Genomic DNA, 72089 nt, shown 5'->3' on the forward strand with positions numbered 1-72089 from the left:
CCCTATAATCAGTCTAAGGGTATATTCCCGCCTATAAGGAGTTCATATTTTAGTTGAGGGAATAGTATTTTGAATACAGGGTGAAAAATGAGGAATATGCACATATTTCTTGAGTCATAAATTTCATGGACCATAAAAAATTTTAAGAGTATACACTTTACAGGATTATTTAAAAAAAAAAAAAATTACCCAAAGCAAGAGCTGATATATATTATATTCCTTCCTTAAAAATAATAAATAAAAATACCTGTGAATTACACTGTCAAGCCCAATGGGGCCTACAAAAGAAGATTTCATAAAATCTAGTCATTGCCTTAATTCCCAAACCTACTCTTAACACTGTACTTTGACTTCCAGCCTTGTCATTCCCTAATTCTTTGTGTCTTTGGTATCCACACTATTGGAAACACAGATGTCAGCTTAATCTTTTATGTTACACATATGTCCAGTATTTCAGATCACACTTGCCAACATTAGTGTGAAATATCTACATAGGATTACATTCGTAAGACAGGGATTCAATCCCCCTTTGATTAACTATTATAGCAGTACTGTGACTGAAACACTACATGCCAAGAAAAGTGATCTAATTTATGGTGCATGTTAAAAGGATAAAGAAAAATTATATATTAATCTATAAAGAAGATGACCACAACTCTACAAAATAACCAAAGGTCAAAATGTTAATTTAATTTTGGTAATCATTCTCTTTTTATTGAAATTTAAAAAAGCATAGTGCTCATTTTAATTCAGTTTTTTCTATTTTTTTAAGTTAAAAGAACAATTTGTGTTTGTATTTCTCATCCTTTAAGATATATGACTGAATTGATGAAACTTTCTATACTGTATGGAAGATATCAAATGTCTTTTGAGCCCAAATTATTGGTAAAAAAAAATATTTAGAACATATCTGCCTTCTTTTAAGAATCTCGTTATTTCCCTTTCTCTCTATTGTGTTTGTCACTGCATTGCTTATCCCTCTTTTCACCGAAAAAATCCAAAAACACATGACACAGAAACTATTTATAAATATACAAACAAATCATTTCTCTTTACTGTTGTATAGACTAAAATAATAACTCATCAAGAACAGCTTAGGCAAGCACTTATTTCCAGGGCTTAAAGCATCATGTGTACTAAATGATGGTTTTATTATATCATGTGAAAATAAATTTTCAATTTTGCACTGTTTCTACATAAATTAATATTTATTAGTTTTAGGAAAAAGTGGAATGATTAAATAAATGTATCCATCAAATATTCATAATTTTATATGTATTATATCTATGATTATTGATATTTACTCATTCAACAAATACAAATGAATCTTCTACTGTGTTTCACATACTGTATTGAACACTTGGAATAAAAAGTTATATACAATATAACAGGAGAGACAACCTAGTAAAGGATCGTGAAGGCCAAAAAGATGAATCACCTTATTGATGCTTAGGCTAGAGAATATCAGTGAAGCTTCCTCAGAGATGGTGACATGTGAATACAGACTTGGGAATGAACTAAAAGCCTATCCGTTTATAAAGAGAGAAATAAATGGTAGACAAGGACAGCCACTGGGCTTAAGCACAGAAGTGGGAAATAGCCCCCTATATCCTAGGTCTGATGAGTGGTTTTGTTATACTGAATCTTAGGGGTTTCAATAACAATGAGGATGAAAAACACTAGTAAGAACCAATTGATCCAAAAGTTTTTATATTCCATACTAAAGACTTAAAAATTCATCTTGACCATATGGAAAACAACTGGAGAGTTCTGAGCATGGAGGGGTTTCAGAAAAATTAATTTGTGAGCAGTGTAATGGGCTGAGCAACAAAGAGATAAGTTAGAAAGCTCCGCTGCCTGGAGCCTGAATAAAGTCCGCACATAGGAGGACAGGAAGTTAAGGCTGGCTCTGCTGACATGGAAGGTAGAAGGAGACATGCTCCTAAATTGGAGTCCCAAAAGTAACACTGAGGAAACCCAAAGGTATAGGGCAGCCACAGTGGGAGTTTTCTGTCAACTTTTCCATAATGCCCTTAGCTTCATTGCCTAGGACAATGTTATTCAATTTTTAAGTTTCTACTCACATTTAGAAATACATTTTACTTTCCAAAACTGTACACAAGTCTCCATGACTCGCCATTATCCAACCTTTTCCTCCTCCACACAAACCTATAATTCAAAGAAACATTTTCATAAAACTACAGTAGTCCCCCTTATCCTTAGGGGGTACACTCCAAGACCCCCAGTGAATGCCTGAAACCACAAACATTACTGCACCCTACTATGCACAAATTCTTCATTCTTCACAATTTCATGGATAGGAGATGCATTTTTACCATAATCTTAACAATCTCAGCATAGGATTTTTCTTTTCTTTCCTTAGTAAGTAAAAAACTCTCACATTGTCACGTAAAGACAGCACTTCATGACTTCTCTTTGACATATCCCAATTGGCAGCATTACTCTTGCTCTTTGAGGTCATTAAGTAAATAAGAATTATTTGAACACAAGCACTGTGATGCTATGACAGTGGACGTGTTACCCAAAACACCTGCTAAATGACTAACAGGCTGGTAGCATATACAGGTGGAGATGCTGGATAACCCAGGTCCAGAGAGCAAGGCAATGTCAGATTTCATCACATTACTCAAATGGCATGCAGTTTAAAACTTATGAATTGTTTACTTATGGAATTTTTCATTTAATATTTTTAGAGCATGGTTGATCTTGGATAACTGAAATTGTGAAAAGCAAACCTCAGATAGAGGGAGACTATCATACTGTATATTTACCCTTAGTTCACGAGACACATTTGGGCATTGCCTGTTCTTTTTATATCTATTTCATTTAAAAAAAAAAAAAAGTGTCTATAGACAAGACCGGGCACGGTGGCTCATGCCTGTAATTCTAGAATCTTGGGAGGCCTACATGGGCAGATCACTTGAGGTCAGGAGTTCGAGACCAGCCTTCCCAACAGGGTGAAAGCTGTCTCTACTAAAAATGCAAAAATTAGCTGGGGCTAGTGGTGGGCATCTATAATCCCAGCTACTTGGGAGGTTGAGGCACAAGAATCTCTTGAACCTGGGAGGCAGAGGTTCCAGTGAGTTCAGGTTGTACTGCCTGGGCAACAGAGCAAGACTCAGTCTCGAAAGAGAGAGAGAGAGAGAGAAGACTCCCAAAACTGCTTGTATAAACTTCTATAGCACTGTGATCAACAGTCTGAACAACTCTGTTTTAAAATGAAAAGGATCTGGACATTCGAACTTATAGTTGCTTGTGTCCAGGTCCAGCCACATGTCTGCTGGCTTAAAAGGCTAGCTGCAGATGATACACAGAGAAAGCCAACTGTTTTTGAATTAATTCTACTCCCTCTATCTCTGGCTACTTTATCACTAAGTACTTAAAGTACCAGTGGTTACAACAATGTATTTTCTGTTTCTAATAAATCTTCACTGGGCATATCAGAGCATTGTATTCTAAAATGGTTTAGCAGTAACTATAGAGCTGCTAGGTGTCACACGAATTGGATCGAGTTCTAATTGCCTTTCCTCACACACTACTTTATATTTAAATCTCTTAGAAGATACTCCCAAGATATGTGATCTTATTTCTATGATTCTATCAAGTAAAGTCATATGCTTTGGCTGTACTGGGGCATATGTCAGATTTGTCGTAGATTTTTTTCTGTGGTTTCAAGAAAAGAATGTTTCTTTCATACATCTGTCATAACCACTTGATGAGGAATATGGTATATATTTCCAGGATAATTCTATTGTAATTATTATCTTACATTCCCAGAAAAATTGTTGGAAGAGCTCATAGAATTTTAACCTATATTCCACTTCAACCTTCTTATCCCATATTCTTTTCTGAGCATACTTCGTGACTCATTTGATGTATCTTACCACAAACAGAACTTTAATAATAGCTTAAAATTTTCCACATCAAAGGATTTACAGGTTGTTTGAGAAGCATTGGTATTGACAGGAGCTCAAGGGGAACCTTCCTGGGAGGCCCAGTGGGTCTTCCTCAGATCAACTTGAAAGGTAAAACCAGCACCAGATTTTATGAGTGGATATTGAAAAAAATCATCTGATCCTTTTCAAACCCATTTATATTTCCTCATCTCAGGCAAAATGTGTTTTACCATGTGAACTAGTATTTCTTATTTATTTTTACTTAATGTCACACACTCCCATTTTAAATGAAGGCTTAAATTTGTTTTCAGACTTTGATTTTTAAAATGTGTGAACTCAGAGGACTGACTCTGTGTTGAAGAACAGACACTCACCCTGATCTTGGCTAGTTTGGCGATCTCTCTGAGGCTCAATTCCTTTCTCTCAGAAGTAGAAACACAATTATGCTTTCTGTCTCAAAGGCTTGTTGGGGGACGTAAATGTGAACAACTACACCTTATTTAAAAGTCCACACGGAACAATTAGGAATATTATTATGATAATTGGTCTTTCAATCTCCAACCAGAAGATTGTATTATATGTTTTTCACTCTCTCCTTTGCAGAATCATTTTGGTCTAATTTTATAGTGCAATATCCTTGCTTCCATCTCATCTATTGCATGCTTGCTTTGTATATCTTTTTATTTTCTTGAAACACAGAGACCACAATCACACACATTCTTACAAGTATATATGTATACATATGTGTATATATATGTATATATACATATATACATATATATTTATACACATATGTATACATATATATTTATACACACACACATATATATATAAAGCCTGTAATATATATATACACACACAGGTTTTATACACACACACACACACACACACACACACACACACACACACACACACATAACCTGTCCCTTGAGGCAGGATAATGCTTGATTTCCTTTTCAGTGTCCTTCCTTTCAATGTTTCATGTTTTGTGGTCCCACTGACAAAATTATGGATTGCGCCGAAGTGACTTGGGAACAATTTTGCTCAATTTAAAAACATTTCTTGATTCACTCAAGACATTGGGCTAGGTCAAATTATGCAATGATAGATAAGGACAATATAGGGAAAAGAAAGACTCTTGGCAGCAGGATAATCACCCTGCAAGACAAATGCTACAAGCATGAAGTATGAGCCAAGAATGGGAAACAATATCTCATCAGGCTTTCTTTCTGCATACAGTTTAACTGTTTTATTCTTCACTACTTCACATTGGCTAGCTAACACTAAAACTCCTCAGGCACTTTTCTGCTTCCTCACCTAGATATTTTGGATATTTTTATAATCTATTCTTACAAAATCAATTCTGTAGTTCTGAAAAGAGCTTAAGGCCAAGGTTAAACTCAAACATTCCACCGATTCGCTAGTCAAAATGTACAGTAAGTTAAAAAATATTTATTAACACTTATCTCAGTGTTGACAATTCCCAATGCAAACAAATACAATATTATTACTATTCTTTATCTAAATCAATTATGTCACTACAAAAGTAAAACGACCAAATCAACACACAAAATCGGTCCCTATTCCAGGAATATGCAATTTTAAACATTTATTTTTTAAGGAAGCGCATTAAAGCATATTTTTGCAAGTAGGTGCAGATTTCTCCCATTTCACATTTATCTATACATGAATATCCTACCTACCCCAAGCCTGGCAAAATATGAAAATATTAGATAATTAGAGCAGTACCTTGAGTAAATAATGTGACTTTTTGTATAAAAGGTTAATGAATCATAATTATAATAAGGTTCATGGAATTTGTTAAATTGTTATAAATGAAAGAAAGATTTGGCCTCAAATCAGCATGTGATTGAATCTTGGCTAGCAGTTTATTAGATAACAATTTCATAAAGTCAGAAACAGTTCTGATTATTTGCATTTTCACAGCATCCAAACACTTTCTTCTTCTTTTTATTCACTCCCTTCCTTCTCTTTTCCTCCCATTTTTTTTTCTTTTCTTTAACCTAGTCTAACTTGTTCTACTCTCTTTTCCTATCAATCCATCTATAATCATTCTCCCAGTGCTCTCTAAAGTTTGCTTCCCCGGAGACGTACGTACATTTTTCTACGTTACTCAACTGGTTTGAAATGTTGAACTCATTTGCTCTTCCGTGAACGCTTTTCCAGTTTCTTAAGAAGTTTGCACTTTGCTCCTGCCTACTTTGCAGTATCATTTGAAGTGAAACCTGCTTTGGAGATTGCTCAAAAATGCCTTCCTAAGCAAGCAGTTGTCACCGATGATCTTCTGCTTGCAGCAAAGCTACCCTGTCCACCAAGCCAATTGTTTGGAGTATTCAGACCTGAGCTTGTTTCACTTACTATGGTCTTTCCCACATCTGTTTCTCAAGTAATTGAACAAAATGTACTATATACAGCAAGATTCAAGATGTGCACAGTGTCCATCATGCCTCAAGTTAATATAGACACCCATATTGTTTTTGATGACTATTTCCCTTGAGATTGTCACTTTTTTCTTAGCTAGTTTCATTGCCTCCAAGTTGATAAAGGTACAACATTTTAAAGAAACTTAGCAGAGTCTAAGTGAACCTTGAACTTTATAGCAGTGGGCTGTTTTCCAGTTCTTTTTATACTTTATCCTTAAAATGGCTTATTTTGGAAAACAAATTCTCTGTCACTAGACCAAATCATATTTGACCACGTCTCTTCAAATTCAATCACATTTAGGTAGGTTATGATTTTTGAGTGTGTGCATCACAGCACAGCAGTTTAAACTTGTAGTAAATCTAATCTCATTATTTAACTCTTTAACTGCCTCCCATGATCACTCCCCAACTGAATACATTAGTGCATGTTTTCCCTGCACAACTCAAGGGGGTGTCACTGTCTGTACAACTGTAGCCTGCAGGCTGGTCATGAGCATGGCAGAAGGCAGCCAAAGGTCTAGGCAGATTGGGGTTGGTCCCCAGTGAAACCCCACCTCCAAGTCAGAGATAGTTTAAAGCTTGAAAGGCAAACTACAAGTTAAATTCTCAAACCAGGTTGAAAACTTGTCTTCCCATTTTGCATGTTTTCATCTGATGGATTGCCACCCTTCACTTATTTTACATATGTCTACCATTTCCTGATTGGTTTTACTGTACTGTCTTGCTCACCTTTGAGTGGTGTCTTTGCTTTAACCTTTTTTGCATACTCACAAACCAATCACCATACACTCCCCATTCTGAGTCCATAAGAGGCTGCGAACCCAGCCTCACAAGGGAACTTTCCCACCTTCAGGCAGGGGAACCTCCCACCACTTTCCCTCTTTGCTGAAAGCATTCCTTTTGCTTAATAAATTCTACTCCACTCACTCTCTGGTGTCTGTGCACCTGATTTTTCTTGGTTGTGAGACAAGAGCTCAGACCTAGCTGAGATAAGCAGCAGAAAGACCACAACAGTCACCTCCAGTGAAGCCCTTTCCTTCATGATTTTCCCAACTTACCTCTCCAGCATCACCTTCCTCTATCTGTCCCCTGCCTACCCAATAAATTTGTACCATTTTTAACTTTTTCTAAACTTGCCACAGTCTGTGATTTTGCAGACATGACTGGTACTGTGTGGAATGTTGCTATCATCTTATCTGCCACTCTCACCCAATCTTTAAGTTTTAGTCACCTGCAGTGTGTAAAATTTTCCTATAGAGATTAAGAGTTTACCTCTCCTTTCTGATCATCTTATGTCTGTATCAAACTTGCAGTTTGTCTCAGAGTTTGTCTGTCTTCCCTCTGGTCCTGAAGGTTGTTTGGAAATGGGTTGTGTTGTGTTCATTTGTCATGGATTAGACATGAAGGAATTCTGAAAGGGCTAATATGGCAAATTAAAAAATCAGGCTCCCTTGGTTCTATGTTAGCCCTAGGCTCTGCCACTTACATGCTGTGTTATATTAGAAAGATTACTTAACCTCTCTGTACTACACATTATTTAATAGCAAAATGGAATTTGAAGCAATATCTACTTCATGGTGCAATTGTACCTAGTAAAGAAGTTAGTACATGTAACATGATCAGAATGATGGTAAATAAAGAGCACATTTGAAATGTTAGCTATCAGTGCTAATACTGTTACCATTATTATAGTTATTGAATTATTGCCTCTTTCACAATATTGCCAAAGAATAGTTATCAAAATCTGGGGTACGTAAGAATGAGTAAGAAATACTTTTTTTTTTGAGACAGAGTCTTGCTCTGTTGCTCAGGATGGAGTATAATGGTGTGAGGCTCACTGCAACCTCCGCCTCTCGGGTTCAAGTGATTCTCCTGCCTCAGCCTCCCGAGTAGCTGGGATTACAGGTGCACACCACCACACCCAGCTAATTTTTGTATTTTTAGTAGAGACGAGGTTTCACCATGTTGGCCAGACTGGTCTCAAACTCCTGACCTCAGGTGATCCGCCCTCCTTGGCTTCCCAAAGTGTTGGGATTACAGGCATGAGCCACTATGCCTGGCTGAGAAATGCTTTTAATACCCAGAATTCTAGGCTCTGAAGTTCTGGAAGCTGCATTCTTTTTTATTTTTTTATTTTTTGGCATCCCTGGGTGGGCACGAAGGAAGCTGCATTCTTATGAATAATTCCAAATTTTTAGACATATTTCAACACTGTGAGGATGTGGGGGGGTCCCAGAATGCCTTGAGTGATTCTGAGATTCTAAGTCATCACATAATGATTATACTATATTCCCTATGGTTATTAATACACATCCATACACACACACATACCCACACACACACATACACACTCCATCAAATTAGAAACATTTTTATCTATTCAAAGTAATACAACTTTTTTATAATATTCAGTATTCAAAGATTAATATTTACCTGTGCATTCATTCTCTTTCTTTACTACAGTTATATTTTAATCTTCTTTTGGTATTGAACATTTATAATAATAATAATACTGCTGTGTCATATGCTTATTTGAAGTATTTCATAATTTAGATTCCGTATTTCATTTGCTGCTTCTTAAAATCATGTTATACGACTTTTACACATAAATCCTTTTATATATAAATCCAATCTCTCAATTAATCAACAACAAAGCCAGATTAATTATGGGGGAGTTGATGAGAAAACCTGTAAAGAAAACCAATAAAGCACCAGTATCTCATAGGTTTTCTTGTATTATAGGTATAATAATAAATTATCCTCCCCAATATTTGCATTTTAATTGGAGTTGTGAAAAATTCTATTTTCGCCATTTATTGTATTCAAAGCAAGTGTTGTTTGACTTAAAAGCTGGCACATGTAATACCACCAGGTTATTATGATGTAGAGGAAATTTGCAAAATTTTGAACAATTATGAACAGAATTTCATATTGATTTTGATTTGGTATATAAAATCAAGTACAAAACTCAAGATTTTCCCCAATATGATATAAACACTATAACTATTGCTTTTTTGAAAGTAAATTTTCCACACATTTGTTTGTTCTTATTGTTTGCTTAAAGGGATGCCCAGTAAATAATTAAGTAGAAAATATGGGAACATGGAAAATAAAAGTTCAACGTTGTGAGTGAAGAGTTATTTTTAATTTATTGCATTTCTACATAGGCTGCATTCAAGCTTTTACAGTATTTTCAGGTCATTTTTCTTCCTTCTCAGATTCTTTTAGAAGACTTACGTTGAAATGATGATAAATTAGAGACCACCATACAAGTCAAGAGATGCCTTTCCACAAAAAGATAGTTCAGACTTTATATTAAGCCACAATTCTGCTATGCTGATTTCCAATTTAAAATTCTTCATTAACTATCTAGAGAGACTACAAATCTCGCTGAGATATAAAATGCAAGATACAATGTAAAGATCCTTTAAAGTGGATTAATTAAAATTAACTTTTTTTTCTTTTTGAGACAGGGTCTCACTCTGTCATCCAGGTTGGAGTGCAGTGGCATCATCATAGCTCCCTGCAGCCTTAACCTTCTGAGCTCAAGCAATCCTCTTTCCTCAGCCTCCCAAGTAACTGGGACTACAAGCTTGTGCCACCACACCTGGCTAATTTTTGTATTTTTTCTAGAGAGGGGGTTTTGCTGTGTCACCCAGGTTGGTCTCAAACTCCTGAGCTCAAGTGATCCACCTGCCTTGGCTTCCCAAAGTGCTGGGATTACAGGTGTGAGCCACTGGGCCTGGCCAAAGTTAACTTTTAAAAGTTGTTTTCATTGTAATTTGGCAATCTAGTTTAGACTCCTTCTTATTTGGTTGTTGCTCCTAACAGCATCTCTAAGACATCATCAGTAAAATTCCTTCTCTTATTTGATACATATCTTTTAAGTACTACTCTGTACCCAGCATTGTTGTAGGTGCTAGAAAAGATGGAGAAAAAGCCAAACCCCCTGTTCTCACAGAGTTTCCATTCTAATGTTGGAGACACATAATGAACAATACTTAAACTAGTGTCAGATTCTGATAAGTGCTATGAAGGAAACTAATTCAGGTTAAGGAGTAATTGAGTAAGGGGAAGGTGGCAGGCAAGGTTTTAGAAAATGGAGTAAGACTGTCAATCAGGTGACATTTTATGGGGACAAAAATGAAATGAAGCAAATCTGTTCTGTAAATATCTGTGGGGAAAGCTTTAAGCCATGTGACTGTGTGGAAGAAAGCAAATGAAAAAGAAAATGCAAAGGCCATGAAGGAGACTCACTTGTGAAGTTCAAAGCTTTGGCTCTTCTATTTGTTGCCTCTGCTCACCCCACCTGCTTTGAAGCTTGAAAATACTAATCCGTTTTGGCTTTGCATTTTCCATGTCAAAGACCTAAATTTTTTTCCCTTTCGTCTTTTTATAATTTGCTAAAAATTGTTAAAAAATCAGTGCATGATTGCTGGTAAAAAGCTAAAATTATGTAAGAGAAATTCTCTCCAGGTCTAGCCTACCTCATTATCAGCTAAGTAATCACTAAATTTTTTTTTAATACCCCTTATTCTTTTCCTTTCTTTTTTTGCTTTTATATACATACCTGTGCGTACAGCAATGTATCTGGGTGTTTCTGTGTGTGTTTTGATTTTTTTTTCTTTTACTCTTCTGCTTCATTTTTTTAACCTAAGACTGTATAGATATCGTATTCTTGAAACTACGTATATTCTAGAGTTAGCATTTATTTCTGTTCATAATGAAATATGACAAACAAGTTCCACTTCCCAACCCATATTATTTCTATCTTCTTAGTTTAAACAATAAATTCAAGTTCAAATAGACACTAATCTGAATTCTTTACTGATATCCAGTGACAAAATTTATTCTAGGCATTTCACATTTTGATTCGCTTTGGTTCAGTTTTGCCTTTAGACTCTAGTTACTAACATCAATTAAAATATTTCCCTTCAGAAAATATGTTCATTTTTATGATGTTTCAAATAGCGTGACTCTGTAACTTCACTTCCTATGACTTTCTCTCTCTTTTCTAATGACTGGCAAATTCTACCTTGTATTGGCATCTTTTCCACATCTCTACAACCCACTTAAAGCAGCCTGTTTCATTTTATTCTGATGCTTATAAGCTTGAGAACAACTAAAGTAATTTTGCATCATTTGTTTGTTTGGCTCTTTGAACTGCCCAAGGCTTTGCAAAACAATTTTAAAATATAGTTATGGTGGTTTGCCCAAAGTACATTTTAAAGTTTCTCATAAACAGCTTTTCAGATTGTTTTGCCTGACAAAGATGGAGAAGCAAAAATAAAGAGATCAGTTTTTAACTTCCATAACATAAAAGTTTTAGATTTTTGTAGGCTGAAATGTTCTAAAAAGTTATTTGAGCTGTTTTTTTTTTCTGAGTTTCATGAGCAACTGGCAAAGAGCTCCTACAGTATTCACAAGTACACTTACAATTTTCTTGCCACAACTAATTGAAGATACAAAATTTACACCCACAAGCAACCACAATGACCACAGAATGACGATGAAGTGGCCTATGGTCAGCAGTGATTCATTATGTCTGAAATGTTTGCAGTTAAACTTAATGGAGGGGAAATAGGTCTCTCTTTGCAAGTGGTCACTTCCTTTCTTCCATTGATTCAACCACATTATTAAACACAAGTAAGAATATATTTTCCCTAAAATTCACAACTTAATTCAAGTGTTTGCTAACACAAATTAACTCTACTATCTGGTGTCAGCAGTATTCCAAGAAACAAAAGATACTTGTTGATTTCAGTTTCTGAAGCCACAAAGATGCTAATTTGGAATAGGGTGGAGAAAGTCGGAATAATGGTACAGCTCAGTAGAAAGGAAGCTAAAATTACAACTACTACAAAAATTAAAAAAAAAAGAAATTACACAGAAATTCAAAATAAAAAAATTAGAAAGAATGCTATAATTATCAAAACACACTGACAAAATTAATTTTATCAAGCATTATTGTACATACCATAGAATATAATTTTCTAGCATCTGAATTCAACTGCTGTGATCAGATACTTCTCCCTCCTATGCATACATTAAAGAATAAAAGATAAAAAGAAAAACAAAGCCAATAGAATAGAATATCAGTAAGTATCAAAAAAATATCAGTTAAGTGGATCCACCCCTGTAAATTGCTTTTGAAGATTTTAGGCTAATGAAGATCCAATTAAACCAGAAAATAAATGTAAACCACACCATGGTTGCCTTTGTCTCCTTTTGCCTCACTTATCTTTTGGTCACACCTGATGGTAAAGCACCATATATTATACTGAAAGAACACAGCAAAAGTGTCACTCTCTTCTAACCCATTGTTGGGTTCTCATGATTGCCAATTCTTCTGATGTTATTATAATAAGAATCTGTTTTCATTTTTCATATTAGAATTAACAGCATTCTGAAAGGATAGAATAATATCTAATTATACAATTATTGAGTTCTCTGAGAAGGAAAAAAAATTTCATAGTTTGAAAGCTTTTCCATTCAAATTATTAAGATACAAAAGTAATTTTCCCCAGTTGAAATCAGTTAAGGATTTTAATCATTTACTAAGTACCTCATAAGCTATATAAAATATTTTGCTTAAACAATTTTAGGTTTTTAAAAATTTTAAATTATATCATTGTGATATAAACATCTTAAAATTATTTCAGACGCAATAGTTTATAAAGTCAAGCTTTCATATAAAACAATACAAGATTCCAGTAGGAAGCCAGTAGGAAGACTCAGAGTGGATTCTTAGATCTTCTTGGATTATATTCTTTGTCTCCCACTTCTTATTTTCCTGTACCAAATTTTGTTATTCTACTCGAACTTGTTTTCTTTGAATTATTTACTTGTTCAATAATTATTTACCCAACACCGATATTTTGTGTTAGGCATTGCTGTAGGCACCTTGAATTCTGAAAGGAACTTAGACAAAAGTTGTTGCTACTATATTTGAATGTAAACAAAGGAAATTTGTACCATGATATATCAGAAGGTGATAAATGGCAAAAAGAAAACTAAAGGGGTTGAGCAGAGAGTGCAGCAAAGGGAGTGTTGGTTTTAATTATAATTTTGGTCATTTAAAGATATTTTTTGCCCCATGGGACCAGAGGATTGGTTAGCTCAACTAAGAAAAACTGAACATTTTTCTGTGATCATAGGCCCACTCTTGAACAGATCCATTTCACCTTTACAAGTACACAGACATGGATATTTGTCCCTCCCAGCTGTTAATTACATGTGGCTTTCCCATAATTAATTAAACGTGGCCTTGACCCTTCGCCTTTACTTTGCTTCATGTTACAAACTTTGCATGAAGCCATATCCTTTTTTTAAAGCAGATTTTTATTTTCCTTTGGTACTTTTGGTGGTATTCAATTACATTTTTCAATTTTCTTGTTTTTCTACCTTCAGTGAAAGATACTTAGCACTCACATAAGTTCACTATCCGAAAAATTATTTGTTTTCTTATCAATCTCCTTTAAATGACAGGTTGTTACATCTTGCAGTTGAACACATGATTTTACAAAATATGTCTTGTCTAGGAAGGTCACCGTAGAGCTTGAACAGAAATCAATTATTATCTGGTACAGTTGTTCTTAGTCCTAGCTTCAGACTTTTAAAATGTGGTGTCTGGACCACACATCAAGAGCTTCATTCAACTGTTTTGAGTAGGACTCAGGTTTTGGTATTTTAAAAAATTTGATCATGTGCTCCTATGGTGTAGCTAGGGAATATGAGAAAAAGATTAGCCTTTCTGCTCAATGTGGGCCAACAACACTATCTTAACCTGAAAGCTTTTTAGAGATGCAGAATCCCAGCTACTGAGTCAGAATCTACATTATCAACACAGTCCCAGGTGATTTATGTACATGTTAAAGTTTAAGAAGCACTATTCTAGACATACACTTTCATTTTGTAGATATTAATAGCTAATAAGGAGTTAAAAAGTTCAATCATTTCCCCAAAGTGAGTGCCACTAGCTAGGAGAGAATGAAGTTGAAAAGCCAGTGGTTGGCTTTCTGGATCTTTAGTTGTTTCTCTTTGCCACATATGCACAAAAGACTGTCAGTTTTGTAAGGGACTGGAATCTTGATGCAAATTAAAAAAAAATCTGAATAGATTAATTTTAAAAAGGGGCATTAATGTTGAAATATAACACATATTGAAATATTATTTAATATAGCAAAAGATGGAATAATGAATACTGATAACTTGATCCTATTATAAGCAACATGTAGAAATTTGTTTATCATAAAGATCTTATACAAACTTTCAGAAATACTTATGCCAACTAAGTAACACATCTTCTCAAGTAGATGACTATATCATATTTTATTTACTTAGTTTTATTTGGTTAATCCTTTTATCAGAAACCAAACAAAAGTAAACTTTTCTTATATATTATCATAAATTCCAAGGGGAGTAGATTTAGTTTTAATGTTGTCTCTTTCTAAGGAAGCTATTTGCTTAATGTTAAACATTTGTTAGGACATATACTAGAGTGTAATGGCCCTTCTCACAAAAAGAAAAAAAAAAAGAAAAAGAAAAGGCTGGGAGCATTTTTAGCCTAATCTGCCCCTACCTAACTTTATTTATTACCAGAAACCTAGACCTCTGAGTTGGGAGCAGGTGGCCTTGTTAACAACTATTGGCTGCAACAGCTTTGTGTGTGCATTTCAGTTTCTACATCTTGAAAGAGAAATAAAGGCCACCTCTTACTCAGTACCACAGCCAAGAAAAATATAAAAAATGTATTTTCAAAGAAAAGAAACATGTATGTTTAAGTCAGGTAAATCCATTTAAAATGAGAAAGTGAAAGCTTTGTGCATTATTGATAAGAATGAAAAATGATGTGGCTGAGGAAAAAAAAGCAGTATGAAGATTCCTTAAAAACTTAAATGTAGAATTACCATGTTATCTAGCATTTCTGCCTCTGGCTATATACCCAAAAGAAGTGACAGCCAGAACTTGGAAAAAATTTTGTATACCCATGTTCATAGCAGCATTTTCATTATACTCAAATTTGAAAGCAAGCATCTATCCATCAGTAGATGAATGGTTAAACAAAATGTAATGTATTCATACAATGGAATATCATTCAGCATTTAAAAGGAAGGAAATTTGAACACGTGCTACAACAAAGATGAACTTTGAGGTCATTATGCTAAATAAAATAAGCCAGTCACGGAAGGACAAATACTGCATGATTCCACTTATATGAGGCTCCTAGCATAGTCAAATTCATAGAGAAATAAAGCAGAATGGTTTCCAGAAGGGGCTAGAAATAAAGGTGAATGGAAAGTTAGTGTTTATTGGGTACTGAGTTTCAGCTGAAGATTATGCAACAGTTGTTTAGATGGATAGTGGTAATGATTGCACAACACTGTGAATATATTTAATGCCACAGAAGTGTATTCTTCAAATAGTTAAAATGATACATTTTTATATATAAAATAAAGCAGTAGTTATATTATTTATCACAATAATAATTTATTATTATTAAAAGTATGATAAAATGTCATATGATTGCATAGTGTTTGTGGTCTATTACATATTAGCATTTTCTTTTTTAACTTTGATCCATTATTAAACCAGCAATTATTTGAGTCCTTTAATGCTATAGATTTTATTTTAGTTTTCCAACAGCCTTGAGAAATAAATGTTCTCTAAGATAGTGTCATTTGGGTCTTATTTGGGCTATAAATCATATTCATTGATTTTTAGGTGAGTTGTCTTTTTAGCAGTCACATCTATGCCAAATCAACTTCATATAAAATATGTCTTTCTGAAAGTATATCTTTCATACATATTCTTGACTATTGATTTATGTGATTTTTTTAATCATAATTTACTTTCCACTCACCCTCATACTGATTTTTTTTCTCACTCTCCCAATTAAGATATGTTTTGTTTGAATCTAAGCATCCTATTAAACAGTGTCTAAGTCACATGTTGCAAATCAGAACTGGGTGTGCTGAATTCAGAACAAGTATAAAATGTACCTGAGGGGAGGAAAAAAAACTTGACTCCTCAGGAGATTATGGACACAGCTGATTACTTTAGCTAGTATGTTTGAAATTCCAAACTGGAGATTGAGATCCAAATTTTATTCAATATTTTAAAAATAAAATGTATATAACCAGTTTTAATATGCAAGCTGTCACTTTAAAAACAACCTGAAATTTTTTTCACTACTTTCTTCAATAGTGCCCTTTACTAACTAGGAAAATAGGAAAAGTGGAAAAGGCACTAGGACTAAGAAATGGAGAGAGGAAAAAAATAGACTTTTGAGAAAAGAGGAGAGAAAAAAGAGAGAGTGAGCGGTAATATTTCAATATGTAAAAATTCAATATTTAAAAGCACACATTAATGACATATAAACATCCTTGGATTACTGTGAGTGAGAGAAAGATTCCCCCTTTACTTTAAACATCTCTGCTTACATATAATGGTCCACACAAATTACATTAAAAGAATATTAAAGCTGTTTCAGGAAATTCACAGTTCAGAGTGAAATATACCATATGTCCTCCAATACCTGCACACAGCAGGGTGCATTAAGACAGCTATTAGGCTGACTCCCTGTTGTGCCTAGTACTGGAGGACATATGGTGTCTTTCACTCTTGACTAAGGTTTTCTTCCTTTCAAGGTTTCCTGCAGCAACTTGAACGTGTTCTGAACGTTGTTCTTCAGTCTGCAAAAATTGGGTCTTCACTTCTCCATTACAACACACACACATAAGCATATGCTTCTTCTTGTCTAAAGTGATTTTTCTCTATATAACACATTGTTCTTGGCAATACATACCCATGACTAATCAATCTGGAACAAGTTAAATGTATGATGACGATAAAATTGCTATGTGTGAGCTGAAAAATGGAAGAAGGTGTTGTCTCTAAATTAAAGTTGAAAATATTTTAGATAATGAGAGAGAACAAAATCAAACAAAAAAAGTGGTCAAGCAGCATGCAATATAGAAATCATCTCTTTGTTTTCCTGTCATACAAACAAATACTAAATCTATACAGTAAGTCCTCAGTTACTATCATCAACACGTTTTTGGAAACTGTGACTTTAAGCAAAACGATGTATACCAAAACCAATTTACTATAGCTAACTGATAGAGAGTTAAGTTTCTATGGCATATTTCTTGTCACAAAAACTTCACTAAACTTCTCAATAAAGAACCAAAACACGTCTACTAGTAAACATTAAAATAAATGTGAGTGATGCATACATTTACAAAAGATGGATAGGAACAAATAAGATAATTATTTACTCAATTTTTGGTGAATCAGTGAGTAAAGGTGGCCATAGTGGTGGTGAGTTAAATCAAGAAATAAATGTTTGCAAAGCAAATATTGTATGGAGCACAGTTCAAAATCCATCACAGATAGTGTAGGCTCACCATGAGCTTTTGTGCTGGATCATTTATTTTTATGCATTTGTATGATTATTATGATTTTTATATACTTGATTAATTTTTGTTTTACAATAATGTGTATTCATTCATTTTTTTCAATTTTCACCCCACTCATTTTAGTTCAAAGTCTCAGGGAGCCAGAGCCCATCCTAGCAGCTCAGGGCACAAGGGGAGAACTGACCCTCATGGGACTCCATTGCCTTGCAGGGTGCAATCATATACACACACTCACTCAGACTAAAACCATTTACACACACCAGTGAATCCAACGTGCATATCTTTGGGTTGCAGGAGGAATACAGAGTACCTGGAGAAAATGCACACAGACATCAGGAGAGTTTGCAAACTCCACCCAGTGTTCTCATCTGGGAATCTATTATTTTCTCACCAACATAATAACAAAACAACTTTATTGGAAAACCAACTCATGAGTTTTGGCAAGAATGGCAACAGAAAAAAATTGTAATATATAATCAAATTCAAATGCTGTAGCAGTGATTTTTGCTTGACTACACAGTTTGCTTGTCCTGCTTTCTTATTTACAGAACCTGATGTAGTTTACATACACATCTATAAGAAAGGCTGGCTCTATTCCAACCTTAAGAATGAATTAGATTCAATCTATTTTGTTTAAGCATGAGGATGGAATGTAATACAGGTCAATAAGGTTTCTGTAGAGGGTGCTCCTGGGAGAGGTTGCCTCACTCTTAAAAAGTTAATCAATTGAAAGAATGGTCTCTTTTGTTGCACTACATTGCCATGCCTAGGTATGATGCATGGAACGCTCGTAGCTATCTTGAATGCTGGGCTATAGATAGATATTAAAGCAGAGAAAAGGAAAAACAAGACAAAACAGAATGCTTTGATCCTTGCTGACATTATTTAGGTCCTGATTAAACTAAATCTGGAACTTCCCAATTCTGACCTGTTTTTAAATCAGTGAACTAAATTGTGACTTTTTTTTTTTCCTGCAAAAGTTATGCTAAGGAATATGAACATATCTTCTGACTGTATTTGTTGGGGATTGAAGTTTAATGTAAATCTCATGTAAGTGTAGTGATAAATGTTACCTAAATAGCCAGGGCTTAAAATGTCTGCATTTTACAAATATTCATGGTAGGAAATACTATATAATTCTACTCAGTTTCTAGTGTGTGAGACTAGACTAACACCTTCTTTGCTCATTTCTTTCATAATTGGGAGCTGTTTATAAAGAGATAAGAGATAAGTTCTGCTCTATTTGAATTGCATTTTAAGAAAGTACATTTATCAGATGTTTAATCACTTGGCCTTTAGAAATAACACAAAGCTACCATCAATCATACTTAGTTCATTTTGTTTGGTCAGAAGAGGAGAAGAAAAACTGAAAAGCTTCAGCTTTCTTCTCTCACTTACTTACCCAATGATCTAATTCTAACTCATTTTCCTCTCACCAATTCCCTAAAGAAACAGTGCTAAATGGAGAAAGTACAGGGAAAGCGGGAAAAGATAGAAAGAGAAAAGATAGTATATTTATTCCATTCTCACACTGCTAGAAAGAACTAACTGAGACTGAGTAATTTATAAAGAAAATAGGTTTAATTGACTCACAGTTCCATAGACTGTACAGGAAACATGATTGGGGAGACCTCAGGAAACTTAGAATAATGGCAGAGAGGCCAAGGGGAAGCAGGTAGCTTCTTCACATGGCAGAAGAGGGGAGAAAGAGTAAAGGGAGAAGTGCTACATGCTTGTAAACAACCAGATCTTGTGAGAACTCACTGATTATCACAAGAACAGCCTGGGAAAATCTCCTCCCATAAGCCAGTCACCTCTCACAGGTCTGTGATAGTTAATACTGAGTGTCATCTTGATTGGACTGAAGGTCAAAGTATTGTTTCTGGGTGTTTCCATGAGGATGTTGCCAAAAGAGACTAACATTTGAGTCAGTGAACTGGGCAGACCCTGTCAATTTGGGTGGGAACCATCTAATCAGCTGCCAGCCTGGCTAGGATAAAGCAGGCAGAGGAATGTAGAAAGACTACATTGGCTGAGTCTTCTGGCCTCCATCTTTCTCCCATGCTGGATGCTTACTGACCTCGAACATCAGACTCCAACTTCCTCAGCTTTTGGACTCTTAGACTTACATGAGTGACTTGCCAAGGGCTCTTGGGTTCCATAATTTTGAGGTTTTGGAACTTGGCTTCCCTACTTTTGAGGTTTTGGGAGTTGGACTGGCTTCCTGGCTTCTCAGGTTACAGACAGTCTATTGTGGGACTTCACCTTGTGATCGTGTGAGTCAATTCTCCTAAAAAACTATCCTTCATATATTCATTGACCCTATTAGTTCTGTCCCTTTAGAGAACCCTGGCTAATACAAGGTTCCTTCATCAACATTGGGGATTACAATTCAACATGAGATTTGGGTGGGGACAAACAGCCAACCATATGAAATAGCAAGAAACAAACCTAAAGTAAGAGAAAGAAAAGTAGACCAATGAGAGGGACCAGAGAAGGCACTAAATATCTTCAGGTGGAAATAATTGTGGGGCAAAACATACTGTGTATAACTTGCATACTTGTGCTTGGTGAGGTAGGGTGAATGTCCACATATGCCCAAAGTAGACTAAGTGTATATTATCCCCTGTGCCTTAAGGGAGAGTCTAGTGAGGAGGAAGATCAGGCAGCTTGTAGCAGAAGGAAGACATGACATGGGGATAATAAAGAGCAGGTTAAAGTCCTATTAACTTTTTCTCCTTGTGTGGTCTTGGCCAATTTATCTAAGCTAACCTTCAATTACTTATGAAGAATCTTTCATAGGAAGAATAATACTTAAGGCAGAGTATTGCAGAAAAACTAAATGAGATCGCTCACATGAAAAGCATATTGAAATGCATTATGCATATGTTCCATAAATCCTCCAGTCTCCTGTCTCCACAGCCCTGAGGTGAAAAGCTTTTGAGACTCACCACTTCCTGAGAGCTAGGGAAGTTTTCCAGCTGGGGTGCAAAGACTATCACCAGGATTGGCCCAGACTATTTGCTGAAATAAAATTACAATAAAAATATCCTAAGTTTATTTAACTATTTTAACTTTCCCCAAAAAATTTTCCCCTGTCATTATTCTTAAACACTATGAAGCTTCTAATCCAAATATTCTCTCCACTTTCAGAGCAGAACCGAGTCATGAGAAATCAGACATTTTATTCAAGACAATCTACTTATTGACTGAGAAAGAATTAGCACCCTATCAGCTGATTCTCAGTCCAGAAAAAGATTCAATAAATATTTTTCATCTGGGAAGAGACAGCTGCATTTAGTTATTGGTATAGAAATAGATCAACATCACCTTTGCCAAATTATCCATCCAATAGCTTCCAGATTCCATTGCTGTTATTCACTGGAGGTGACTAGAGAAAAGTGAATGCTAGATCAGCTGTATCTCCTCTTCCTGATAGTCTTCTTACCAAATGGTGTGATATCCGTGGTATGCTGAGAAAGAAGCAATTCCCAAATCTCAGAGGCTAAAATAATAAAGGCTTTGGAAGTCCATTTAGAGGATGCTGAGATTTCTGACCTTGTCCTTGTTGTCCTCACTCTGTGATCCAGAGTAACACACAGCAGTTAAATAAAACATTGCCCATGACCACAGCAGAAGACAAAGGTAAAGAGTCCTAGAAGATTTTGTAGCAGCAATTAAAAATCCACTCAAGAATTGGCTCTCCCAACTTCTTAACAATAAACACGAAAAGGTTAAAAATGCAATGTGCCGGGCCGGGTGCGGTGGCTCAAGCCTGTAATCCCAGCACTTTGGGAGGCCGAGGCGGGTGGATCACGAGGTCAAGAGATCGAGACCATCCTGGTCAACATAGTGAAACCCCGTCTCTACTAATACAAAAAATTAGCTGGGCACGGTGGCGCGTGCCTGTAATCCCAGCTACTCAGGAGGCTGAGGCAGGAGAATTGCCTGAACCCAGGAGGCGGAGGTTGCGGTGAGCCGAGACCGCGCCATTGCACTCCAGCCTGGGTATCAAGAGCGAAACTCCGTCTCAAAAAAAAAAAAAAAAAAAAATGCAATGTGCCATGGAAGGTGAAGAGTCAGAAGTATTTAGTACAAAGCATGAATGGCTATCTCTATATTTCATCATGAAAGCAAATCTGAGGACAATTTTCCAGGAAGGCAAATGTTTATTAGCAAGCAGACTCAAAATTTATCATGTGGTCATTTATTCATTTTTATTTATTAGTTTATTGTAATCTAGTCAGTCCTAGAATCAGGACAGGAGACATAGTTCTACATGAAGAAAGGAGAACATGCTGATTCCAAAGGCATTAGCCTGCTAAGCTGGGTAGATTATCTGTGTGGTATGACCCAAATAATTTTTGTAGTAGGACCAGTGACGTATTTTGAACACCCCTCATTTTATGCATAAAAAGTTATTTCTAACAAATGATATGCTAACTAACAAAATTTTTGTAGTAGATTTCAATAAGGATTTCTGAAAAAATGAATAGCCACCTCTGGCACTGGATTTCTATTTAGAGCAGTCCAAATGCAGACTAATTGCTCTTGGCTGCCAAACAAGTCACCTTAAACCTCAGTGGCATTGGACAATAAACTTGTATTTCTCATGCATCTATAGAGTACAGTGCATCTTAGCTGAGTTTCTCTTCTAAATGTGGGTTGGCTCTCCTGCACATGTCTTTCCTCTCTCTCCCAGAAAGAACAGGCTGCCAGGAATGTCCTTTTCTGGCTATGACAGAAGCATAGTAACTCAATTACAGACATGTGAGTTCTCTTGAAGCCTAGGCTCAGAACTGGAGCACTATTCCTTCAGCTTCCTTTATTGGGCAGAAGTAAATTACATTGTCAAGCCCAGATAGAGAAGTTCTCTCTAATCATGGGTGGAGGTTATTATAATGTTACATAGTAAAGCCATGGATATAAGAAGTACAGAATAATTATGATTATTACTGCAATCTAATACATGCCTCTAAAGAATAGATAAAAGTTAAGTCATGAACTCATACATCACATTGCTTTTGATACTAAGTAGTTTTAAGTTTCAAAATTCCCATTGCCTATAGTGAATTTTGGTATGAGCAGAAGCCCACCAACTGACTTCCAGCCAAAGTCTCTGACAATTACTGCTTGAGTAAAAAATCAGTGTTCTCTGATGTCTCTAACGTGCATTGAGCAGAATAAAGGAAAGAAATTAGACCATGCTTCCAGCAACTTAAAGCAGAAAAAGGATTCAAGATAAAGAGCTTAATTCTATAGCTATTTTGAATCAAGATCAAACAAAGTCCATTCTCAGAACATGGAAAATAGTGATATACATTTTGTCCCCTTTATGTATAAAATTATACAGATGACTCACATTTCTTTGACCATACACCTGCAGTTCTTACTTTGCAGAGACTAGGTTAATAGAAAAAAAGATTATTTCCCACTGAGATTGTAAAAGTCAGTGTGCTGGAATGTTGTTATAAAGTAAGTAGTTTGCAGAAAGAATAAAAAGATTCTAAAGCGAGTTTTAGCTTTGCTTGAGATCTTGTCAAATGGTCACCATAAATGTGTATTGGTAGAAAATGGGTATGGTGAATGGCAAGGTGCTAAGTTCCCCTGAGTAGAGAGTCTCAGAATAATGTAGAATAACACATATGTTTATCTTGGTAACTGTAAGATGCGTCATCATTTTCTCTGAATGTTATTAAGTAACTTGAAAGTTTATTGGCAGCAGATAAAAGCTGGTATCAGGACTGAGTCCATGTTGGTTTCTGCCATGCAAAGGAGATCTAACAGTGATTTTTGTACAAGAAGCATATGCCCTCTTAATTACACAAAGCATTAAGTTACTTACAGAAGAATTGTGAACCAGATGGCCCATTAGAACCAGAAGTCAGAAGGTAATAGAAACTAGGATTTCTGTGCTTTCTAACTACACAGAGACACTGTGCAATGGGGGATTCTTTTTATAATCTGGGAACCAGTGCAGAATCTCATCTTTTCATTTGGTTCATTCAAAAGCATTATTCTAAGAAAGGCTGGGGGAGTGCAGCACCCACTTTGATGATTTTTACCTAATTTATCGTATCTCTGGAACAGCACTTACTAGACAGTATTATGATATCACTATTTGTTTATTCACAGAAATCTGGGCTCTTCTAGGTCAAGGGCTTTATTTTATACAGCTGGGTTTATCTACTCCTCATGTTAGCCACCTCTCACTTGAGGCTTAGTTGAACATTCCAATATCTCTAAGACTAGATAAAGTTTAACCCAAAGCAAACACTATATTCCCATAGGAAAATTTGATATTTCATAAAAGTAAAATCTTGATGAATACTATTTGCCTATTGTATATACTGGATCCTAATCATAAAAAATACTTGAATGACCAAAACGTGTGTGCTTTTTAGAGGATAAAAATAAACCAGGAGGTTTGCTTTGAAATTAATATCTGTACCAGGGTTAATTTTTAAGACCTACTTTTCAAAACAATTTAAAAGTCATTTTAATTGCTAAATCATGAGAAATCTATATTTACTATACATTCTCAAGTGCATGGTGTTGAAACAAGTTTTGTTCTAGATTTTACAATATATATTTAGTATAGTCCTCATGAAGATGCAGCTATAAGAAAGAAAGTGACTCTTGATTTTGGTCCTGAGCTTGGTGGTGGAGAGGCAAAAATGGTCAAAGTGGCAGCTTTCTATTTTGCTTTGGAAAGAATGTCAAGACAAGATATAAGGGAGAATTTTAAACTACGTTTCACATCACATAAAAGACTTATTCTTCATTCTTGTATTAAATTCAAGGAGATATTAAAAATGCCTTCCTGTGCCTTTATCTTATATAATAGGCTTCTTGGAAAAATCAAATTTTTTCTAGTTCTGAAACATCAGAATGTCATTTTTAAACAAAGGAAAAGATTTAAATTGATACCACTAATTCTTTCAGCAAATAAAGAAGAAAGTCATTTAAAATGATAATTTTGTAAAGCTGTGAGATTAAGTAGACTTTTTCTTTTTTTTTCTTGAGACAGAGTCTTGCTCTGTCGCCAGGCACCAGGCACCAGGCTGGAGTGCAGTGGCTCAATCTTGGCTCACTGCAATCTCTGCTTCCTGGGTTCAAGCAATTTGCCTGCCTCAGTCTCCCGAGTAGCTGGGACTACAGGCGCACACCACCATGCCCAGTTCATTTTTGTATTTTTTAGTAGAGAGGGGGTTTCACCATGTTGGCCAGGATGGTCTTGATCTCTTGACCTATTGATCCACCCGCCTCAGCCTCCCAAAGTGCTGGGATTACAGGCGTGAGCCACCGCACCCAGCCTAAGTAGATTTTTTAACATCAAAAATATCATGGACCGTCTCATGTAATAATAATAATAATAATAATTTTAATATGTATTAAATGTGAAAATGGATGATGAAAAAGTATATTATAAAATCAAAAGCTATTTGAAATAAGTGTTTAATGTATTAACCATCATATCATAAAATATGTGTTTACACATTTATAAAAATTGTGTGTGCATGTGTATGTGTACTATGTACTATATATACAAGCAGACTTTTAGTATGTATATACTTTTGGAGAATACTTGTAACAATTTTACTATCTGTCCCATCTCACGGTGACATGTGTTAAGAGTCATTGAAAGGGAAATGTGTGAGAAAGTAATACAAAGGCATCATTTTGTTCAAATGTGAAACTTTGTGAATTACATTTTATTGTCCATTGCCAAATGTGACCATCTTTAGTGACTGCATTTCACTGGGTTTGGGGTTATGAAAAGACTGTCTTCCTGAAATGAATTCCCAGATTCACTGAGACCATAACAACTTCATGGAAGCCCAGGGATCTCCAGGTGCACCTGTTTGTGTCTCATTTATACACATATAAAGGAGAATGACAATTTAAAAGGCAGTGTAGATCCACAGTGACTTTACAAGCATGTGTGATTTCACGGTGACTTTTTTTTTTTTTTTTGAAGTTCATCATCTTTAGACTTAAGGAATTAACAGGGGACAGGGAGATTATGCCATGCTGAGGGTTTCTTGGCTTCTGGAGACAGGCCCAGCTACAGCAAACACAGGGAAACAGGAAGGGGGCAGCTGGAAGGTTTGGTCTTGAACTTGGGGAGTGGAAAAATGATGATCCCCATGACAGGAGCAGCAGGAAGAATCTGCATCTGAGGATCTGAGGAAGGCCTGGGCCACTCAGAGGGGCAGCCCTGCCCTGGGGCTTGTCGCTGGGAGGGAAGGGAAACAAGCCCCCTCCCTCAGTGCTGAGGAAAAGGCACTTGGCTCCGTCTCCTCCTGCCCTCTCTCTATCCGTGGAGAGTTGGGGTCCTTGCCTCCTTGCCGCTTTCAGCTGCCCAGAAGCCAGTCCTGGCTGAGCCTCTGGAAAAAGCTTTAGCCAAACTCATAGGTGCTGATCGTGATGGCACAAGAGGGGATAGCCTTGATAATTGGAGGAAGGAAGCCTGCAAAGCATCCCCTGGTGCCCGACTCGCCTGGATCCTCCGCAACAGCAACCAGGTGGAGTCCACATGCAGGGACGTCACTCTTATAGCCTCCATTGCTCCTAGTGCAACCTGGAGTTGGGTCTTCACCAAGTCAAAGGGCGGAGTCAGCTCAGAAGCCACCGTCCCTAAGATGCCACCAGCCACAAAGCTCATGCCCACAGAAGTCTGGTCCTTTGGCCTGAGCCCATTCATCCAGCTGAACCTGCAGCTTTGTCCTCATGAGCTCCAGGGGGCTGACCCAGGCGGGCCAGCATGCCAACCACCATGGGTGCATAGAGGTCAGACGTCAGGGCTCAACCACACAGGAAGGTCTTGATTTGGTGGTAAGCAGTGAAGTAGATGGTGGTAACTGGCACAGTCATCACCAGGTTGATGGGGAGACTTCTCCAGAGGGTCCTGGTGCCCTCGTGCCTCACGATCTTCACAAAGGCATCCATGGTGCCAGTGAAGCAGGTAGGATCTTGAAACCAGGTGGGACAGTGGGCACCATTTGGGCACAGGTACAGGGGCTCTAGGACATCATTGTAGTACAGGAGGCACTTCCCTGTGGATTGGAGACAGGAGGACAATTTGGTATAGGAGAGGTTCCACAGTCTGGAGGAAGGCTTAGATAAATGAGGAAAGATGGTGAAGAGCTACAGAGGAGTGCATGCGGAAAGGGCTTTCTCAAATATAAATAAATAAACACAGTATTTAGTATTAGCATTCTTTAGAATGAACAATTATGAGAAAAATGTCTTTGAAATTTAAGTAATTAGAAGAAAATAATAAATCCAAATAAGCACAGAATGTAAAGCATATGACACCGTTAGTACAGTAATATTTTGTAGGTACTATTGTATAATACAAATATTTATGGTGTATAAAGTCCTTCATAAGTGAGCTGAACCCCGTGGTCCACTTCTGCTAGTATCTGCCATATTCTTCATTTTGGCTAGCCCAAACTACAAGTGGATACCAAAATTAACCTCCTTATCCCACCTCCACACTTCCTGTGCCTGGAATTCTCTTGATAAACTCCTACTCATGTTTCAATCCCAGATCAAATGGCCCCATTTCATGAAGCTCATTGTGCTTCTGCAAGCACTAGTTGCTCTCCTTTGCCACACAGCACCTTACGCTTTCTTTACTACAGCTGTAGTGAGGAGTCAAAGTAGAGATTGCTCATTCTCCTGATTTGATTGTAAGCTGCTAAATGTCAAGAATATATTTCATTTATCTTTGCAATTCCATTGCCTAACACACAGTAAACCCTTTAGAAGCCTATTGAGTAAAGTGTATATATTTGAGAACAAACTAGTCAATTTGTAATAGATAGAAAGTGAATATCAAATATATACTATTTTTAACATTTAAAATGTGTAGTGTCGGGAGGGTGTGGTTAATGATTATAATCCCAGCACTCTGGGAAGCTGAAGCAGGAGGATCACTTGAGGTCAGGGGTTCGAGACCAGCCTGGCCAACATGGTAAAACCTCGTCTCCACCAAAAAATACAAAAATTAGCCAGGCATGGTAGTGTGTGCCTGTAGTCCCCAGCTATTCGGGAAGCTGAAACAAGAGAACCTCTTGAACCTGGGAGGCAGAGGTTGCAGTTAGCTGAGATTGTGCCACTGCACTGCAGCCTGGGCAATCGAGAAAGACTGTTTCAAAAAAAAAAAAAATTGTGCAGAAAGTTTTCAACTCTTCTATTATAATATAATACAGTCATTTTCAAAGGAAAGACATCTAACTCTTTAAATCTGCACACAAGTAAGAAAATCAGACTATCAGATTATGCCTCTGCAATATAATTTTAATTGACACTTGTCTTTCTAATGTAAATCCCTAGCCTCACCCAGTCTATAAGGCCCCTGAGAGCGTCATCCATGACACAGGACTCTATATCTAGCAAACCAACTCAGTAACCCACAAAAATAAACACCCAAAATACATAATGGTATTGGTTTTGATAATATACACATTGACTTTATTCCCTAATTAATAAAGTGGTCTCCCCTTATCTGCAAATGGGGAAGGCAAGAACCCCAGTAGATGCCTGAAAATGAGGATAGTACCAGACCCTATGTATAGTATGTTTTCTCCTATACATACATACCTATGATAAAATTTTAATTCATAAATTAGGCACAGTAAGATATTAACAACAATAGTGAATAATAAAATAGAACAGTTACAATAATATGCCAGCACACCTACTTTTGCATTTTGGGCACATTGTTAAGTAAAGTAGGAGTGACTTGAACACAAGCACTGCAATACCACAACAGTCGATCTGATGACAGAGACAGTTAAGTGACTGATGGGCTGGTTGCCTACGGAGCATGGAGATGTTGGACAAAGGGAAAATTCACATCCCATGCTGGGTGGAGAGAAATGTAAGTTTTCATCAAGCTACTCAGAACAGCATGCAATTTAAACATGAATTGTTTATTCCTGAAATTTTCTATTTAACATTTTTGGACCATTGTTGATTATAGTTACCTGAAAACCATGGATAAGGAAGGAATACTGTATAAGGTAAATTACTATATGATGTTGTAGTTTTCTTACTCTGATGCCTCAGTGTTCTCTAGCTCAGTTAATTGTCACAGTGTATTTGTTTTGTCCAAATGCCTGTTCTGGCCCATTTTACTGAGAACATTTTACTTATATTTAAAGGTTTGATTTATGCCTTCCCAAGCAAATTTTCTTGGGCCATTTATACCTTGCAACCCAAACTAAGTTAGACGTTCTCAACTTTGTCTTCACTGGACTTAATATTCAATATACACATCACATTGGATTGTAATTGCTATCACAAAATATGACTTTCTTCCTTTAAAATGATCATGAGTTCTTCATTTGTATGTTCCCAGAGCCTAACACAGCACTCTCTGCACATTATAGATTCTCAATAAATGTGGGTTTCATAAATAGATGATGTTAATTACAAGCACATATATCAATTACATCACTGTGCTGTGGTTGATTCAGTAGCATCATATGAGCATGTAATCAGAAAACTATATACAAGTTCAAATGTATAAATGTTGCTCTCAAATTACTCTTTGATGACTGCATACCAGCTGAGTCCAAAACATAAGCTGACATATCCTGACACTGCAGGAACTCAATAAATAATTAGAAAAATAATTAAAAAGGTGATTTAACCAATTGATGATTCTAAACCTTGATATTTTTGAGAAAAATACATTCACATCAAAGTAAATATTATTGATGTATTTAAAATTCAAAGATCAAAATTGTATTCAGGGTTAGGTTCTTATATCATATATTATTAAAATATAAATACCCCTGCTTGCATGGTGTGCTTATAGAAATTGGGAAGGGAGTTCACATTTACATATCAGTGTGTGAGTCACCAAAAGGAGTAGTTATAGGAAAAAAAATTTATTTATCATAAGAGGAAAAAGAGAAATTGTTTGAAGCCATATTGTTTGGTAGAAATGTAAAACTGTATGAATAAAATGTTATGTAATTAGTTCTTAAATATACTTATTGTTAAAAAATATATAATATGACTTTCTCTTTCCTAATTGAATGCCCTTTATTTCTTTTTCTTGCCTAATTGCTCTGGCCAGAACTTCCAATACTATATGGAATAGGAGTGGTGAGAGAGGGCACCCTTGTCATGTGCTAGTTTTCAAAGGGAATGCTTCCAGTTTTTGCCCATTCAGTATAATATTGGCTGTGGATTTGTCATAAATAACTTTCATTATTTTGAGATACATTCCATCTATGCCTAGTTTATTAAAAGTTTTAGCATAAAGGGATGTTGAATTTTGTTGAAGGTCTCTCTGCATCTACTGAGATAATCATGTGGTTTTTGTCTTTGGTTTTGTTTATGTGATGGATTACATATATAGATTTGCATTTGTTAAACCAGCCTTGCATTCAAGGGATGAGGCTGACTTGATCATGATAGATAAGCTTTTTGATGTGCTATTGGATTCTGTTTGCCAATATTTTATTGAAGATTTTCACATCAATATTCATCATGGATATTGGCCTGAAATTTTCTTTCTTAGTTGTATCTCTGCCAGGTTTTGATATCAAGATGATGCTGGCCTCATAAAATGAGTTAGGAAGAATTTCATCTTTTTGTATTGTTTGGAATAGTTTCAGAAGGAATGGTACCAGCTCCTCTTTGTACCTCTGGTAGAATTTGGCTGTGAACTCATCTGGTCCTGGACTTTTTTTGGTTGGTAGGCTTTATTAATTGCTGCCTCAATTTCAGACCTTGTTATTAGTCTATTCAGGGATTCAACTTCTTCCTGGTTTAATCTTGGGAGGGTGTAAGTGTCCAGGAATTTATCCATTTCTTCAGGATTTACTGGCTTATATGCATAGATGTGTTTGTAGTAATCTCTGATGGGACCTCTTCAAGGGAACTACAAACCACTGCTTAAGGAAATAAGAGAGGACACAAACAGATGGAAAAACATTTTATGCTCATGGTTAGGAAGAATCAACATTGTGGAAATGGCCATACTGCCCAAAGTAATTTATAGATTGAATGCTATCCCCAAGCTGCCATTGACCTTCTTCACAGAACTGGAAAAAAACACCTTAAACTTCATATGGAACCAAAAAAGATCCACATAGCCAAGACAATCCTAAGCAAAAAAAACCAAAAAAAACAAAAACAAAACTGGAGGCATCATGCTACCTGACTTCAAACTACAATACAAGGCTACAGTAATCAAAACAGCATGGTACTGGTACCAAAACAGAGATATAGACTAATGGAACAGAATAGAGGCCTCAGAGGCAACACCACACATCTACAACCATCTGATCTTTGACAAATCTGACAAAAACAAGCAATGAGGAATAGTATTCCCTGTTTAATAAATGGTGTTGGGAAAACTGGCTAATCATATGCAAAAAGCTGAAACTGGACCCTTTCCTTACACCTTATACAAAAAATTAACTCCTGATGGATTAAAGATCTAATATAAGACCAAACACCATAAAAACACTAGAAGAAAACCTAGGCAATATCATTCAGGACATAGACATAGGCAAATACTTCATCACTAAAACACCAAAAGCAATGTCAGCAAAAGCCAAAATAGACAAATGGGATCTAATTAAACTCCACAGCTTCTGTGCAGCAAAATAATCAAGAGTGAACTGGCAATCAAGAGAATGGGAAAAAAATGTTGCAATCTACCCATCTGACAAAGGGCTAATACCCAGAATCTACAAAGAACTTAAAAAATTTTTACAAGAAACAAATACAACCCATCAAAAAGCGGGTGAAGGATATGAACAGATACATTTCAAAAGAAGACATTTATGCAGCCAACAAGCATATGAAAGAAAGCTCATCATCATTGGTCATTAGGAAAATGCAAATCAAAACCACATTGAGATACCATTTCATACCAGTTAGAATGATGAGCATTAAAAAATCTGGAGACAGCAGATGCTGGAGAGGATGTGGAGGCATAGGAACACTTTTAGACTATTGGTGGTAATGTAAATTAGTTCAACCATTGTGGAAGAGAGTGTGGCAATTCCTCAAGGATCTAGAAATAGAAATACCATTTGACCCAGAAATCCCATTACTGGGTATATACCCAAAGGATTATAAATTGTTCTATTATAAGGACACATGCACACGTATGTTCACTGTGGCACAGTTTACGATAGCAAAGACTTGGAACCAACCCAAATGCCCATCAATGATAGGCTGGATAAAGAAAATGTGGCACATATACATCATGGAATACTATTCAGCCATAAAAAAGGATGAGTTGATGTCCTTTGCAGGGACATTGATGAAGCTGGAAACCATCATTCTCAGCAAAGTGACACAAGAACAGAAAACCAAACACTGCATGTTCTCACTCATAAGTGGATGTTGAACAGTGAGAACACATGGACACAGGGAGCGGAACATCACACACTGGGGCCTGTTGGTGGGTGGGGGTGCTGGGGGAGGGACAGCAGGGGGTGGGAGGATTGGGGAGGGAAGAAATACCTAATGTAGATGAAGGGGGATGTTTTAGAAGGGATTGCTTCTAAAAACATTAGAACAAATATCTAATGTAGATGATGGGGGATGGATGCAGCAAACAACCATGGCATGTGTATACCTATGTAACAATCCTGCATGATCTGCACATGTACCCCAGAACTTGAAGTAAAAGAGTTAATATCCAGAATCTACAAAGAACTTAAACAAATTTACAAGAGAAAAACTAACAACCCCATCAAAAAGTAGGTGAAGAATACGAACAGATACTTTTCAAAAGAAGACATTTATGGAGCCAACAATCATATGAAAAAAAGCTCTTCATCACTGGTCATTAGAGAAATGCAAATCAAAACCACATTGAAATACCATGTCACGCCAGTTAGAATGATGATCATTAAAAAATCTGTAGGCAACAAATGCTAGAGAGAATGTGGAGAAATAGGAAGAGTTTTACACTGTTGGTAGGAGTGTAAATTAGTTCAACCATTCTGGAAGACAGTGTAGCGATTCCTCAAGAATCAAGAAATAGAAATACCATTTGATTCATCAATCCCATTACTGGGTATATACCCCAAGGATGCTAAATAGGTCTGTTATAAAGACACATGCACACGTGTATTCCTTGTGGCACTGTTTACAATAGCAAAGACTTGGAACCAACCCAAATGCCCACTGATGATATATTGGATAAAGAAAATGTGGCATATATATGCCATGGAATACTATGCAGCCATAAAAAAGGATGAGTTCATGTCCATTACAGGGACATGGATGAAGCTGGAAACCATTATTCTCAGCAAATGACATAAGAACAGAAAACCAAACACTTCATGTTCTCACTCTTAAGTGGCTGTTGAACAATGAGAACACATGGACACAGGGAAGTGAACATCACACATCAGGACCTGTTGGCGGTGAGGGGTTAGGGGAGTGATAGCAGGGGGTGGGGGATTGGGGAGTGATAACATTAGGGTATGAAGTGAACAGAGGCTCCTGTGAGGAACAAATTAACCTGGGAACATTTATTAAGAACCACTGTCAATATCTGATTCATCCCTCATACGTGTTGAATTGGGAAAAATGAAGTTGATGTGACTATTAAAAAAGCCAAAGTCAAGACAGAACAAGAGTCAATGCCTATAGAGAGAGTCAACTGAAGGAAGGTGCCTCAGACATCAGAGATCAAGAGTGACCATGACAAGCTGACAAAGCCAACCAAATCTAGGGAGTGTGTAGCAGCTGAAGGTGATCCCCTCCCAGTAGATGCAGAAACCAGGAGACTATTAAAATGTGACAGAAGCCATCATTCCATGCAAATGAGTGGACCTAGAAATCCAGGGCAAGTTGGCTTTAATGAAAAGCTTCTTTTACTTTTTCTGCTCTGGGTATTGTTCATGTTCTAACAAAACTATGACATATTCTTGGGACTTGGCCCTAGAAGGTCACATGGCTACAGCACCATATCTACCACTGGCTAAAGACTGTCAGAATTCTCTGCAAGGAAAATTTCTCCAGTTCTTTTCTAAATTCTTCATGATTAAAACTTTTAACTCAGTTGGCTACGTTTCAAATGAGGAGGATTTTTGAGACCCTAATAAAAACCTGAAATGCATAGGCTGCAGAGGTAATTTGTAATTTTAGATTTTGATTCACAGAGAAGAGAAGAAAATGTTTCAAAAACCAACATTCAGCCAGCGCAGTGGCTCACGCCTGTAATCCCAGCACTTTGGGAGGCCAAGGCAGTCGGATCACCTGAGGTCAGGAGTTCAAGACCAGCTTGGCCAACATGGTGAAATCCCGTCTCTACTAAAAATACAAAAATTTTGCTGAGTGTGGTTGCACGCACCTGTAGTCCCAGCTACTTGGGAGGCTGAGGCAGGAGAATCCCTTGAACCCAGAAGGTGGAGGTTGTGGTGAGCCTAGACTATGCCATTGTACTCCAGCCTAGGGACAGAGCAAGATTCTATTTCAAAAAAAAAAAAAAAAGAGAAAAGCCAACATTCTACAAGGAACTGCACATTTTGTAACACAGTGATTTCCCACAACAAATATAAGAAACAAAATTTGAGCAGTAACTAACACTGCTTAATTGGACACGTATGAAGAAGAACAGCATCTGCAGTTTTATTTAAAATGCATATTAACTTGGATTAATGTTACAATCCTCTTATTTCAAACAATATATTGAATACCAGCTATGTTAAAAAAAATTACCTTTCATCTTCCTACCAAGCTCTAATGTTGCATACTTCACCAGGTGCACAAGGGACTTGATCTGTCACTGGGGTACTGAGAACAGGCCACAAACAAAAGCTAGACATCTGAACTGAGTTCCAGTTTGGCTCAAAATAAGCTCAACTTGCACCCCAAACTGGAAGCAAATATTTATGACGGTATAGTTTTGTGTGCTCACAGCTATGTACCTTTCTCATCATCTGGTTGGTTATCACAGGAAAACAAATAAACAAAATGCAGAGAAGCCACAATGCCACATGGAAGTCAATTGAACTCATGCAGCAGGCAGGATGAAGGCAGATAGTTGGTGCAATTAGATAACTGTCTCAGGTAAAGAGATTTGTTTAAGCTTTTAAGTCAATTACTTGAATGCACAGAAATAATTCTATATCTAATAGCCCAGCCAGAGTTAAGGCATTTTTATCTATTAATTCAAACTAAAAGTTAAGAAGTCTAAGTTTGATGCTTAGATCCTATATTTTTATTTGTATAGTGAGGTAGGAGTTTTGTTTTAATTTCCATGGTGTTAAATTTAACTTTACTGAAACTGAAGGGACTAAAATTTTCTGATTCAAGTAAATAAACAATAGTCATAGAACTAAGATTTTACAGTTTAAAAAACTGTGAAACAATATAACTTGAACTTCTATAATAGCAGACTTGTAATTTTTCAACCTCTTCTTTATGCAAAACATTTGTGGAACTGACCCAAGCACATAAAATATTAGACAATTAGTAAAAATGGTTCAGGTATTGTTTCCCCCGGATTGAATGATGAAAATTGTTTCTCAGACTTAAAGAATTTCTTTGATTTCTCAATTTTGGGTTTTTAGGAATCTAATATTCTAATAATAAAAATGGTTCATCTAATAAGACTCCTATAGTGTCAACACATTTTGTATTTTGTGAAACTTTTTTAATATTAAGAATGCTCTGCAATTTCAGCTGAACAAAATAATCCTGTAGAGAGAAAAATTTTTTTTTTAATTTATGAATTTTTTGGAGTATTTGGGAAGGTAATCAATACTGCGTAATTACATTAGTATCAAACTTTCTAGAACAGCTGCTATTTTTCATGATATTTTTATCATTCTGATTCTTCTGGTATTTTCTTATTTCTTTTCTCTCTTTCTTTCTCTCCTTTCTCTTTCTTTCACGCCCCCACCTATAATTAGACAACTTTGTAGTAGAAATAGTGAAGCTATGAACAGACTTGGTACTGTTGAAAGTCATCTGTTTTTAAAAGTCTATACAAAAATGTAAATCTGACTCCAGATTCCCCCTAAAAGAAGAAGAAACCTTGGCCTAGACCAAATGTTTGTTTTTTAAAAAATCAAAACTACAGTTTCTATCACTTGGAAGGGCCATGATTGAAAGGAGAAAACTTCAGAAGTTCTTGTAAAGTGACAAGTAGTAGATTATTAACTTTAAATTTACCTAACTGAACCTCAAGATAGATTTCACCACAGATGTTATCCTAGATAGCACACTTGCATTTTGTGACCTTGGATGGCAGCAATTAACATGAATAGACTGTTTCAAAATGACTTCTGAACCTTTAGTTCCTGTTTAAACTTTTCAGAGACAGCTTGCTTTTAGTACAGGTGTCAGACTTCTGGCCCCTCACATGTTTTTCTTGGGTATTCCTCTTACAGTTAGTACTTGGGAACCTATGTGTTAGATGATTGATTGATGGCAATAAAGCATCTTGGGTATTACTATGACAAATTACAACTATTTTTTCCCTCAAAATTTCCAAAGCTTATTTACAACATTGTTATTAACTCATAGTTTAGAGTGCAGCCCACCTTCTATCTTTGCATTAGCATATGCCTTGGTTTCTTGTCTCCCAAGGTTTTCAGAAAGAGCTGAGTAATAATTTTACATACCACATTCCTTGTAATCAAAAATTTACCTGATTAGCACATTCTTTAAACTAAAGAGCTATGAACTACCTCTAAATCCAAGACATACACTATCATAAAATACAGGTTTTGTCTTAAACAAAATGCTTAAGTCACACCTACCCCCACACCCACCATTTGGTGCTAACTCGGGAGCCAATTCTCCTCTAATGGAAATGTGAAATATTTTACAAATGACATTGCTTTGTCAGCCCCATTCTCATTTTTGCTATGCCACAGAAATCCTAATATATCAATCCTATTCTCTTCAATTTGAAAAGGAAACGCACTCCCAGCTAAGTGCAACAGTTTCCGGACCAGTCTTTCAGTGTATTTTATTATGAGTGTGTACAAACCTCTACATTTGACTAAAATTAAAGTTGGACACTCTGATATAAATTATTGCTGAACACGAGAAGTGTTCATAAAGGCTACAGAATATCATGAAATTATAAGAGTGATTTTATATGAGAGATGATTCCTCTGCTTTAGATGCCTGATGTACATATACGTAAGCACAAATACGATTTTAACATTTATTTGAGGAAGCCTCCATTGTTCCCAGTTCTGATTTTTTTCTTTATTCCTGGTAGGTTCATGTTTCTTTTTGTCTTTGCTCTGGCCTTTAGCTCTCTGGAGTCATTATTCAAATGATACTTAATAGCCCCAATAAGAAAGCAACATCTTTCAGTAATGCACATGACTGCTTAATGATGCAAGATCATCTTAATTCCTTCTCCTTGTGTTTTATTTTCCTTTAGGGGGCAACAATTCTAAAAGCTTAACTCTGTCTCAGCTGGTGAAAGTTGAATTGCCCTGCTGAGTGCTGTGGCATTCTTTCTCTCCTCAGTTGGTCAAAGGAATAAAATTCCTAGGCTCTTTTGAAAGTGAGCCATTTGAAGAGTGTTAGTGGTTTTTGTCCAAGATTTTGTTGCTTGGAGAATTGAGTTAAACACAAGGGGACAGATAGGCTGCTGTTTCCAAAACCTCCTAAAAGATGTAAAATCACACCAAGTGATATGTCATTTTACAAATCTCTCTCTTTAACACCATTTTCCCAAAGGCGGAACTGCTAGTTAAATTTGGAAAAGGAAGTATAGCCAATCACTTTGAATATAAGAGGAAGAAGCCCAGAGAGCACAAGAGTGCTGAATTCCAGGTTTATTGCCAAAGAATGAGTAATGGGCACACTGCAGGCTTGAACAACCCCTGAGTCACCTTTATATGAATCTCCAATTGCTCTAGCTCCAAGCCTTGCATGTTTTACTATTGCCTCCCCTCCTCCCCACCAGGATCTTGGCTTTCCAGGAATTCCCAAGTTCCCCAGTAGTACTCTCAGTCATTGTAATCACTCCGTGGCTGCTGAAGCAGGAGTTGACGTGCCCACTGAGGCCAGACTGAAAACTCAATCCTACCCCTTTCCCCACTGTGAGGTCGAGTAGCTCCAAATGCCTGAAGTCCTCCTAGAAAACAGAGTCGATGAGAAAAGGGCATTGATGCTTAAAGCTCCAGCCCTCTGTTTTTCATGGGTCTCTAACCAGGCTACAGACTCTCTTCCACACAGAGAAGATTCTTGTTAGTGGCTTAACTCATTGTCTGTAGTGCTGGTGCTTGTGACCTCTTGGGTGTATGCTGCTTTTGCCAGGTCAATCTGAACAAAAGGCAGCTTTTCCTAAATCGTTGCCCTTTTTTGCCCAAGTGTGAAACAGACTCAACCACTGAGACTAGGTTTAACTTTATAAACGCTATTACGGAAGAACTATTGGATAGGATCATTTCAGATCCCAAAGGCTTAGGGGTATCCTCATGGGTTGCTTTACAACACCAAGTACAGACACCTACCTCCCCAATCCTATCCCTCATTGCCAACACCCTAGAGCACACCTATGTGAAAGAGTAATTATAGGTATGTGCAGAGTGCAGTTTAAATGCCTCAGAGGTGGGAAAAGAGATATTTTTAAAACATCCCCACGCTCTTCCTGCTCCTATGAAAAAGGAAACAAATGAAGTGCTGCAGCTCTACCTTGGTCATATACAAGTTCTCATCACTACACAGCTCCTATTTTCTCAGTCGGAAATAGCTGCTGCAGGTTAATTATGACTCATGAGCAGGAACACTTTTCTTCTCTGACACTCTGATTGCATGTGAAGGAGTCTCTGTTTGAATAATATCCCAGGCCTCAATCTACTCCCTCAGCACTCACTCTGTGACTGTCCAAATTGGTGAGTTATGCAAACAGGAAGAGAGAAGGGGTGGCTCAGCCCATCTTGGATATTTCCTGTGCTGACCTGAAAATCTGCAAAGCCCAGGTCAAAATGAAGAACCAAAACTCTTGTTTAAAGAGAAAGAAAATAACATATGCCAGTAAAGCTACTAAAGTATACATATATTTTGTCCTTTCTTTTGTGGTGTTTCTCACAATCTATTATTGTGTCTTTTTTGTGCTACTTAATGTTGTGGACCTTAAGATTATGAGGTATCCATGGCTCAGCCCAGGCCCTCACCAGCTCCCAGTGGCCCAGTTCTAACTTGTGGCTCCATGAGTCCACACAGCAGCATATGACTTGTGGGGTTTCCCTCTCTCCTGCTGCAGGACTGATGCTCTCTGCTCTGGGGGAGGTAGAGAGGGCAGTCAGTCTCGCCTTTCCACGACCCACCACTTGCTATTCTAACTCATGTCAAGGGGTGACCAAGAAATATCTGCAACCTCTGTTAAATTAAATAAGCAAGAGACCTTTGCCCTGAGACTATTTCTGTATTTTGAGTTCCTATGTAACAAACTGTAACCTAACTCAGGAGGGTATAGTGGACAGCCACGCTTCAGCAAATCACAGGCAGACAACTGATCAGACTGCACCCAAATCCCTACTGTAACCTTAACTTTCTCAACCTTGCTTCCATCTTCAGCCTATAAAGCTCACTGCTCACACTACTGGGTTGAGCTGTCTGAGCCTCTTCTGGTTCTGAGTGCTGCCTAATTCACAAATTGTTCATTGCTCAAATAAACTCTGTCAAATTTATTTTGTCTACTTTTTCTTTTAACAAATCTAACCTCCACATGTGACATTTCTTTCTTCTCCTGGCACATTTACCAACCAACCCACCCCTATAGGGTTGTATATTCGATATTTGTGGTTTTTGTTTTCAGTATGCCCTTTTCTTTCTATTCCTTTTATATCATCTTCATTACATAAGTGTATATATACTATGCAGTTCCTTGTTTTTAAGAGATTGGGTAAAGAAGCCAAAGTTGTCATCAAGAGATAATAAATTGATCAATCACTTACAAAAATGATTTACTCTCAGTGTTGCTATCTGCTTAAAACTAGTGTCTTGGTCGAGTGTGGTGGCTCATTCCTATAATCCCAGCACATTGAGATGCTGAGGCGGGTGAGAATCCTGAGGTCAGAAGTTTGAGACCAGCGTGGCCAACTTTGTAAAACCCTGTCTCTACTAAAAATACAAAAATTAGTAGCCTGATGTGGTGGCACATGCCTGTAATCCCAGCTACTTGGGAGGCTGAGGCAAGAGAATCACTTGGACCAGGGAGGCGGAGCCATTTCACTCCAGCCTGGTCGACAAGAGTGAAAATCTGTCTCAAAAAAAAAAAAAAAAAAAAAAAAAAAAACCTAGTGTCTTAGGCTATACTTTACATTATCCTTTTGAATAATTAGTTTTTGCATATTTAAAATAGTTGCAAATATCTAGACATACTATGCAAATACCATGTAAATTGATTCCAAAATGATGTTGCTTATATTCCAAAAGAAAAGCGATTTCATAGAGCAGATGCAAGTATTCTTGAAGAATGTTTCAAATATTCTGACAGTCACAAACAGTTGGACAGGTCATGTGTTGCATAATTGTAGGAGTGGTATTGTCTATGTGATTATCATAGAGTTATGCATTTATTATGAAAGTTTTCTCTTCAGAAAGGGTTGCTTTTCTTTTTTCTAATTTACTAAGAAGTCTCATGTGAATAAGAAGTGAGACTACAAATCATACACAAAGCCATTTCAGATGAGAATTGGTGAGGCCTAAGTCATTTTTCAATTTTAGAAGATGAAATTAATGAAGATTATGAAAGTGATGTGAAAACATTGGAAAAAGATGATAAAAAGAATAAAGCCTTCGAGTATACTTACAAATTTGACCCTCCTGAAGTTAGTAATATTAGTCAAATGTAAATTTCAGGGCTTAAAATACGTTATCACATAATTTCATGTGAAAAGTGTATACCAAAAGTATTAAGGTTTACAGTTTTGTTAATTATAAGAATTACTACATAGCTAAAAAAAAGAATGATTTAATATATAATAAAATAAATATGTTTATATATTACTTTTATTTTTTAAAGATAACCACTATAAAATTGTTCCATTAAAAATATGATACTTAATTAACAATTTAAGTGGATTAACTTGAATTAGCCTTTTGTTTGAACTAGTTGTCATCAACTGAGGAGGATTTACGCACTTAATGAGCTCCTCAGAGTGATTTATGTTTTAAATATTGACACATCACTCCATCTCTAAGTTCCTTCACTAGCTCATAAATGCCTTGTGGGTAAATATCTGAGTCCCTTGATTTAGGACATGACAAAGTTCTCATGACCTGATTTTATTCATTTTCCCTGGCCCTCTTCATGCACCAATATACTGCAGTGAGCTGAATGTTTGTGTCCCTATAATGTTTGTATGTTGAAATCCTAATTCCAGTGTGATAGTATTTGGAGATCTGTGCCTTTGGAAAGTAAGTCATAAGGATGGAGTCTTTATGAGTAAGATTAGTGCCCTTATAAAAACAGACCAGAGAGTTGGCTAGCTGTTTCTGCCATGTGCAAACAGAGCAAGAAGGTGGCAACATCTAAGCCAAGAAGAGGACCATTACCAAAATCTGAGTTTACTAGTACCCGGTTTTTCAGACTTCTAACCTGCAAAACTTTGAGAAATAAATTGTCTTTTAAGCTACTCTCTAATACCTTGTTATAGCAGCCCAAACTGGCAAAGACAATGCATCATCTTTTAGTCCTTAGCAATAACCAACTACTTAAGATTTCTTGAACAAACCATACTGAATCAGGAGTCATCATTGCCTATGCACTCAGAATATTTCCTTTTACTCAAAGTCTACATTCATCATCCTTCAGAATCATCTGTTAGCCTTTACTAGCTCTGAGAAGACTTCCTTGATACGCTGAAACCACAACTCCTTCCCTGCAACCATCCAACATGAAGTTGTTCATTCAGTCTTCAGAAAAATGTCTACACTGTTGCTGCATTTACCACTTTATAAACCAAATATCTGTTTAGATACTGTTTTCCCTACAAATCCATGAACATTTTGAGTAAAGTAACTGTATATTTACACATTAAATGTGCATAATTATTTTAATGGGCCCACAGAAAAATGGAAATTTGTAGTGAAAGTCTATTGTTTCCTCTAAGTGTGTCAGAGCTGACACAGATCAGAGGAAATGCCCTGCTGTGTACATTTACTGTTGTTTCTCTGGGACACCAGCATATCCTAGATGCAAGATTCTGTAAAAGGAGAACTGAGGGATTCTGGGGAAATAAGGATCCCTGTAAACATGGAGCTAGAGAAGCATTGTGCTTGAATTAGGATGAAAGTTTTATTTCAGGCTACCCACAGACCACTTCCTTAACAGACCACAAAACATGATTGTTATTTTTTTATTCTTGCTCTCAAAATAATTGTTAACATATTTCCAAATCCAACTTTGTACTGTCAAAACAGGATAATATGTTATAAGTTTGATATTTGCAACAATGGGCTAAAAGAACATCACAATATATTTGTATTTTTAGCATCTTTATAGAATTCTTTATGAAGGTATATTTTTGCTTTTAGTTGAATTCAAAGACAGATAACTTTTGCTTATTTTAGACATCTGAGGAAATTTGTACCCTGTCTTTTATGACTTCAGCACAAACACATCTGAAATTTAAAAATGTATAGCCAATTATTCTCAAAAATAAGAGGGGTGAAACTATGTGCAAAACGTTGATCATGCCCATCAGCTTGGGGTAGGTTCCTGGGAGATAATTCATCTCTCTGGCCTTCAGGCAGAGGAAAAGTTTCAGAAAAAGATTAGAGTCAATCTTAAATCTGAGTCCAGTAAAACATTTGGCAACATAAAGGAAGAGAAGAGAGCTCCATAATTTAATCACAGATGCTTGTTGAGCCTTCTAAAAATGGAATTGAGAGTCCAAGATCCATGATTTCAACAAGTCAAGGAGGCAGACAGCCAGCTATTTTGTCAGTTGGAATGTGGGTGGTCACAACACCAACCATACCTTAGTAGAAAGTTCCCAATCCCTATGTATGGAGAGCTGATGCCAGGAAAAAGATCAGCCATTGCTAGCAACAAATATGAGTGTGAAGCAATTAAATACAGTGACTAAGATCCGGAAGCCAAAACAGAATCCCAGTTACCTGAATGGTTGTGTTAATAAATACAGGGCAATTTTATAGAACAAAATGAGTTAAGTTTAGTAAAATAACAAGAGTAGTTTGCTTACATGCATGGGATAATGTGGAAAATGACAAAAGCTAGTTAAATGTCTTCCACCAAAAGTTGGAATTTGCTCTTCAGCTTGATGTACAGGTTGAAACTTTCTAGTACATAAGGTATGAGCTATGTGAAAGAAGTAAAAAGAAATGAGAGAGAGAAATCACAATTTAGAATTTGGTTGATGTCCTCTGACATTTTCTTCAGTCAGAGACAAGGATATTTTAAAACAATGATGCTGAAATATTGAAGAATATTTGAATCACCAGTGTATAAATAACTACAATTGAACTAAAAATAGTTTATGCAGATTCAAATTAATTAGCTCAATATATTCAGACAAAGGATGAACCAGCCATCTCCAAAAGATAATGGATCTAGTTGGTACTCAAGAATAAGGATAATCAGTGACATTACCGCTTTCACGAATCTGTTCCTCCCAGCATCTTTCTCTTTGTTCTCCTCTTCCCCTCCGCTTACATCTTTCTCAATGCAAAGCTTCCACTTCACAGGGGAGAAACAGAGCCACGACGTCTGCTGTTCTTTATATCCTACTCCAGCTGCAATTATTGGCAGAGAACATACTTGGTCATGTCCTGGTTTGAAATTTTCTGAGAAAAAAACTTGAATTGGCAAAATTCAAGTCAGTTGATGATCCTTGAACTAAACTGGAGAGGCAGGCAGGGGATACCTTAGGCTAGTTGACTCTACCTGAATAGGCCAACTGTGGCCACAGAATGGAAATCAAACAAGAAATCAGCTCCTATTACAGCAATAAGATTGTATTTGCACAATAGTTTTTTTTTTTTTTTAAAGGTGTTGCTGTTCTAAGAATAAAAGGTTTGTTCAGGGTGGTAAGTATAGAAAAGAAGATACGCTGGGCCAGTGGAAAAAAATATCCACTACAAGAGTTTAGCCAAAATTCTAAGACCTATCACTGGAGGCTTAGGTGCTTACATGAATGCATCTATATGGTTAAAAATTTTACAGGTGATTCATTATTATTATTATTATACTTTAATTTTGAGGATACATGTGCAGAACGGGCAGGTTTGTTATGTAGGTATACACGTGCCGTGGTGGTTTGCCAACCCATCAACGTCATCTACATTAGGCATTTCTCCTAATGCTCTCCCTCCCCTAACCTTCCACCCCCGACAGGCCCTGGTGTGTAATGTTTCCCTCCGTGTGTCCATGTGTTTTCATTGTTACAGCTCCCACTTATGAGTGAGAACATACAGTGCAGTTTTCTGTTCCTGTGTTATTTTGCTGAGAATGATGGTTTCCAGCTTCATCCACATCCCTGCAAAAGACATGAACTCATGCTTTTTTATGGCTGCATAGTATTCCATAGTGTATATGTGCCACATTTTCTTTATCCAATCTATAATTGATGGACATTTGTGTTGGTTCCAAGTCTTTGCTTTTGTTAATAGTGCTGCAATAAACATATATGTGCATGTGTCTTTATAGTAGAATGATTTATATTCTTTTGGGTATATACCCAGTAATTGGATTGCTACAAACCACAGCTCAAGGAAGTAAAAGAGGACACAATCAAATAGAAAAACAGTCCATGCTTATGGATAGGAAGAATCAATATTGTGAAAATGGCTATACTACCCAAAGTAATTTATAGATCCAGTGCTATTTCCTTCAAGCTACCATTGAATTTCTTCACAGAATTAGAAAAAACTACTTTAAATTTTATATGAAACCACAAAAGAGCCCATATAGCCAAGACAATCCTAAGCAAAAAGAACAAAGCAGGAGGCACCATGCTACCAGACTTCAAACTATATTACAAGGCTACAGTAACCAAAACAGCATGGCACTGGTACCAAAACAGATAGACCAGTGGAACAGAACAGAGACCTCAGCAATAACACCACATATCTACAACCTTCTGATTTTTGACAACCATGACAAAAACAAGCAATGGGAAAAGGATTTCCTATTTATAAATAGTGTTGGGAAAAGTGGCTGGCTATATGCAGAAAACTGAAACTGGACCCCTTCCTTACACCTTATACAAAAAGTAACTTGAGATGGATTAAAGACTTAAATGTAAGACCTAAAACCATAAAAACCCTAAAAGAAAACCTGGGCAATACCATTCTGGATATAGGCATGGGCAAAGACTTTTTGACTAAAACACCAAAAGCAATGACAACAGAAGCCAAAATTGACAAATGGGATCTAATTAAACTAAAGAACTTCTGCACAGCAAAATAAACTATCATTAGAGTGAACAGGCAACCTACAGAATGGGAGAAAAATTTTGCAGTCTATCCATCTGCCAAAGGGCTGATATCCAGAATTTACAAGAAACTTAAATCAAAAAGTGGGCAAAGGATATGAACAGACACTTCTCAAAAGAAGACATTTATGCAGCCAACAAACATATTTTTTAAAAAAAGCTCATCATCACTGGTCATTAGAGAAACGCAAATCAAAACCATAGTGAGATAATATCTTACTCCAGTTAGAATGTCTATCATTAAAAAGTCAGAAAACAACAGATGCTGGAGAGGATGTGGAGAAATAGGAATGCTTTTACACTGTTGGTGGGAGTGTAAATTAGTTCAACCACTGTGGAAGACAGTGTGGAGATTACTCAAGGATCTAGAACCAGGTGATTCTCATCACAAACTAGGTTAGAAATCGATGGTTTACAGTTCAGACAAAGGATATTCTCTATGATCTACTGGCTGACAGAAATGCCTTTTTCATTGTTTTCCTACAACTGGTGTGAACACCCAACAATATAATAATTTTCAGTTAACAATGATAGGTTAATTTTCATGTTAAGATGATAAAAATGATTGCATTTAAGAATGAAATGCGTAAGATACCTCTGTGAAGTGTTTTATGAGTTTGGTATTGAGATTGGCAGAAATACCTTGCCTTGATGTTTTCTTCAAATTAGGCTCTCCCTAACTTTCATCTTGTCAGAAATTTAAGTTGAATAGACATTCAACAAAATATCATGAAGAATAGAAAATAATCAAAGGCAATAAGGAAACAAGTCTTTTTTTAGCATCATAGAAAAGACAGCCATAGATTGTGATAAATCACCCCCTAATGATTAAAATCCTAAAATTACCACTCATGTTTAAGTCAAAATTGCTGAGATAAATGTCTGTCCAATCTTATAGCTTAATAATAAAGAAATTGAATTTCAAGATAGCCTCACTGCAGAGAAATTTGATAATTTGATTTTAGTAAAAAAATCAAAATTTTTATTAAACTATTTTTACATATTTTTGTCAGGAATACTTTTTCTCTTCCCTTCAGGTAGAGCTTAATCATTCATTATATTCCCACCTTTTTACTCATGAATATTTTATGTTTATAATGTAAAAACAGGGAGTAAAACATTGAGAACAAAGTGAATGAAAATACCTTCTTGTTCATCAGCATTAAGTTATAAAATAAGTTAAATAGTTCCGCAAAATGCTAAATGGTGCATAATTTCTGCATCTGGGTGGTAAACATGAAAGCAGAGTTAGAGATCCAAGTTACCTGAGTCACAGCTTAGTGGGATCTCAGGTTTCTGTGGCCCTGTTTCAATGCATGTGGCAGATCGAAGGCAGCAGATTTTGTGCTACAGAGCACTGTGTCCAGGTGCACTCACCCTGGAATTGCTTGTATAGACAAACTGGGTAGGGAAAGTGGCTGCAGCATCTAGGCTCCATTGATGTTGCAGAATAGGTATAAAATAACACCCATTGAAAACAGGCAGCTGAGAGCAACACTAATTAGAAACTTAAGGATGAGTAATAGGGAGGGAAATGACACTGAAGAAATGCCAAAATTCTGCATTAGTGGAGTAGGCCCTGCTGCAAATTAGGTATAAAAAATTTTCTATTATTAGTGAGTTGTTTGTCATGGATAATTCTTGCCAATAATAGAAAATTACATGCTCCAACAATATGAAAAAAGGTGCTACTAACCATAGAAAATAAAAATGAATCCAGGGTCAGTTACATTAAATTGAAAATTTAGAGATAGCTTCATGTATCTCTTAATCTACTGTATTAGTCCAAAGTCGCATTGCTATAAAGAAGTACCTGAGACTGGGTAAGTTACAAACAAAGAGGTTTAATTAACTTACGGTTCTGCAGGCTGTATGGCAAGCATAGTGGCTTCTGTTTCTGGGGAGGTTTCAGGAAGCTTCCTTCAGGTGGAAGGCAAAGGGAGAGCAGGCATGCCACATGGTAGAGAGCAGAAGCAAGAGAGAGAGGGAGGGAGGAGGTTCAACACATTTCTAAACAACCAGATCTCGTGAGAACTCATTCAGTATTATGAGAATATTACCAAGGGGATGGTGCTAAATCATTCATGAAAAACTACCCCCTTGATTCAATCACCTCCCACCAGACCCTCCCACCAACATTGAGGATTAGAATTCTACATGAAATTTGGGTAGGGACGCAGATATAAACCCCATTACCTACCATGTAAAATGGGTTATGCATTGATCCTAGGTAGCCATAACCTTTGGGACATGGAAGGTTTAGCAAAATTGCTATCTGCAATAGACAATCACAAGCTTAGATGGGAAGGGATAACCCGACCTGAAGCAAATCCGCTGTTAGAGCATTCACCAATCTTACATGGTTCTTGGTACCATGCCAGAATTTCTTAGGGGATCAGTAAATATTGAATTCAATTAATACTTAAGCGAATCAATGAAAGATAAATGAGTGAATATCTAGAAAAATCAGGAAGTATCACAGGGGATTATGAAATCTTGGGCAGCAAACTTGAAATCATAAGGGCAAGGTGGTATTTTAGCTTTGCTTTGGATTAATACTGACTATAAAAATAGTGAACAGCTGGCTGAACAGATGTTTTGAAGAATCGGATTTAGATTTCTAGTCCAAGCATAAACTGGGGATTGGAATGATGGGCTCTTGGCAAGGCATAAAGTAAATCTCAGGAGAATGTGGTTGAGCATATTTGTCCAGAAACAAACTGCTGTGCTCACCAGGCTTTGCCCCGAGTGTAGATGGGAGGCCTCTTCTGTTAGATGAGTAAAAACAGTCATAATAAATCATGGGTATTCTTAGATATCATATCTGTGGTTCAACTATAATGAAGTAATGCAAAAGTCTATAATTTATAGAGATTTTACATATTTAGAGGTACACATGTGAAGTAATAGCCTTTTGAATTGCTGAGTGGCTCTGTGTCACTTACCTTATGAATGAGGCAACCTCCCTTGGCTCAACAGGGCTTTGTTTTCCTACTTCCATGAAGCAGAAAACAGCATTCTCCTCAGTTGTAGGCCATGGAAACACACCCTCTGAAATAAGAGCAAAACTGGCAGAAATATCCCTTCATATTCTTAAAGCTGAAAGACAATTTTCATTATTTTTCTTTAAATAATTATTCAATGCATAAAATATAATCATCATTATTGTAAGAATCAAGGATGATACAAGACAATAAGACATGATCGCTTACTGCATGGAAATTAGATTTTAATGATGTGGTATAAGAAGAGAAAAATATGTGTAATATACATTTAAAGCTAAAATATTGTTAAAGTTAGATAATGTATTATAGTCCTGGATGGGAATATTATCTTATAGATGGCAATAAGGAAGGCTGGATAATGAAAGTAATATTTAGTGAACCTAAACAATAAAATGCAAAGTTTGATTTTGCAGAAATTATATTGAAAGTAATTATTTATTGTGCTCTTACTGCATGGTAATCACTGTTCTTCTAGACTGTGAGGTAGACACTTGTATTAGTTAAGTAGTTAAGTTAAGCTAAGTTGTTATACTATAGAGACGGAAAATATTTATCTTTTTAAAGACCAGAACATTTCTCCTTCATATGTAACATGACTTTTAACATCACATTAGTTATTTCATTTCAAACAGAAGCTGAAATCTACATTTTTTTCTTTTTCTTTCTTTCTTTCTTTTTTTTTTTTTTTTTTTTGAGATGGAGTCTCACTCTGTTGCCCAGGCTGAAGTGCAATGGCATGATCTTGCCTTACTGTAACCTCTGCCTCCTGGGTTCAAGTGATTCTCCTGCCTCAGCCTCCCAACTAGCTGGGATTACAGGCACCCATTACTATGCCCAGCTAATTTTTGCATTTTTAGTAGAGATGGGTTCACCTTGTCAGTCAGGCTGGTCTCAAACTCCTGACCACAGGTGATCCACCTGCCTCGGCCTCCCAAAGTGCTGGGATTACAGGCGTGAGCCACTGTACCTGGCCTGAAATCTGCATTTTTCTGTATAGGGCTCAGAGTTCCTCTGCCTTGGAAAACTTATTTATCATCTCTGTATCTCAGTCTTTCATCAATAAAATGGAAGTAATCATGTACAAGAAGATGAAATTATATCCTTGACTAGGGTGGCATTACTGAAATGAAGAATAAAATACACACAAACAAAATTTTAGGCATATATTATACATATATTGTATATCAATATTAAATATATATGTATTGTAGCTGTCAAATACAATGAATTCAAAGAATAAAATGTATATATACATGTACATTTTAAATCCAAACTTGACATTAATACAATGCAGGGTATACAGAAAAGAAGGGAGAAAGCATGACAATCATTTCTGAGAAACACAGAGATTTATCAGTAAAACTGCAAAAATGAGTAGGTATCAAATAACTTTATAGTAAATGTGTTAATTTAGTAAGTGAAAAATAAATTGTAAATGAATGAACAAATATGAATGGATGATGGGGGGTTACTGATGAGTGATAAAGGTAAAACAATTTTACAAGGATAAAAATATTGAGTGTAAGATTCTCATGAATGTTCATGGGCAGTATTCGCCTCTTAAGAAAATATTTTAAGTAAAAAATCTACATAAGTTTTTCAAAAGATTAAAATTTTCCATTTACAATTTGCTGTTTGAGAACTTTCTCAATTTATTTCCCTAAAGCTAGAAACCACACTCTAAATGATCCGGTTTTATATTTTTACAAATTTGAAAGAGTTCATTTAGAGTAAAACCTATTTTCTTAAATAGCCAAGAACTTTTCCCCTTATGAATTGCTTGAAGTAAAAACTCTCAAAGTCTACATTTCATAGCCTTTTAATGGCTATGTAGTACTCCAAAATAAAACATAACTAAATCACCCGCTGCAAAATTAGAACCCACTTGAGCCATTTCTAAACTGTAAAATAGTTCAAGAAAGAATACAAGTAAAAAATCTTCACATCCTCTCATTCTGTAGGTTTAATGTCACTAAGTTATTTTACACTTAGTGTTACTGCCCTTTCAAGAAGCAGTCAAAAAAATGATATCAGGCTTTGGACACCTTGCGGGTATCTGAAGTGTGTTAACTCTATAATTTACAGTTTTGATTGCTTTAAGACTGTCTTTTTTAGACCTATTACTTCACTGGTGGGTGAGTTATAAAGGCTCATAACACAAGAATAGCTGTTCTGCAATTTCAGAAAGCTTGAGACAGTCACTCTTAGCAGCTTCTAAACAGATACTAAAAATCAGTAATTTGTTTCAGTACTGAATTTAGGATTCTGAACTATTAAATTTAGGTAAAGCTCTCGTACTTTAAGTTCAAGATGCCACTGATTAGGAATGAAAACAGAGGAAAGAAATTTGAAATCCAAAGAAAAAAGTCAATTATATGAAAGAGTCAGGGGGTTGGAAGTCATGTGTTATTTTTCTTGACCCCATCCCCAAGGGAAAAACAAATGTGCTTCCATAGTTTCCAAACAACTGGTTGAAAAAGGAATAAACAATTTTCATAGATATGCAGGTTAAAATATTTTAAATGAAATTTTACTACCTAATTCATTGAGCATTGTGTTAACACAGGCAAAGGCCATATAAAACTGTGAAGGGAAAAATTAAACTGATGATAAGGACTTACAAAACAAAGTGATGAATTGATGAAGTTGAGTATTAAGATAGGCAAAGAGGAGGGTCTTAGAAAGGAAGAGACAGTCAAGAAATAATAGAATAGAAATAAGCAAAACTGTGGCTTCTAGTAATGAGTCAAGAGGGACCAATTTCTTAGTACATTTATAGGATAATATAAAGTCACACAGTCAGGTAAAATATTAACTGCTATTGACAACTTTGAATCATTGTATGTTAAGATACTATATCTATCAAATAGAATTATGCAAGGAAGAACCACAGTTGAGCATGGGTGAGTGAGGAAAGAAGAAAAAAGTTGGAAAGAAGATCCCTACATAAATGTGGAAAGTGGCATATATACTGCCTGCAAAATGAGGGCGGATGAAGATTAATGGTCTGCAGATATTCTGCCAGTGCTTTTCAGGAGACGGTTTTGCTTTATTTATCTTGGCTGCCACAAAGAAGCAAGACTCAGGTGCATACAGACACATTCCACATGGCAGGAGGAAGCATCTGCTTTCAGAAAAAAATTTTCATACTCACATTAAAGAAGCATATTATCTACATACATATGATGGATTGCAATTGCAAGGTAATTATGTTTCTTGATGTTAATTTGTACCTTTTATGTGACACTGATTGTGGTTTTGTGCTTTCCTTGATTCCTTTGGACAAACCTCGTCTCACAATTAAAAACAATCCCAGATATTTATACATTGCAGATACATAATATGTGGTGCTGTGTCTATAAAAGTCATCAAAGGGGATCATTAACAGATTCTAAAATGATTACTCTGCTGAAGTGAGCAATCAGTTAAAAATGAATAATATGAAACTGTTATCCTAAATCTATAAAATGATTATCACCCAGAGCCTGCAGAATACAGATGATGAGAAAAGCCAACAAGGCCCAAAGCTGTGTTATAAGAATCACAACTTGCAAAGAAGCTGATTCCAGGATTATTTTAGTCTAAACACTATATACTAAGAATAAACAGAATGGATTTGAAGGTATCCGTAAGGCAGATTTATCAGCCACCAAGTATTAATCTGTGTATTAATCATTTTAATCTTCATTTTATAGACAATTTTGAAAGTAAGTGTTCAATCATAAAAATAAATCACGTGCATATTGCCTTACAGATTACAAAGCATGAAATTAATGTATCTCATTTAATCCTTAAAAAACAAATCTGTCAAATGGGAATTATTATCTATCACATCTTTGGGGTAAGAAACTAAAACTAATCTTGACAAAAGACTTACCTAAGATGTTTCAGGTAAGAATTGGAAGAGTTAGAATACAACCCAAGTTTATCTAAGGACATTCATTAGTTCAGCTGAGCAAATATGAATTCCTGCTACCGGCAAGGTACAATAATACTATGCCCAGGTAATAGCATCATAACAGAAATGATTATGTCTATTCCCTAGAAGGAACTATATCTCAGCAAGCAACTAATTAAGCATTTATTTAAATATAATCTTGATACATATCACAAAAGACAAGGGAAGTAAACCAGTTTTATAGGAAAGGAACCAGCTTAATTTGTTAAGGTTAAGAAATGCCTCCTTGAGAAAGGAAGCTAAGCTGAAATTTTTATGACAAGTTATTTAGCAGAAAGATAGGTACCTGTTGAGGCAAAGTAGACAGACTCTAAGAAGATCCTGAAGCTGTCATAAATGTACAAATGTGGAATGAAAGATAGCCCATGTCTTAGGGACAAAGAGAAGCAGCATGTGGTTGGTGCTAGCTGAGGCAGGTGATGTGAGCACAGCCAGATAGTGTTGGTCTCTATTCTTAAGAGCAGTGGACAGCCATTGAAAGGTTTTACTCATGGAGGCAATATAGCAGTAAGGTCAGATTTCAGTGCAAAGCAGAAAACGCACTGAAGCAGAATAATTGGGGAGAAGCCCAATTTAAAAATGAGCAAAATATGTAAACTGGCATCAAAGATGATATACAGATGGCAAATGAGCATATGAAAAAGTTCAACATCATATGACACTACAAAATTGAAAATTAAAGTACAATGAGATCCACCTAAACAATCTATTAGAATCACCAAGATCCATTTTTTTGCTATTTTTTTTTTTTTTTTTTTTGTCTGAGACAGAGTCTTACTCTGTTGCTCAGGCTGGAGTACAGTGGTGCAATCATGGCTTACTGCAGCCTTCACCTCCCAGGCTCAAGTGATCCTCTCACCTCAGCCTCCGAGTAGGTGGGACCACAGGCATGCTCCATCACACTGGCTAATACTTTCATTTTATTTTTTTAAGATGGGAAAATGGGATCTCCCTCTATTGCCCAGGCTGGTCTCAAGCTCCTGTCCTCAAGCAATCCTCTGACCTCAGCCTCCTAAAGAGCTGGGATTTTAAGTATAAGCCACTGTGCCTGGCCTGGCAGTTTAGTTTATAAAACTAATCATACTCTTACCATGTCATCTAGCAATATTGCTCCTAGATGTTTACCCAAATGAATTGAAAACGCATGTCACACAAACACTTGCACATAGATGTTTTTAGTGTTTTTATCATAATTTCAAAAAAAGGAAGCAACAAAAATATCCTTCAATAAATAAATGGATATATCAACTATGGTATATCAGACCATGGAATGTTATTAAACACTAATAAGAAATGAGTTATCAAACCATGAAAACATATGGAAGACTCTTAAACGTATATTACTAAGTAAAAGAAGCCATTCTGAAAATACTGCATACTGACAATCCAACTAAATGACATTCTGGAAAAGGCAAACCATGGAGACAGTAAAAGTGGAGAGAGTGGGAACATTTAGAAGGCTGGGATGACAGCATAGTAAGAAACAGTAGAGACCTGAACTAATTTGCCCACCTAGGGGAAGAAATTATCTAAACATATTCCTCAAAACCTCACCATAAAGCCTCTGAAAAACTAGCTCTTTAAGTTGAAAAACAATTGTGATTAAGTCACTGCCTGCTTCATCACCTTACCTCTTTTCTGCTTTTAAAAAAATCCCTAAATTTTTAACATGAATACTTTCTGAAACCTCTCTCTTGCCACTTCTCCATCTTACCTCCTCCATCTTGGCCCAGAGGTATTCTCATTCAGCAGCATTTCTCGCTGTTCCCCAAGCATCCCCACACAATGGTGGTTCAGTACATTTTCATACACCATTGCTTCTGGCTAGGATGCCTCCTTTATCTGGAAATCTCCTCCAATATAAATCAGTTCAAATACCACCTTTGCATAAGAAAACTCAAAGACTTTTTCCATCAAATGTATTTTTTCTTTTCTTAGAACTTCCATGATTTTACAGGTATTATTGTACTCATCCCACTGAATCATAACATGGTTGCTTTCATATCTTTTCTAATCTGCTAATTTTCGACTCCTAAAGTCAAGGTCATTCCTTACTGAACTTTCTATACTCAGTAGCTATTCCAATGGCTGTTATCACTTCAATAAATGTTTGTTGATTTAGTAATACTACTGTTCGTTCAGCCAATGCATGGAACAAATTGCTTAGAAATAAACAAGTGAGCAAGGTGTTATATGGATCTGGTTTTTAAAATGGGATTTCCTATACTGTATTCCATATATTCAAGATGTGACTTAAAAATATGCTTTCTAAGGAAACATAGTGGTTGTCATAAAGTATAATGGTGGAAAGGGGCTCGTGTTGGCCCTCTTTTAAAACAATATTTTTGTAGTGCTGCAATACAATTTAGGACCTGTATAAATGGTGCCATGCATTAGCATGTGTTTTTACTCTTGTGGAGCAGGAGCTGATAAACTGTAGTCCATGAGCCAAATCTGGCTCACTGCTTGTTTTTACAAATAACATTTTATTGAAGCACAGCCACACTCATTCTTTTACATACTGTCTGTAGCTGCTCCTGTGCTACAATAGCCAACTTGAGTTCCTGTGACAGAAACAATCCAGTCTATATAGCTGAAATATTTACTATCTAAAACTTTAGAGAAATAGTTCACTGCTCAAAGTTTCTAAGATGAATGGTTTCTAAGATGAATTTACCTGGGTTTCAATTCTGCTTCATTACTTAGTAGACAGGTGAGCTGGAACAAATTATTTGACCTTTCTACTTTTCAATTACTTATTTAAAAATGAAATAGTAATAAAATTTAAGTCATGAAGTTATCTTAAAAAATAAATGATAGGCTGGGTGTGGTGGCTTACGCCTGTAATCCTAGCACTTTGGGAGGCCAAGGTGGGTAAATTACTTGAGCCCAGGAGTGTCAGTCCAGCCTGGACAACATGGCAAAACCCTGTCTCTACAAATAATATGAAAAAGCTAGCCAGCCATGGTGGTGTGCACCTGTGATCCCAGTTACCCAGTAGGATGAGGTGGGAGGATTGATTGAGCCTGGGAGGTCGAGGCTGCAGTGAGCTGTGTTTGTGCCACTGTACTCTAGCCTGGGTGACAAGCAAAGCTTTGTCCCAAAAATATAATAAACAAATAAATAAATAAAACTTACAATGTAAAGTTTTTTAAAATGTAGCTTTGAAAACATTTAAAATAAGTAAAATAAAAATTTAAAATATAAGTGATAAAATGTTTGAAAAAATACAATATCGAAGTGGTCAAAAAATGTTATCCACTAACATAGGTGGCATTATTTTAGTATTTTATCTTTCAGGACTTAATTAAGAAATTTATAAGGATGGTAGAATTAGGAGCCATTGTAATACATATAAAATGCTTAGCACAATGTCTGGTACATGGTAAATTTCAATAAGTGTTAGTTCATTAGTCTCAAAATTTGGAAATATGATCAAAATAGAAATAATTTCATTTAAGAATCAATTATTGATCAATATATATTTCTCCAACATTTAAAAAGCTTATATATGTAGTTAGCAAATACAGTCTGTGAGCACATTAATTTATATGTGTTTTATTCACAGTTTAGGAATATGATGAGCTTCTACACAAACAGGGAAAAAGATGAAGAAATTAATTCAGATCACTTTGTTACGTTTCCTCACAAAAATGTGACCTATTTGCAGGCCTATTTGCTATTAAGATCTGATATTGTCAATTCAGTTATTTTTACCTATCCCAGCCTGCTAGGAGAGAAACTGTAATAACTAGAGACAGAGTGTATTAAAATTTTGGGATTCTCTTGATCAGCAGTTCTCAAGCATTTTGGCACCAAGAATCGGTTTTGTGGAAGGCAGTGTTTTCAAGGACTGGTGTGTGGAGGGGAGGTTTTTGTGATGATTCAAGCACATTTTACTTATTGTGCAAGTTATTTCTGTAATTATTAGACATTCACCATAATGTAGAATCAGTGAGAGCCCTGAACTTGTTTTCCTGCAACTAGAGGGTCCAATCTGGGGATGATGAGAGACAGTGACAGATCGTCAGGCATTAGATACTTATAAGGAGCCCACAACCTAGATCCCTCGCATGCACAGTTCATAACAGGGTTCTGGCTCCTATGAGAATCTGATGCTGCAGTTGATCTGACAAGAGGCGGAGCTCAGCTCACTGCCGCTCACCTCCTGCTGTGTAGCCCAGTTCCTAACAGGTCACAGACCAGTACCAGTCTGTAGGCCAGGGGTTTGAGACCCCTGTTCTAGATGATGTAAAACTCTTCTCACTTAGACAATCTAGCATTAATTTTTACTTAAATCCAGATTCTCTCCTTTTCTAAGCAACTGAACATAGTTGAAAGCTTGATCATGTCCCAATCCTAAAATTCCCAAACTTAATATGCAAAGAGTAGCCTAAAATCAAGGCAAGTCACTCATGGAGGCCAAATGTACTTCCTCTAGTTAAATTTTATGGTGCTCTCTCACAGGGGAACAATGAACTCCTAGCCTTTGCTCACATTATTTTTTTTTTTCCATTTGAAATACCCTTTCTATAAATTCCTCATGGTCAAATCCTATTCATTTTTCAAGGCTGCCACATCTGGGAAGCATTTGCTCATAAGCCTCTCATTCTCCTTCTTCAGGATTTAAAACTTATAAATAATCAATTCTGAGTTGTTTTAGAACATATGGAATATAATATATAGAATGCAAAGAATATAATAAATGATATGTACATATACATAAGTGTATATGTATGTGCACATGTGCACGGGGGTGGGTAGATGTAGTCTCCAAGAGTCATACTTAGAAGAAAGAGAACTTAACCTTCTAACACATAGAAATTGATCTTGGCCTAAATCACAACAACTTGAGCTCTGGAAGTCCATAATGCCTCCTGCAAAGCTATGCTCAGTCCCAGGGGTCTAATCTCTACCAGGTTCTCTCTTCTTAGCCATAACTTTCCATGACCTGCTTCTGTGAATCATTTTACGTGCCATCTAAGAAAATGAACTCAGCTTTTGGTCACATTCCAACCACAGTCAATCCCACTGTGTGTTTGTGAGTTTTATAGCATTAAAAAAAAAGTTAACTTGAAGGAGTCATGAAGAGAGTTTGTGATGAACTCCACTCAGTGTTCTATAGCTTCCATGTCTCCTCCAGCTCTGTCTTCCTTCTATTTCTGTTCTCATTCCTACTTCATTCTCTTCTTCCCACTTAGTCATTGGGGAATACATTCTTTCATTCCTTTATTCAGAGAAATGTGTACTTTTCACGATTACTGTGAAACACAGGGTTTAATTTTCAAGGGCTCAGCAAAGCAAACACACTTCATTTAAAAGGATTCAAGGTGACCCTGTCTTAGCAAGTGGTTGTGTACTTGGAAAATCATTCTTACTTGCCATACCAATCATCATGCTACAATGACATAAATGCTCACATTTAAGTTTAAGGGATCAGCATATCCTTCTTTAGCAGCACAAGGCACACTTCTCTGAAACTGAGACTGTGAATCTCTCAGTGTTTGTTGATTGACTTTGACTAACAAATTAAATGAATGAATCAATAAACAAACTACAAATTCCTTAGAGCCAGGGAATAGCCGTGTATTCATTACTCCGACACACTACTGGGCTCAAATGAGTGACTTTAAAAATGTTTGATGTGGCTGAATACAGAACTAAAATATTGAAACTTTTCTTATTTGTATTACTAGACACATACATTTTTGCCTAATTTGTAAATGTTTATAGATCAAATTAACTGTTTATGTCCCTCCACATAGTGGGATTTCATTGAGCTCTTTAGTTATCATGGTTAGTTATCATTTATTTAGTTCTTTGTGTTAAAAAGGACTTAAACAGAATAGCACCCTGCTGTCCTGAACATTATCAAATATGTGCCTGTTTCTTTGAATTGTTTGCAATCTTTAATAATCCAATCTTAGATAAGTGTCACATAATAAAAATGATAATTGTGCTGTTAGCGGTTATATTAATGTCATTGAAGTTAAAGCAGGGAGATGAATTACTTATGGAGAAAGAAGATAACACATAAAGATCAGGTAGATAAAATGACCCTAGGATTAAGACCTTAGAAGAATGACATTTCCAAATATGAGTCTGGTTTTCTACAGTATCAATATACTTAACTGGAAATTTTATTTAAAAAGAACTTTATTTATTTGGGAATAATGAAATAATACTTTATATGAAGGTTTAAATAAGGTATTTTTCTATAAAATTAAGGGCAATTTTAGACAAAGTGGATTTTAAAATATGCAACATCATTTACTCTCAGTTTAAGTTGTCAAAGGTAATTTATGGTTACAAAACCTTGCTGATATGTGGCAGGGCAGGGATGGGGTAAGAAGGCATAAAAGAAGGACTAAATTTGACAGGACTAAATTTGACTGACATTGGTAGAGTTACTTTCATTGAGTATGCATGTCATTTCAAATTTAAAAATACTGGGAGCTAAAGTTATCATAGAGGCCATGGGAAAATTTTCCCTTTGCCTCTGATGATTCACTCAAAACTCAATTCACAAAGGCAGATTAATTGGAGAGACGGCATATGCATATACATGTATTTAATGTATATACAGAAGCCTTCGGAAGGAAGACCCAAAGCTACCGGGAGAATTGTCCATTTTATGCTTAGAATCAACAAAGTATAGATACCCATATAGAAGTATGATTTGATGCTAACAGATTGACTGGATAAACATAGCAAGGCCTGTTTGTCTAGGTTCCTCTTCCCTCTCTGAGCATGCATTCCTTCCTGCAGGACCTTTCTGGAATGTGGTCTTATGACCTATAGCCAAACAAAGTAGGTCAGATCATTTCTTTATGGCCAGTGGAGAGAAGTTTTGAGTATTAATTTTAGGTTTTATAGCTGGCTTTGGGAAAAAAGAGTTCTGATTTCTATGACCTGCCTTGGGGAAGAGGGATTCTAGTTTCTATGGCTAACCTTGGAGGAGAATGAGGCTGAGAGATAGGAAACCAGGAGAAGGCCAGAGAAAAACTTTGCTTTTAGGTCTGCACCTGAGGTTATTATTTCAGAGTCTCAACATTATGAATGCATCAATCACGTAACAGAAAACTGAAAGCAGTCAATTGGTTAGGCCTGGTCTTTCCCTCTGTAAGAAAAATCGAGGCTCAGAGGGAAGAAAAGGAACTGAGCACTGAACTGAGACCAAAGTCTATGAAAGATCTGCCATGTGAAGGCACAGCAATAAGTCAGACATCTATGAACCAGGAAGAGGGCCCTCACCAGACACCAAATTTGCAGATGCCTTGATTTATGGACTTCCCAGGCTCCAGAACTCTAAGAAGTAAATTTCTGTTGTATGAGCCAGGTAGTCCATGATATTTTGAACTGAGTAAGAAAAAAATATACATATATGTATGTGTGCATTTGTATGTGTGTGTGAATGTGTGTGAACATATACAAAATGCAAAATTGAGGAACAAATAATTAAAAGCTCAAATACATTTTAAAAGCAAGAAAAAGGAAAGTACTGGCTAAAAGTAAGGAAGAGGGCATTGCAAGGGAGAAACATTAGCCAAAGCAATTTTCAGAGTAAGATATTTGAAAGGATTGTCAGAGCTACTCCTATGGGCGAAGAGAAGTTGATAGTGCTGGGTATTTTATAAATCTTAGTTTAAAATATAAGTACCATATAAAGAAAAAATAAGAAATTGTAGGATACCTTCAATGACATGCAACAGAGTTTATAATTGATATGGTAAGCAATATATACAGACTGTAGAAACTATTTATAATGATTATCTTTAAAACAGTTTAAGACCTTGGAAGGAAAAGGATTATGCAGGTTTCCTGGTAAATTCTGCTCAGATTAGCTCAGGGAATATGTAGTCACTTTAATTAAAATGAACTTAAAAATCATAAGTAAAGGGTTATGATTAATAGGTGCTGGAGCCTTCTGGGAAAAATATTAAGTGGACTTCTTCAGGTTTAGTGATAATGATCTGCAACAGGGTGCAAACTGCATGTTAATAAAATTTTTTGATAACATTAAATTAGGAGAGGCTGAAACACAGTCAGATCAGAAAAATATCTCTTACAGGAATGGCTATGAGAAAGTTAGGAACACAAAGAAAACAGTAAAATTCCACCCAGAGACACTAAGTTCTATGTAGTATACTATAAGATTGATTTTTTTAAACTAACCAAAGTAGAGGACATCAATGAAAGGATAACTGGAACTGCCTTGGAATCTAAGAATGAAAAAAGAAAAAGTATTCATAAGGCATGTGAGCAAGTCTGTTTCTATATGACCCAGGGTAGGAACTGAAACTATTGGGTACTCAAAGGAAGTTAAATATTTTTGAGGTGCATGAAGGCCTATTGATTATGTTGGAAGCTATTAAAAGCAAGGAAAGGCTGCTGGAAAAGGAAATATCAAATTCATCTTCTAGAATCTTTTTTACTGTATAAACATATGCATACATTTATTCCCGGGAGGCAAAGTGGAGGACACTGGTTCTATGAATAATCCTTTGTGTTCAGGGAGAAGTAGCGCCTCCTAGAAGAGTAAAGCATCATGACGTAACTGTGTTTTCATATTATGATAATCTGAAGCCTAAAAAGGAGAGAAAAATAGCTGGGCTCATTAATATAGATAAAGGAAGTAGAACAGACTACTACAGAAATCCCTAAGAATAGAAAATAGCATCATGTTAAATTCCAATTGCATTTCTTTTTTAACTAAAGGCTTTTTAACATTTTCTTCTCATAAATATAACAATAGTGAAAAATGATGTGAAGCAACTCATTTTTCACATATAAAGAAATATTATTTTATTATTAACAATAGAATTTTCAGAAATCTTGATTTAATATAGCATCGGAATTAAAAGTAAAGGTTCTAAAGTCAAATACCAACTCAAACCCTAGCTCAAAAATTATTTGGATATATGATTATGAGCATGTAATTAAATACATGCTGCTCAATGTTTTTAATTGTACACTAATAAGATTGTTGATCTCTAAGACTCAAAGACTTTTTGGACAACATAAAAAAATGCATATAAAACCCTTATCATAATGTATGGACTAACATAGATGCTCAATAATGTTTATTTAAATTGTGTTTACTAAACATAAAAGCATCCTATGTTAAGGTTTGGAGGAACTTTGACAATTAATTATAAGCCCAACCTTCTCAATTTGCAGATTAAGAATCTTATAACAGAAATGAAATACCTTCTTTACAATTATGGAGATACTTGGAAAAAGAATGAGAACAAAATGTAGGCATCATAATTCATTATCCAGGGAGAACTTACAGCTCTACTATGAAACATGCTCCAGTGATATTTATGGGTGATTCTGGAAAGTTCATATGGATGAAATGCATGAATTTTATTTTTTTCTATGGGGTTTCTCTGATTTTTTCTTCTATTTCAACACCATGATATAAACAGCTCAATAGAACAGCAAAATGGCTTTTGAAAGTCTCAGTTAAGACATCAGCTCAGTGACAGTATTCTGTGGAAAGAGTGCATTGTCCACAGTGCAGTGTATACGCTGAGCAAATCAACAACAAATGATGCTCAGGCCCTATAACGAGAACACTCATGTCCAGGAAGCAACAGAAAGGTCTAAGATTGACCTTTTACACTGTGACTCTCAGTGGCATACAGTGGAATTTATGCTTGCTTTCTCCGTCTTGGGTTCCACTGGGCTATACAAATGCATTTCCATGAAATGCTTTCACCATGAGACATAGAAAGTGTCCCATTGAACTTGAAATTAAAACTATTCCTGAACATTTGGGTTCCTCTTTCCAGTGATCCCACAAACAAAGAAAAGTTTTTTTATGCTGATGGGAGAAATCAATCCTGTTTACCAGAGAAGACAGTGTTGCTGCTGCATATGGAGCCAAGAATGGCTATGTCTAAAAGCCAGGGATGTAATTTTGTATGTTCCCTGTAACAGTGGTGAATGGATAGTTGCATGGTCCATGGTCCAATAGGTGCAAAGCAACTAAGCCTTCAGATCCCTCATGATGAAGATCTCAATTAATCTTTCAAGTAAGCAACCCACATCGAATGAAATAATGATCTAGGTTGAAAGAAACCTATAAATGAAAGGAAAATGGATGATGAAGAATATAATCATGACTTAGGATCAGCTCCATCATGAGAAGGATGTTTCTTCACTAACCCTTTAACATTAAGTATTTGTAGAGATTGCAAACTTGAAGGGGCTTCTAATGCACAGTGAATTTAAGGAAGAAAGAAAAATATCTTAAGTTGTGAAAAGGGTGGCTTCTTACCACAAAGGGGTAATAATAGGACTGATGTAATAACAGGACTTTTATGGAAACCCAGACCCACTTAGTAATCATGCATGCTCATTTAGAAGCCCAGAAACCCAAATGGTAAAATCTCAGTGCCAAAAGGGAATGGCAGTCCATGGGTATTTGCTTACTCTTTCCTCTCTCAGACCATATCACTCTTAGATAAATTTCAAGCCATCTCTCAGGTTAAGGAACAAGTGATCTTTACAGGTGGCCAATTAAGCAACATATTGAGTTTTCCCTGCTTTTTTCTGTCTCCACTATTGTTTTCTGATCAAACTCTCCATGAATTACTTGCCTTTACAACATTGGTGCAGTTTTATTTTCTGGAGAATCCAGGCTAAGACAACATCTGACCACAAACTCCAAATATAGTTCCACCTCCCCTTTTCCTCAATCTTCTCTATCTCATAAAAGAGCAACTCCAGTGTTCCTATTGTTTATGCCAAAAAATTTTGGAATCATCTTTGCCTTCCCTTTCTCATAGCTTGTATCCAATTTGTCATCATATCTCATTGGCACTACCTTAATATATTCAGAATATAACCACATTTTAATCCTCCACTATTTATGATCCTGGTCTGAGAAACAAGGATATCTTATCTGGATTAGTGGAAAAGTTTCCTAACTAATCTCTGTGTTTCTGGCCTTATTCCCAATAATCTACTTTCAACACAGCAACTAGGATGAATATTTAAAACTGTAATAAATTGCTTCAGTCATCTTCTGAAAATCTTCCAAGGTCTTCCCACATTGTGCTGAGTAAGGGTGAAAACCCTTTTGGTGATGCATATCTATGACTTTGATTTCATCCTCTCCTACCTTTCCTCTGTATCACTCCATTTTAGCTAGATTGGCCACCTCCTCCTTCTCTGAACAGTCCAAATGCATGTCTCTTTTATGACCTTTGCTGTTTCCTCTGCATGTAATATGTTCCCCCAAATAGCTATATGCCTCACTCCTCTATATCTCAAGTTTTCCACACATCACTTCTTATTTACTAGGATTCCTTCCCCTTAATATGGCATCTGCTATCTTCTTTCTTGCTTCATTTTCTCCATGATGTTTATTGCTATCAATGATTGAATGGTTACCAAAAAATGGCCACAATAGTCTATCCTACCCTTGTATCAATGTATCCAATCATTATCAATGGCACTGTTTTTTTGACCAACAGAGAAGTCTATTTCTCCATTCATTGAATATGATCTAGCCTCATAAATTGTTTTGACCAAAAGAACATTGTAGAGGTGATCTTTTGGGAACTCCTATGCTTACTCCTCAAAAGCCTTCCCAGTTTTACTTTTTCTCTCTTGGAATGCTGCCTTGGCTTTATGCGATGTGAAGAAGACTGCTGGAGAATGAGAAGTCTTACAAAGCACAAGCAAGCTTTCCAAGATAAGGCCCCCTAGACCAGAAGACAACAGCTAAATCAAAAGCAAGACATGTGAGTCGGATTACCTTATGCCACACAGTTCAGTTTGACCCATGAGATGACTACAGGTTGCATTACTGACCTCAGGGGAAATGAACAGAAGAACCACACAGCTGAGCCCACCCAAATTTCTAGTCCACAGAATCAGAAGCAAATAAGATGACTGATTCTTTAAGCCATTAAGACTGTGATGATTTGTTACACAGAAATAAAAACTGATACTATCTGAATTATTGTATCTTTTATATTTGCAAATTATTATCTCTCTCTCTTCAAAATAGAATGTATCAAAACCAAAAATTTTTACCTGTGTGTTTATTTGTTTAGCTTCTATATCATCAGAACCTAGACTAGTATTTTTGTACATAATATTCATAATATATATTGATGAAATAACTGTTTATTGGTAAGGATACAACTTAATGATAAGAGAAGAAATGCCTAGATACACTAAAAAGTATTTCATAATCTATTAATATTACTTCTATGATGAATATTGGTCAGGAACAGAGTGGAGAGTCTCATTCGTCTTGCTAATCAGTGAAGCGGAGAACGGTTTAGGGAACTTCTGTTGTGTTTATGGCATTTATGGCATGTTCCTCAAATCCCCAGGTGTGAAATATTCACTTAAACAATTTCTGGATTATTTTGTTTATAATTCTGATTTATTCTGGATGTAGTTTATGATAATAACCTTTTTCCATGTTGTCTAAACAATGATATTATGTCAGCTTTTGAAAAAATTAATCATTCAAGAAACAATGCATCTTTTGCATCTTTTGCCTGTTATCAAGGTGAAACATTTTGTTTCAGTGCAAAGATCCATAACCATTTGAATTAAGTAGAAGGAAAATTCATTCACCAGTTACATCCCCATCAATTAGAGATAAAGTCACCAACTAGGTAAATCAAGTCATTGATCTCAGGCCTCAACTAGGTATTAGTCTCCATCAGTCTCTGGAGAAATATTAGAAAGATGGCTGATTTTTGAGGAATTTCTAAATTTGCTTCTTTCTTACACCTAGATAGATAAAGCATGTTTATTATTTTAGATTTTTATCAATAGGGTTTGTTTTATGATATACAGATATGTTTATCTCACACAGTTAAAAACTTACTTTATTGAGTTTTAACTGCACAAAATAGCCATACAAACATGTTTAACCAAATGTGTTCAGTTTACATAAAGTACATTGGAGCTATAGCCCATGTAATTGAAAGGATGATGATATCAGAATAGCAATCTTGACAGATACATGTTTCTATTGGTATCATATTATTTTCACAGTTCTAATTTCAGTTATATTTAGCACTGAAATTATATTGAAACTGTATTCCCTATAGAACATAATTCTTCCTTTTTATTTTATAGAAGCTTATAGCTGAACCTGAGCTTTCAGGCCATTTAAATTATTCTTGTATTTCTTTAGATAGTTTTTTGTCAAATTCTATATTGCAATTAGTACCAAAGAGCAAGTTACCTCAAAAAGAATGTTTCCCCAGGTCAGACCTGTGTATGCAGTAGTTGTTCTTTTGACAAACCTGACAAAAACAAGCAATGGGGAAAGGATTCCGTTTAATAAATGGTGTTGGGAAAACTGGCTAACCATGTGCAGAAAGCAGAAACTGGACCCCTTCCTGACACCTTACACTAAAATTAACTCCAGGTGGATTTAAGAATTAAACATAAGACACAACACCATAAAAACTCTAGAAGAAAATCTAGGCAAAACCATTCAGGACACAGGCGTAGGCAAGGACTTCATGACCAAAACACCAAAAGCATTGGCAACAAAAGCCAAAATAGACAAATGGGATATAATCAAACTCCACAGCTTCTGTACAGCAAAAGAAACAGTCATTAGAGTGAATCAGCAACCAACAGAATGGGAAAAAATTTTTGTAGTCTACTCATCTGACAAAGGGCTGATATCCAGAATCTACAAAGAACTAAAACAGATTTACAAGAAAAAAACAAACAAGCCCATTCAAAAGTGGGTGAAGGATGTGAACAGATACTTTACAAAAGAAGACATACATGAGGCCAACAAATATATGAAAAAATGCTCATTATCACTGGTCATTAGAGAAATGCAAATCAAACCTACATTGAGATACCATCTCATGCCAGTTAGAATGGCGATCATTAAAAAATCTGGAGACAGATGATGGAGAGGATGTGGAGAAATAGGAACACTTTTACACTGTTGGTGGGAGTGTAAATTAGTTCAACCATTGTGGAAGACAGTGTGGCGATTCCTCAAGGACCTAGATATAGAAATTCCATTTGACCCAGCAATCCCATTACTGGGTATATATCCAAAGGATTATAAATCATTCTACTATAAGGACACATAAACACGGATGTTCATTGCAGCACTGTTTACAAGAGCAAAGACCTGGAACCAACCCAAATACTCATCAATGATAGACTGGACAGGGAAAATGTGGCACATATACACCATGGAATATTATGCAGCCATAAAAACCGATGAGTTGGTGTCCTTTGTAGGGACATGGATGAACCTGGAAACCATCATTCTCAGCAAACTGACATGAGAACAGAAAATCAAACACTGCATGTTCTCACTCATAGGTGGGTGTTGAACAATGAGAACACATGGACACAGGGAGGGGAGCATCACACACAGGATCTGTCAGGGGGAAATAGGGGAGGGACAGTAGGGGTGAGGAGTTGGGGAGAGATAGCATGGGGAGAAATGCCAGATATAGGTGATGGGGATGAAGGCAGCAAATCACACTGTCATGTGTGTACCTATGCAACAATCTTTCATGTTCTTCACATGTACCCTAAAACCTAAAATGCAATTAAAAAAAAAAAGAACAAAAGGAAATGTTCAATGTGGTAAAACTGTGCTTCCAGGAAAGGGTGGAATAAAAATAGAAACAATAAGCAAATACTTTAAAAATATGTCTATAGGCTAAATTTTGAGGGAAAATTAGCATAAGAAAATCAAATTATCAATAATCACCTAAGAGGAATAGTGAAAGGCTCATCAAGCAGATCTTAAAATGCTGTAGAAAGCTTGAAAAATTCCATTTGACAGGAAGTACGTTATAAGAGCATATCATTCTTTTTTTCTGATATTTTTGTTCCCAATGAAAAGCAGGAAAAAAGAAATAAAGAATCAGAATTTATAGGCAAAATTAAATAATAATAATTTGTATGATTCCTTAATACAGACATACCAACTTTAATATTTTTTTGTTTCTCTGTTTACTTTTAACAATAAATGAGTCACAGCTCAGGAAAAAAATCCATCATTAGTATCACTAATGGTAGTTTCTTGCAGCAACATGTCATCTAAAGAAGAGAGGTGGTTTTTACATTAATGGTAGAAATAGCTGCAGCTTCTGACTGTTAATGCCTTTACCCCTTTTGTATAAGTTTCCATTTGTATTTTATATAAAACTTCCAGTTAAGTGATCATTAAATACAGTTTCATTATCTTGACAATGTTATCTCTCAATTCAGGACTCTACATGAGTGTGTTCCCTTGGACGGTTCAATGATGTGATACAAAAGCCAAGTATAGCTGTCAGGTTTATAATCATTCTCATCATATTTACTATTCTGTATGTATAAAAAAGACTCATTTGCCTAGTTAATTTCAAATCAGAGAGAAAAGAGGGCTCTCTTGTTAACTGCATATCCCAAAACACATACTTGTATCAGAAAGATGCTTGCATATTTGTGTATGCTTGTACAATCATGCCTGTACAAACAGCCCCAGGTATCAGGTGGTTTCAAATGATTAACTGCTAACGTTAACCAAAGCTTTCCATACAAAAATATCAGTAGTAAATAATTTTGTAGGACAAGACCAAGTCTATTTGAAAAGGAAAACCAAACCAATCCAGATAACGAATATGCCTTTCTTCATTCAGGAAGCTTCCTCCCTATTGGGCATTTAAAAGTGCCAAACTGGGCCTGGCGCTGTGGCTCACGCTTGTAATCCCAGCACTTTGGGAGGCCGAGGTGGGCAGATCATGAGGTCAAGAGATCAAGACCATCCTGGCCAACATGGTGAAACCCCATCTCTACTAAAAAATACAAAAATTAGATGGGCTTGGTGGCATGCACCTGTAGTCCCAGCTACTCTGGAGGCTGAAGCAGGAGAATTGCTTGAATCCAGGAGGCAGAGATTGCAGTGAGCTGAGATTGCACCACTGCACTCCAGTCTGGCGCCTGGTGCCAGAGCAAGACTCTGTCTCCAAAAAAAAAAAAAAAAGTGCCAAACTGGCTCCTCAGTTATAAAGACAAAGCTATATACTTGGCAAACACACTATTCCTAAGTATATAAAAAGATAGTATTGGAATATCAAAAATAAATCATCATTGTGAAGAAACCCTACAAAAAGATGGCTTTAGCGAACATAGCAATTAATTGATAAAAGTAATGATACTAATGAACAGTAAATGGTAAGCACTATAACATGCCAGAAAATGTGTTCAGAGCTATGCAGATATCATTGGATTGTAGTCGTAGTCTCACAATAATCCGATAAAGCAGATACTATTGTCATTATCCCCATTGGGCAGATAAAGTCATAAAGTAGTAGAAAACTTTCTCAAAGCTGCACAACAGTAAGTCACATAACTGCCCTTTGAATGCTACTATTGAAGTTTACATAACCAGTACAGGAATTCTGGCTTTTTCATATATGCATCATTTTACTCATCTAACCAATATTTATTGAGCTTATATACTTGGGGTTGAGCACTATGGACCTAGGGTGAGAACTTGGAGCCTGGCTACAAGCCCAGACAAAGGCAGCGATATCAAATTGCTCCCATCACAAGTGCCAACTCTGATAAATTGGCAGGAGTTGCCTGTAAAAGCATCTTAAGAGGAGTACTATGGCTCAGGCCAGGTCAGAAAGGAACAATGAGGTAGACAGATGAGCAATGTCCACAACGCATGAGGAGGTATGGCAGTAGCAACACAAGTATCAAACATTTGACTTTCTTGGGCTACAGGGTAAGCAAAAGAATAAGAGAAAACTCAGAAGCCAGTGGTTAAATGAAGTGGGGTAAATAAAATAAAAATGTGAGTAGTTTAGAATTGACATAAAGTGATATGGAGACTCATTAAGAGCAAAAGATAAAAACAGGACCCAGCATGCAAGATCAAGTTAAGAGTAGCCATAATGTAAGGCAAATAATGGTTCAACCTCAGAAAGAGGCAACCAAGAAGTACAAAGAGGATGGCCGAAGTGCAGTCGGAAAATTAGCTGTCTCTAGAAACTTAAGAAGCAGTGTCAAAAATTCCAGAGAGATGTTTTTTACAAAACAAAACAAAAAAGAACTTGAATAACTAAGGCAATGTGCCCACTTCAGGCTTAAGAGGCAAAAGCAATCACTCCATGATTTGCCCAGACTAGTAGGTAATGGTACACTGGGCAGAGGTGGAAGAAATAAGAGTCGTTGGGTTTTGCCAGGACTTCCTCAGTATTTCCTAACTTACTTCACTAAAAAGTTGACTACACCCAGCAGTGGCCAACTTTGTTCTCTTCAAAACTTTTTGACTGAACAAGTTTCCATTTTTTGAAATTTTTTTGGTGATGTCCCACTCTCTTCTCCCAGGCAGACCTCAGAGTTGACAGCTGTTAATCCCACTCCACTAGGAATGAATCCTGCCAGGGCTGACAATGAGCAGGTGCAGCCAATTCCATTCACCCTGCATCAAACCAGAGTCTCCTGAGAACACAATTTGTGCAAACAGCCCTTATCCCATTTGGCAACTGGGGATTTAGCACAGATTGTAAAACCCAGAGCCTACAGTTTAAGACAAGTGGCCTGGAAGAGAGAGAAGCACACACTTCTGAGATGCGCGTAGTAATTAGCTCCCAGCAGCGTAAAACATTCAACTCTGAATGATGAATTTTAATTTTGTTTCAAAAGCCTTTTCAAGAGGAAAGTGTCAGAGCTTAACACTTGCTACTAGATTTAACTTAAATGGCTACCTGCCAATTAGAATCTGTTTTCCAATCATTTGTGATCTAATATGTGAAAGTGAATTATGTGGTTCAAGAAGAAATGAAATCTATAATTCTCTGTACAGTGTTGAAATATTAAATCATGTTAAGGGTGTGAGCGGCAAAGGGGAGCACATTGTTGATTTATACATAAATAGTAAGTATGTCACTCAACCGGATTTCAACTTGAGCTAGCAAAACATTTGGCGCATCTTGCAGTGGTGAAAACATGGATTTCTAAAAGTTTAGAGGTAAAGTTTCACATCTAGAAGATCAAGCCCAGCTATGTTTCTAGATAAAAGGACTAAGATGTTCAGTCTAGCACAAAGGGAAGATTGAGGGAATGAGAGAAGGAGAAACCATCAGCCTTCCCTCACTTCTTGGGAAGTGAACTGAGTTTTGTTTTGTTTTGTTTTGTTTTGTTTTGTTATATAGAAGGCATCAAGCACAAGGGGACAGCTGATTTTGCACCTTGATCCAACATATTCCAAGGTAGATCTATTATTCATTAAGGCTGGAGGGGTAGGCACATTCAGCTACGCCTAGGCCGTTTAACTATTCAAACTAAATTTAAAAAACTCTCAAGACTGTATGGGTTTGGGGAAATGTATTTTTTAATTCAGTTACTTTGAAAGCTTATTTTAGCCTTGGATGCTATTATGGGTTGAATTATATACCCCTAAATGAAAAGTTCTGACTCCCAGTACCTGCAGCTGTGACCTTATTTGGTAATAGGGTCTTGGCAAAATGTAATCAAGTTGAGATGAGGTGATACTGAATTAGAGTGGGCACTTAGTCAAATAAGACTGATGTTCTTATAAGAAGAGGGAAATTTAGACAAAGAGACAGACATTGGGCTGTGGGTTGGAGGGAAGAACACCACATAACAATGGAAGCAAACATCGAAGTGCTGCAGCTGCAAGACAGCGAACACCTGGGGCTACCATGAGCTGGAAAGAGCAAGGAAGGATTTTTCTTTCAAGTCTTCAGAGGGACCACGGCTCTGTAGACACCTTGATTCTAGATTTCCGGCTCGCAGAACTGTGAGGCAAGAAATGGTTGTTCTGAAGTCACCCAGTTTATGGCACTTTGTTGAGCAACCTTAAGAAACAGAATTCCCACATATTAAACAAGATAAATAAAAAGTTGTTCTGATCAAAATTGGAGTGTAAAGTCACAAATCACTACCTGGAATATTTTCAATCCACTGCCCAGTGTGCCACCAGAGGTCCCTCTGAGGAACTGTGAGCTCTCACAAGGGCAGGAATTGACACCTGCTATGTTTATTCTAATCTTTTTAAATGGTCACATATCATGAATGTTCATCTAAGTAAATTTTAATAAACTGAAGAAACCCATGTAATGAGCATTCAGATTAAGCAATAAAGCATCACTATCACCTCCCAGCCCTTGTGATTCCCTTCACACTCCAAATTGCATCTACTCTCCACTGCTACCTGTCCTGTCAGTTTTTGAAATAAAGTGAGTTTCTTAAATAATTTTGGGAAGGAGGGTTGTTCTCTTGTTTAAAATTTCAACCGATTCTCTGTCAAATTTCTTAACCACTGAGTAATAAGCTTTGGGTTATTATAATACTGAGAAATGTTGATATCAGATGGCCCTTAGCAACGTCAATGCCATCTGTTAATTAAATTAAAATGTATGACAATTTCATATAAAAAATTTTAATAACAATTTAATACCATTTTACCCTTTTATTTTCTTCATTTTAAATTATTTACACCAACAGTGGGTTGTGCCTGTTCTATCTCAAAGAAGTTACTATCTAGTTGTCTCATTAAAGTCAGGACATCATCCAAAAACACTTTTTAGCTTCCAATTTGTTTTATTAGAATGTTTTGCATGTAAGGAAGTTATTTGTAAATTAAAGAGAATGAACCTAATTGACTAATTTTTTAATCTTTTTTATCTGCAATTTCCTGTGTCCATGAAATTAAATGTGCATAACAAGGTAATATTATTATTGTAGCCACATTTTTTACAAAATTGATGAGGTGACTTCTAACAATCTCCAGCACTTGAGTAGTGTTCATTTGTATCAACTATTGCTCTAAATGCTTTTAAATATTTTAAATTACTTAACTTCATAAAAACCCAATGAGATAGGATGGTTATCATTCATATTTTACCAATGAAGAAATAGGTC

General features: G+C 36.2%; 1 pseudogene; it reads right to left on the bottom strand.

The window, feature by feature from the left end:
• Positions 1–26138: 26138 nt before the first annotated feature.
• On the bottom strand, positions 26139–53993 carry LOC110569172 (probable mitochondrial glutathione transporter SLC25A39; annotated as a pseudogene).
• Between the last annotated feature and the right edge of the window lie 18096 nt (positions 53994–72089).

The sequence above is a fragment of the Aotus nancymaae genome, unplaced genomic scaffold (genome assembly GCF_030222135.1).
Source record: "Aotus nancymaae isolate 86718 unplaced genomic scaffold, 86718_ANA_hifiasm-v0.15.2.pri h1tg000011l, whole genome shotgun sequence".
In the NCBI taxonomy this organism is placed as follows: Eukaryota; Metazoa; Chordata; class Mammalia; order Primates; family Aotidae; genus Aotus; species Aotus nancymaae.